The sequence below is a fragment of the Miscanthus floridulus genome, chromosome 1 (assembly GCF_019320115.1).
Source record: "Miscanthus floridulus cultivar M001 chromosome 1, ASM1932011v1, whole genome shotgun sequence".
In the NCBI taxonomy this organism is placed as follows: Eukaryota; Viridiplantae; Streptophyta; class Magnoliopsida; order Poales; family Poaceae; genus Miscanthus; species Miscanthus floridulus.
This window is the reverse complement of record NC_089580.1, coordinates 194003632-194067122: the sequence shown is the minus strand read 5'-3', so window position 1 is coordinate 194067122 and position 63491 is coordinate 194003632. Positions and strand designations below refer to the sequence as shown.

Genomic DNA, 63491 nt, shown 5'->3' with positions numbered 1-63491 from the left:
TGGCACTAAGAGCAATGCCATTATTTTGGAGTAGCATTTCTTCAGCGGCGATGGGAGCCTCTTCATCATCAATCTCAATCTTGGTCTCTACCACCTTCCAAACCTTCCTATTGATTGACTTGATATAAGTTGTCATCTTAGCCTTCCAATATAGATAGTTGGAACCATCAAATTGGGATGGCTTCTTGGTGTTATTGATTTAAGCTATTTTTACACCGAAGGTTGTTAAGCCTCAAATCATGGTGACCTTGGCTCTGATACCAATTTAAAGGTCCTAATGGCTAGAGGGGGGTGAATAGCCTATTAAAAATTTCTACAACAACACTTAATAAACTGGTTAGACAATTATGAGGCGAAGTAAGTGTTGCGCTAACCTACTAAAATTGTAAGCCACTTACCACAATTCTAGTTTATATAGTTTCTATCCACACAGTAGCTATGTCACTATACTAAGTTAGTGCGCTCTCAAATGCTAACTAAAGAGCAACACTAACCAAACTAACAAGCTCTCACAACTAGCTACACTAAAGAGCTTGACAACTAGTTTGCGGTAATGTAAAGAGAGTGACTAAGATGGTTGTACCACCGTGTCGAGGAAGGAACCAATCAATCACAAGAATGAATACCAATGAAGACTAATCACCTCAGAATCAAATGATGACACAATGATTTTTTACCGAGGTTCACTTGCTTGCCAACAAGCTAGTCCTCGTTGTGGCGATTCACTCACTTGGAGGTTCACGCGCTAATTGACATAACACGCCAAACCCTTAATAGGGTGCCGCACAACCAATACAAGATAAGGATCACACAAGCCATGAGCAATTTACTAGAGTACCTTTTGGCTCTCTGCCGGAGAAAGGTCAAGAACCTCTCACAATCACCACGATCGGAGCCGGAGACAATCACCAACCTCTGCTCGATGATCCTTGCTGCTTCAAGCCGTCTAGATAGCGGCAACCACCAAGAGTAACAAGTGAATCCCATAGCAAAACATGAACACCAAGTGCCTCTAGATGCAAACACTCAAGCAATACACTTGGATTCACTCCCAATCTCACAAAGATGATGAATCAATAATGAAGATGAGTGGGAGGGCTTTGGCTAAGCTCATAAGGTTGCTATGCCAATGCAAATGGCTAAGAGAGTGAGCTTGAGCCAGCCATGAGGCTTAAATAGAAGCCCCCATGAAATAGAGCCATTGTACCCCTTCACTGGGCACAACACGAGGTGACCGGAAGCTCTAATCTGATCGACCGGACACACCCTACCAGCATTTGGTCAATAGATGGCTGCCATGTCATCCCTCTCTTCAAATACTAAATGCCCAATCCCAAGGGTCAAGTGATGACCAGATGCAGCATAGTGCCATGACCGGATGTAGGACCCCAGTGTTCGGTTACTTCTAGTAAGGTTTTAGCTGCGAAAAATCATGATCGGACATGTTCGGTCATGCCCGACCGGACTCACCCAGCGTCCAGTCACTCAACGTCTCCTCTGTGCACTGCCACATCAGCAGGACCGGATGCACCCACTCAGCGTCTGGTCACCAAGTGACCCACTGTCCGGTCGAAGACTGACGCCAGTGTCTTCACTGCTTCCACTGACCGGACGTAGGACCCTAGCATTCGGTCACTGTGTGACCAGCGTGACTAACTCCTTTTCAACTCTATCTTCTTCATCCTTGCTCAAATGTGCCAACCACCAAGTGTATCACCCTGTGCACATATGTTAGCATATTTTCATAAACATTTTCAAGGGTGTTAGCACTCCACTAGATCCTAAATGCATATGCAATGAGTTAGAGCATCTAGTGGCACTTTGATAACCGTATTTTGATACGAGTTTCACCCCTCTTAATAGTACGACTATCGATCCTAAATATGATCACACTCACTAAGTGTCTCGATCACCAAAATAAAATAGCTCCTACCATTTATACCTTTGCCTTGAGCCTTTTGTGTTTCTCTTTCTTCTTTTCAAGTGCAAGCACTTGATCATCACCATGGCATCACCATCATCATGTCATGATCTTCATTTGCTTCACCACTTGGAATGTGCTACCTATCTCATGATCACTTGATAAACTAGGTTAGCACTTAGGGTTTCATCAATTAACCAAAACCAAACTAGAGCTTTCAATCGATCTAGACGGTGACGGTGGTGAAGGGGCAACGTGTAACACCCTCGGTGTTACACCCTAAATTATTTACTAAAACATGTCATGAGCATCATGTTTGTTTGTTAATCTATGTGATAAAGTGTGTAGATCAATTTCTTGTAACTTAAAATGATCAATAAAATTTTAAACGAAAGTTGATTCAATAGTTCAGGTATATCAAGTAGGGTTTAAAATCAATTTTTATTAAGAAAAAATGCTATAAAACATGTATTTGACACTTAAATGAAGTTTGAAATGTGAACTTTGTAGATGACAATGAAATACTTGGTATTGAAAAAAATATTGCTAAGTAATATTTTGAGTAGCTTAGAAATGCAATATAAAATTAAGATTAGCTCAAACACTTAGAAAATTTCTAAGCTAATTTCTAAGCTTGTGGACAGCTAGACGCTATTATGTTTAGCAATTTATTTGGAGAGATTGGGTTGACGAGTGGTGTAGTGCTATGATTCGATTTAGTAGTTCCATATGCCATCTGAGTGTAGTGAAGTCGGTTTAGGTTTAGGAGCAACAGTTTGTTCCTGATCAGTGCTTTACAATTTGTGCACATCAGAGCTTTGTGCTGTCTGGCGCTGTGCGCATGGTCACCACACGTGGCCGACCCACATCACCATGTGGTTGCACCATGCAAGCGCACGTGGTAGTGCTCCGGCTAGCCGTGGCTGCCGTGGCCTTGCCGCGGCTTGGCTACTCTGGCTGTCGGTCCGCTCTGTGCTCAACCACCCCTGCCACCATAGTTATCGCTAGTGCTACTGTTGCCTCCATGCCCATGCTACGACGACACCATTGCCACCACTATCGTATCACCACGCTACGCGCCTGCTGTTGCACTATGCCGCTGGCCCACATTGACGTTGTGTGGATGTGGCCATGTCACAATTGCCTTGCCATTGATGGCACTGTGGCGCGTGGGCCACACCAGTCATGAGGGTGCATGTCTGTCAGCTAGTGCCTAGCCGTGGGCTACACCTATCGTGCCAACCGTGTCCTGCCAAGGCACGCCCTTACCGAGTCGCTGGCTACCCTCCCACGCCGCTCCCTTGCTCTCCCTCTCTCTGTTCTCTCTCTCTGCTGCCATTGTCAAGCCGTGCCATTAAATTCATCAATGAGAGATCATCTCAAGTTTATTCATCATGTTGTTAGCTCCATCGCACAGTTGCCTAGCTACCCATCCCCACCCCACCCTTGAATGGTGCCTGGTCGAGCTCCAATTTTGGAGTTTCCCCGCCGTTGTGTCGATAAGGCCATGTCCGGCCACCGGTGTGGGCAGCTCTCCCATCATCCCTCCTGATCTAGTTCACCTACACCACTAGCATCGCCTTGACTCCGAGTCCACCTTACATGCCTTAGTCGAATCGCTACCGCCTCCCCTTCATTGCTGACACGACCGTGCCACCGTGGTGCACCGCCGCACAGCTTGGCCGCACGTGGCCATCCTTCCTCTGTCATCTTCTGCCCCAACTGTCACCTCGGCTTGGTCCATGGTAGCCTCCTAACGCTCACGCGCTAATCAATTAGGCCTATAGCTATCCAAGCCCACCGGAACAGTGGAGCTGCCGTCGTGGATGGCCGTGTGTCGCTGTAGCCTTCCCCAGCCAATCGTGTCACCCTACACCGCCTCTTAGCGTAGCCGCTTGAGTCAGAGATGGTGATCGACCCATTAGGTGGGCCCGTGTAGGTCCCAGGTGGTAGGCGTAGGCGCTCAGTGCCGTCGCTCATCGCGCCGCCGTGCACTGAGTTATCGGGGGTACGCGCATGTGAATTAGGGAAAGGCCAGAGGGTTAAATGAAAAGTTATGAGAGAGGAGGAAATAGTGCTAGTACTTGGTTGTAATTCGGGTGAAGTGTGAGGTCTATTTTGCAAAAACGTCAGCGCACATGTGGTTTCCCCGTCGTGGCCCGTCTCCACGTGGGCCGCACCGTGGGCCGCCACATGTTCGCACGAGCGCTGCGTCGCTTGGTCCACGCGTGTGGGCCGCGCGGGAGAATTTGTTTTTCTTTTTCATAAGGAATTAGAAATAGTTTTCTAATATAATTTTTTAGCTGATCTTTGGTAAATCATATAAAATCATGTATGTGTCCAAAAAATGTGAAACAAATTTTGTTAAGTTCCAAAAATTGTGCTCTATCTGTTAGTGTGCTTAGTTCATATATATACATGTTGATACCAGGAGCTATTAAATCTTTTGAAAATGTTTAATATTGTTAGGAGAATTACTGTAGGAATTTTTATGGTAAATTGGTGATAACTTTAGCCCTAAAAATTTATAGCAGCATCGTGGTATTATTATGTGCTCATTGTAATTTTTGTAGCTTTAGAATAGACTAAACATGAGGGTAGTTAAATGCTCTTTGTTTCAAATATATATTAAATCATTAGTAGAACCCAACACTTTGCTTGGTAAAGATGATAGTTAGCTTAGTGCCTTAGTCATTAGAGCTAGCTTAGTAGCTTAGTATGCGTATTCTTATTTTAAGAGTTGCTATTGCATAAATTCTAAGTGTTGCATCATCATCGTATTCATATAGAGAACGAGTTGGTGGAGTTCGTGACCATCGGAGAGTAGGAGTACAAGGAGGTGATCGAGGAGTATGAGGAGGTGATCGAGGAGTATGAGGAGGAGGTCCTCATATAGGAGGAAGCCAAAGAGCCACCGACGACTGACATAGCTAACAATCTGCCTGCCCAAAGCAAGTCTCGGTGCATAACCCCTATTTTGAATAATCACTGGATATATATATATGATGTGCATTTACATTACAAGGTTTATATTGAAACTACATGCATAGATAAACCTACCTATGAGTCATACTAGCATAGGTTGAGTAGCTACTATGCTTAGGCTATCGATAGCATGAGTAACCTACCGTTACTCACAATAGGTGATTATTATTATTACTCTCATGATAAAATGGTGAAAGGAAATGGAGACCAGGCAGGGATATGATACGGGTATTGATGGGTGTAATAGGTTGTGTACCATGGCCAATGGGGTATAGCTTGGTTACACTATTTTCTCTGTCCGTGTCGGTTAAGGACCGTTCGTTGCTGTGGATGGTAGTCAGGTCACAGACTTATTATTCTAAGCACATACTTGCTTATTAGAGCGGAAAGGCTCGTTGCTCTCTTGTTGTGGGTTCCGGCTCTTTTCAGACCGACTGATTGGAGGCAGGGATGGTGGAGGTCTAAGTACCACACTGAGTCTGGGACTCAGGAGTGGGGGCTTAGAGTCCAAGTTTAGACAGGGACCTAGACCCCTTGATAGGAGAGTTGTAACACCCTTGGTATTACACCGTAAATCATTTACTAAAACATGTCATGAGCATCATGTTTATGTGTTAATGCAAGTGATAAAGTGTGTAGATCAATTTCTATAACTCAAAACGATCAACTAAAATGCAGAGCGAAAGTTGATTTGATAGTCATGTTATATCACTTAGGGTTTAAAACCAATTTTTATTAAGCAAAAATGCTATAGAATATGTGTGTGATACTCAAATAAAGTTTGAAGTATAAACTTTATAGATGACATTGAAATACTTATGGTCAAAAAATGATATTACTAGCTAATATTTTCACAATCTTAGAAATCGCAAATGAAAATCAAATTCAACTCTAAAACTTAAAAATTTTCAAGTCTGCCGACTGCCAAACATTGCTATGTTTAGCAATTTATTGTGAGAAATTGGGTTAAGGAGTAGGGTAGTATTATGGCTTATTTTAGTAGCTTAATATACCCTCTAAGGTATAGCAAAAGTGGTTTGGGAATTGGATCAACGGTTTAGATGTCTCGAATGCTTTAAATCCATGCATAACATGAACTCAGACCATCTTCTTATGTTGGCGCGCGGTCACCAGGGCGTCCTGCCCCTGATGTCGTGGCATTGGTGCGCCAGGCTTGCGCGCATGCACGCACGTGGCCACATTGGCTGGTTGCTACTGCTGTAGCCTGGCCACGATGGGCACACCGCTAGCCGCCAACCGTGAGCCACCACGCCCACCGCTCACCTGTGCCTGGCCGTCCTGCCACCGTGCCACGCTGCCGTCACATCCGCACTGCTGGCACTACTCACGTCACGATGCTGTTGCTATAGTCGCGTCATCATCGCATCTACGCTGATCCGCTGCACCTCGACACTATTGCTAGCCCTATGCGTGTCGCCTCTACCATGCGCACGTGGGCGAGCCGCCGTCGCCACATCATTTATGGCACTATGACACGCGGGCCAAGCTGGTCGGACGCACGCACATGTTATCCATAGCACTGGCACATGGGCCTCCTATGCTCGCCGCTCACATCCCGCCAAGGCGTGGATGAGCCGAGCCCACCTGCCACGCCATCTCTCTCTTTCCCTCTTTCTCTCTCTGTTTTCCGCCACCGTCGCGTCATGTCATGGTGAAGCCAGAGAGCGAACACCTCTCATCAATTCCTCATGCTCGCATCTCCACCTTCATGCCCCCTCTCCAGCTGACCCCACCCTGCCTTGACTCACGTCATGCCGAGCTCCAATTTTGGAGCTTTGCCCACCGCCATGCCATTAAGGCCCGTCGTCGCCTGCGTCATGGCTAGTCTCCACCACTTTATCCCATGCCAATTCCTCTACACCACTAGCTAGCTTGGCTCTCTCTTTGTCATGCGCATGCTAGTCGCAACTCTAGTGCCGCCTCCTCACCGTTGATGCGGCCGTGCCTTTGTGGTCCATCGTTCACCTCATAGCGCGCACGTGGCTAGCCTCACTCAGGTCGTCTCTGGCCGAGCCGGCTTCTCGATAAGGTCACTGGTGAGTGGTCTTTGCTCACCCGCTACCCCTACCGCCTTGTTATTCTATGGCTCACCTGAACGCTGTCACCATTACCGCAGGGTGCCCGTCGTCATGGAGAGATCCCTCTATGGCGTCTCGGCTCGTGCAACCGCCGCCCATCGTCTCACGTCAAACCATAGGTGAGCATTGGCCTTGTAGATAGGTCAATGGGGGCCCCATGTGGCCGGCGTAAGTGCCAATGCCACCGCTCGTCGTGCTGAAGCACGCGGGGATGACCAAGGACCTTGCCATTGTAAAGAGGAGAAAGATACGAGGGTTCCGTTGCAAAGTCGTTGTTTATAGAAATAGTAACATGGACTGCGGGTTGTTTTTCTCATAGTCTAGGGGCATTTTTGCAAGAGTGCCAACGTGCCCGGGCTTCCTCACCGCAGGCCGCATCCACGTGTGGGGCGTGCCTCGCCTGTGGGCCACCGCGCGCTCGCGCGCGTTGCACTGCATGGGCCGCGTTGGGCCGAAATGAGTTTATCTTTTTCGTGGAGAATAGAAATAGCTTTTCATTTTAATTCTGAGCTAAACTTTGGTAAATCATATAAAATCATATAGGTATCCAAAAATTGTGAAACTAATTTTATTAGTTCCTAAAATTGTGCTATATCTGTTGGTGTATTTAGTTCATATATATATATATATGCTGATACCAGGAACTATTGAATCATTTGAGAGTGCTTAATATTATTAAGTTAAATATTGTAGGAATTTTTGTGACAATATGGTGATATTTGTAGCTTTGAAAATTTTACAGTAGCTTCATGGTATTATTATGTGCTCACTATAATTTTTGTAGCTTTAGAATAGACTTAACATAAGGGTAGTTAAATGCTATCTGTTTCAAAAATACATTAAATCATTAGTAGAAATAAAGATATATCCTTCATTTGTAAAGCTAGGTGTTTGTTAGTTGAACCCAAAACTTTACTTGATGAAGATGATAGTTAGCTTAGTATCTTAGTCTTTAGAGCTAGGTTAGTAGTTTACCATGTGTATTCTTAATTTAGGAGCTGCTGTCGTTAAAATATTAAGTGTTGCATCATCATCGCATGCATGTAGAGAACGAGTTGGCGGAGATCGTAACCATCAGAGACTATGAGTTCGAGGAGGTGATTGAGGAGTACAAGGAGAAGATCCTTATATAGGAGGAGGTCCTGGAGCTGCCACTGACTGACTAAGCTGATACCGTGCCTGCCCAAGGCAAGCCCCGGTGCATAACCCTTATTTTGAATAATCACTGGATATATATGTGATGTGCATTTACGTTACAGGATTTATATTGAAATTACATGCATAGATAACCTACCTATGAGTCCTACTAGCATAGGTCGAGTAGCTGCTATGCTTAGATTATCGGTAGCGTGAGTAACCTACCGTTGCTCATAATAGGTGATTATTATTATCACTCTCATGATAAAATGGTGAAAGGAAATGGAGATCGGGCAGGGATATGGTATAGATATTGGTGGGTGTAAGAGGTTGTGTCTTGCAGCCAACGGGGCATAGCTTGGTTACACTATTTTCCTTGTCTGTGTTAGTTAAGGACCATCCGTTGCATTGGATTCTAGTCAAGTCACAGACTTATTATCCTGAGCACATACTTGTTTATGGTAGCAGGGAAGGCTCGATGCTCTTTTGTCGTGCGTTCTGGCTCTTTCTAGACCGACTGATTTGAGGCATGGATGGTGGAGGTCTAAGCACCACACTGAGTCTGGGACTCAGGTGTGGGGGCTTGGAGTCCAAGTTTAGACGGAGACCTGGACCCCTTAACAAGAGAGTGGTGGGTTGGTTCTGCTTGTGCCTAGGGTATAAGCGAGGCGTGTGTTTTGAGGCACCTAGCTAGGCTACATTGGTTCATGAATCGTTGTGTAATACGGTAGGACTTATCTACGATCTAGCACCGTAGTAAGAATTAGAAGATGAAAGGTGGTGAAATGGATTTAATTGCTCAACTCTTTCTTGAAAGTAGAACATATGCTTATATAGAATGGTTAGCTAATGAACTAATCATGACTGCTAATAAAATACATACATAAGGATTCACTACTAGGGTTGCTTTTTGCAAAAAGGAAACCCAGAAAACCATAAAGCTTATCATATCCTTTGGAGTTAGAAAATTATTCTCACTAGTCGGGTAAGTCTTGCGAGTACATTATGTACTCAGGGTTTATTTACCCCTGTTGTAGGTACAGCTTGAGGAGTAACTGTTGTGTGGAGAATTCTTCTAGTGGGCACAGACGGATCCTTGTATCTTATCATTAGATATTTATTGTAATTTCGCTGTTTAAAATTCCGCACTCTAAACTTGGCATTGTAATAATGTATTTCCGAGAACTCTTGTTATATGAAATGGACTAAGAATTGTAAACTCATTCTCATTATTGGATCCTGGAGAAAAAAATGTGGATTGTTCAAGTTCTCTCTTAGGGTGTGCTCGATGGAATCGTCTGATATAGCCAACTTTCAGGGTGCTTAGTGTCTGGTAGAAGACGAGCGCCTCCGAAGGTGTGTTATTTCGGATGGTTCTGCCACATGACGACGACTAGGAACCTGCTGGGCTCCAACTCCAATAGCTCTGCTCCATCTGTTGCTAGTAACTCTAATGTTGGTAAGCGTAAATCACCTATGTGGGCTGATTTTGATGAGATATATGAGACTATGAATGGTAGGAAGATTTGCACTAAAGCTACTTGTAAAATATGTAAGCAAACCTTATCTGCTAGATCTAATGCTAGCACTGGCCACTTGTAGGCAGAAAATTGATCAACGTGCTAGGGTTTAGTCTTGGCTTGCTTACAATTCTGATGGTTCTGTGCATAACTGGGACTATAAACCTGATATTGCTAGATCTGAGTTGTATCGCTTGATTGCTAGGCTTGATATGCCGTTAGGTATTGGTGAGACAGAGGCCCAAAAAGAGTACATTGTTCGTGCTCATAACCCTAGGTTTATTAAGGTATCTAGACAGACCACCACTAGAGATCTTAGCAAGATGTTTACTAAACGTCGTAATATTCTTAAGAACTCTATGTTGTCTGCTGCTTCCTCTATTGCTCTAACATCAGATATTTGGTATGGTAATGCTAAGGAGGACTACATTAGTGTTGTGGCTCATCATGTGAGTGCTGATTGGGAGTTATAGAAAAAGGTAATTGGTCTTCGGTTGATTAAGGTAAAATATACTGATGAAAATATTGCTGAAAGAGTTACTTGTGTGGTTCAGGAGTTTGGTTTGATTGACAGGGTTTTTTCTATAACTCTAGACAATGCTTCATCTAATGCTAAGGTTATGGAAACTTTAACACCTAAGTTTACTGGTTATTTGGGTTCTGATCCTACACCTAATCCTTCAGATCCTAATAAGCGTAACTATAGTCTTGTGCATCAACATTGTGCTTGTTATATCATTAATCTGATTGTAAAATCTAGTTTAAAGAGGTTCAAACCTTACACAAAAGATTAACCTTACACAAAAGATTTTAGAACTGCTATTAACTTCTTAATTTTTTCTAATCAAAGAATTACTATGTTCAAGAACTACTGCACTGCTCAGGGTGTTAGACCTAGAAAGTTTGGCTTAGATATGGATGTTAAATGGAATGATACACACCTTATGCTTAAACACTTGCTTCCATATAAGGATGTTTTTTCTGTGTTCATTAATGCCAATTATGGGTCAACATTGTTAACTGTAAGGCATTGGTATATTGCTGAAAAGATATTGGAGTTCCTAGAAATTTTTTATGAATCCACTGTTGTTCTTTCTAGTGTTTACTATCCAACTAGTCCACTTATTCTGCACCATCTGTTAGACATTGCTTCTCATTTGTATGTAGTGAAAAAGATCAAAATCTAATAGCTTTTGTATGTCCTATAAAGCTTAAATTACTTAAATACTAGCATGATATACCTCTGTTATATTCATTTGCATTCGTTCTTGGTCTTAGAGCTAAGTTGAGAGGTTTATTTAATGTTCTTCAAATACTTAAAGAGAACATCGGTTCTGACTACAGTTCTTATTATGCTGATGTGAAAACTAAAATTTACAAGTTGTTTAACAAATATGAGAGAAAGTTTGGTGCAGTTAGGTCTCAAAGGGCGGCACAGCCTATAAGGTATACAGATAAGAAAAAATAGGCATGAGGAAGAATCTTTGGAGGCCCTGGATCATCTAGTGTTGTTGATCCTTCCCCTGCCTCTGCCCCCACTCCATCTCTATCTGCTTCTGCTGCTGCTTGTGAACTCTTAGCTTATCTAGACAGTGACAATGTCACTGCATATAAGGATAACTTTGATTTATTTCTCTGGTGGCATGACCACAAACTAATATTTCTAGTACTTTCTATAATGGCCAGAGATATTATATCTGATCTTGTTTCTATTGTCTCTTCAGAATCATGTTTCAGTTTGACAGGAAGGATAATTGAAGAGCGGCGACGACACTTGTTGCCTGAAACCGTGGAGATGTTGGCTTGCATAAAGGGTTGGGAGTTAGGAGAAAAAAGGTTGCAGCAAGCTGTTGACAACCAAGAATTGGAAGACTCCTTCAAGAATCTCTATCTTGATAAAGATGCATCTAGGGCTGCTTCTGCTGGCACATCTAGGGCTAACACATCTACATCTGTGGCTTCTACTGGTACAGACTGTGTGAGACTTGAGAGTTGTGAGAGTTTGAGACTTGAGAATGATCTGTTATCTATATCTGTATCTGAGACCTTTGAACAATGGTTTAAGACTTGATTAAAAGTTGTGCTGCACTCTTTTTTTCTTTCTAGGGTTTCTCATAAGGGTGAGGTTTACTTAGAAAAGTTTTTAATGAGACAGCATTGTACAAACAACTCATTTATCTTAATTGTCTTTTCTCCTTTGGTGCTTTTGGTTAAAAGTTATAACTTAGAATCTGTGATAAGTTTGGAATGTTATATTTATGATTGTGAATGAGTTTGGCTAATGGCTTGTGAATGAGTGTGAATGAATCTGTGCAATTGTGAAAATTGAGAAGAGCGTGATGGGAGCAACATTTTAAAGTGTGTTAAGGTCACTGGGCCGTGAGCTGGCACGGCATGAATTTTGGCCCGTAGTGACGTGCTTGGACCGAAGGCTAGGCATGAGGCCCGTGGAGCCACGACACGGGAGGCACGGTGTGCCGTGCCATGCTGGCCCGACCCACTGTGGGCCATGCCTGGCCCGTGTCCGGGCCGAGCCAATGGACAACTATAGAACGAAGAAGGTGGCGAAATCCAGTGGGTGCTCCTCGATAACTAGGCCTACATCGCTGAACGCCACAACAACACAACTGCCTTCTCCGAGACATGGCGCGGGGAGCAGATCTAGGTCACCCTCTGCCTCGCTCGCCCGCCGCGCATCTCCCACCTGTGCGTCTTATGCCCTAGAATGGCACACACCGTGTTCCCGTTGGAGCCGCACATCCTCGCCATGGAGGAGGACGTCATCCTCCTTCGCATCATCGTTAGTTCTAAACATTGGGACATCTTCAAGGATGTGGACTACTACATCTACTAGGCTACCGACGAGGCCGCAGGTGGGGGGCCATCACTCAAGCGGCTCCTGCAGCTGCCGAAGCTCCATAGCCCCTATGAGTTTGATTTAGATCAAGTTGGCATTCTGCGCTGCGACGCCCGCCACCAACAGCGCTACAATGCGCTACGCCCCCACCGTGACACCGCAGGTGATTTCTATATTGTCGCCGCACTCTGTAGGGTGCCCAATTCTATGGCCCCTGGAGAGTTTGTCATTTGTCTATACAACTCCAATTCTCCAACCATCTAGATTACCCACAAAATCTCAGTAGACGAAAACCAACATCGATGCCAATATGGCTGCCACTTTGATCATTACAACAACAAGGTCATCTCAATTGGAGGAGATTCTGGCACCATGGGCTTCATTGACCTCTGGCGGGGTATCCTCTTCTGTGATGTGCTCAAGCTTCAGCGAGGCAAAACCACCCCTCCTATTCGTTATGTAACTTTGCCACCGCCACTCCTTCAAGGGACTCTTCGTATGTCAACCCACACTCAGTTTGAGTGATGATGATGATCTTGTTTACTTCATGACCAAGGCGAAGAGCATGGATGGCAAGGCTTGGGTGATTGTTGTGGACATGAAGAACAACTATTATGTGGCTGCTAGGATTGAGAGGGAGAGAGCTAAGGGAGAGGCGGTGATGGACCGGCTACAATACCCATGGTGCTACAGTAGCGTGGTACTGTTCACACGAGGGAGAGAGGCAGGTACGGCTGGCTCCCAAGGGAAGCCAGCAACTTAATTATTGCTTCTTTTCTAACTGATACACGATGGTCCCTTTTATAAAGACAACTTACTTGACTCCTAAGTAATATCCTAACCGAATCAATCTAATTTATCTCTTTCCTAACAAACTAAACCAATCTAATCTAATCTGACCCGGTGCTGTTCACACGCACAGTGCTACGTGGGCCCCTGGCCGGCTCCACCTGCCATAACACTACTCCACCCCTCGAAGATAGCTCGTCCTTGAGCTGTGGCGATTGCTGGAGCGGAAGACCTTGTGGTCCAGAGAAGATCGCCATGGCAGACCTGCTGAAGGAGACCAATGCACGTGGAGTCGATGATGCCCTCCATGAGCAGCCACCCCCGCTATGAGTGCAGCAGAGCGGGGCTGTGCTAGAGGCATACTCCAAGCGACCGATGGAGCTTTGAAGGCCTGCTATTGAGCCGACAGAGAATAAGCGCATGCAAACAGCCACGGCCCTGCTCGAGGGATCGGTGTTGTGGCTCGTAGAGGCAGTGACAAAGGCACCATGTCTGCCAATGCCGGTGCATGGATGATCGCCTGCATTGGTGACACTAGTGTCGGTGGGGTTGTTGGTGAAGTTGGTGATGAGACTGCCGGAGTTGTGGCAGCCGGGGCCTTCATTGGAGATGTGACCATGGCGGGGGAAGAGAAGCGCAACGACGTAGCTGACACCATCGTTGTTGGTGATGGCGCCGATGCAGCAAGTGGCGTAGCAGTGTGGAACTGCACTGGCACCACTACGGCAGCCGATGGTGCTGCTGGCGACGTCGTTAAGGGTGGCGGTGCAGCAACCATAGTGGAATCGATCCGATCCGATTCGGCAAAGTGGACGGTCGCTGGTGCCGCGTTGAAGCCACGTAGCTGGTTGCAGTCGCTGATCTGCATGAGCTCCACCATGTGCAAGGCGTGCTCGAGGGTCTCATCGGTGGCGGTGGCATCGACAAGACCATGCTGATCTATGCCATCCATAGCCATGGCCCCCTACTGCAGCACAGGGTACGAGATGACCGGCACCGTGGTCACGGCCGAGGGCGGCGGCGGCGGGGGTAGCTGCTGTTGGTGTGGCGACGGCGGAGGTGGCAGCTGGGGCTGCGGCTGGGGCGCATAGGACCCGACGAGGAAGGCCCTGATGCTCGCCATGGCCTGCCCTAATTCCAGGATTACGGCCGTCATCTGCTCTGGGGTGAGGACGAGGGCGGACGGCGTCGGAGCAGAGGGCGCAATCACCCCTGAGGACGCCAGTGCGTCCAATGCCGGAGCGCCTGCTGTGTGAGGCAGTAGCGCCGACGAAGACGCTGGTGGCGGCGGGTGGGTGTGCGGCGACGGCTGGTGGGAAGAACTCGGTAGAGGGCTGCACATGATCGAACCAGAGATCTCTGATACCAGATTGTTATGTGGCTGCTAGGATTGAGAGGGAAAGAGCTGAGGGAGAGGCGACGACGGATGGGCTACAGTACCCGCGGTGCTACAGTAGCTTGGGTACTGTTCACGCGAGGGAGAGAGGCCAGGTACGGCTGGCTCCCAAGGGAAGCCAACAACTTAATTGTTGCTTCTTGCTTCATTTCTAACTGATACACGATGATCTTTTTTATAGAGACAACTTACTTGACCCCTAAGTAATATCCTAACCGAATTAATCTAATTTATCTCTTTCCTAACAAACCAAACCAATCTAATCTAATCTGATCTGGTACTGTTCACACGCACAGTGCCGCGTGGGCCCCTGGCCGGCTCCACCTGCCATAACAACAACACATTACAAGGAGTGGATGAGTTTGTTGCGGAAAGGACTATCGGCGTGGATTTTGGCTATATGCACAGTAGGATATCCAAATATCTGACGGCAGCCCCAGGTAATCATGTTCGAGCAATGCAACCCTCATCCCATGGTTACTTCTACAAATCTTTTTGTTCTGTTGTTGCATTGTCCCAGTATTATCACAAATCGCCTGCTAAACTAGTTCAGTCCATATACTCGCTGATGAGTGGGTCATGGGTGTCTAAATGCCATGTCCACTCCAGGCCACAAATCCAGACAAGGTCGATCGTTTGCAACAGATGTGATTGTGTTGTCCCAGTGAGGCAGAGACCAGTGTTGCATCAGTCCCATTTGTTTTAGGTAGATAACAGAAGCATGCCCCAAGGGTGGTTGATTCCATGCTTCCCGGAGATATCATCATTGTGTTCCTAATGGACCTTATCATAGTGAAGTTGAATATCTGTTCATATTATGTTTGCATGCTTGTGTTCTCATCTCTTATCTTAATACAGGAAGTTAAAAAAAAACTTTAATTTAAAGTGGCTGCATAGTCAATTTGGTCCAAGTGCTTTCTTGAAAGGTTTGTTTGGCCCCTTGCTTTTCGTAAGGGTCGAAGAAGTATTTACTTGACACTATATTTCTGGTCACCTCAATGTGTTGTCAAGGTGAATAATCATCTTTTTTACTCAACTAGTAGTAAAAAGAATGTTTACCCTCCTGTCTCTTTTGCTATGCTTGCTTCTAATTTTGTTCTTTGCTTATGCTATTTTGTTCTCCACCTCCATGCATAGTGACCTGATCTTCTCTAAAGACAGCATTTGATTAAACTGGCTTCATCCTCACCTCCCTCTGGCTTAGGAACCACGAAAACATATTGGACCAATTTGGCCCAGTCTATTAGAAAACCACTCTCTCTCTCTCTCTCTCTCTTTGGGGGGGGGGGGGGGGGGGGGGGGGGCATAAACGAAGCGAATCTACTCCCCCCGTTTCAAATTATAACGAAGCGAATCTACTCCCTCCGTTCCAAATTATAAGTCGTTTTGACTTTTTTTTTGTATATTCATTTTTGCTATGCATCTAGATATAATATCAAATGGATGTACCAAAAAAGTCATGCATAGCAAAATGGATATACCAGAAAAGTCAAAGCGCGGAGGGAGTACATTATTATACTTTAAACTGCAGGGTTCTGATTCAAACATACACTAGTGAGCCAACTCAATTGGATTTATAAAGGACCTTTCTTTGCTAAAAGAAAAAGGAAAGTTGTGCTGGTGAAATTTATGACGATTTGTTATCATTCCAATTTATTATTAGGATCAGTGAAGTGATTCTTGTTGTTTAGAATGCATTGTTTAGGATGAAATTTAAAATCATAGTACAAAAAAAGATGCCTGTAACATGTCATCTGTTTTGGGGCAAGGTAGATTTATTAATGCTCTTGAGCAATTCCAGTATTGGAGAGCTGTTTCGTTTTATTACATTGCTTTCTTGGGACGCTGCAGCCTAGCTGTTAGGTTGGTGAGATAAAAAAAAAGATTTTTTTTTCACAGCATTATTGGGCTGAACTTTTGGCACTCACTAAAACATGGGTTGTTTAATTTGCTGGGTGCAGGAAGGAAGGGAAACCTGAAACGACCAGGGACGGTGTTGCTGGGATCCTCTAACAAGAAGCCTCCTGGATTCTGGATGTCTATGCCACCCTGGGACGATGAGCAAAAGCAACATGATACTGAAATGGAAGTGGATGGAGATGATACGATTCTGACCTAGGATGTCCTGCAGATGGTTACAAGGGTGGCTTATTTATGTCTTGCTGTTGTGTAAGAAGGAAGACTGGGGCCTTGTTTAGATAGCTGTTAGGAATCAGTATTTGGCACTGTAGCACTTTTGTTTGTATTTTACAATTATTGTCCAATCATGGTCTAACTAGGCTTAAAAGATTCGTCTCGTAATTTACAATTAAACTGTGTAATTAGTTATTTTTTTATCTACATTTAATACTTCATATATATGTCAAAGATTTGATGTGATGGAGAGAGAGTGAAAAAACTTGGAATCTTGTTATGGGATTTGGGCTTTGCCCCTTCCCCCCATGGTCTGCTTCCCCCTGCTATTTATTATCTCTAAGTTTATGTCAGTCAGGATCGAAATGTCGATGGTTTAATTATTTTATTTAACCTGTTACATGGATGTGCCTGTCTCGGGCCATGTACTCCTATTGTTGTCCGTTGTCGCTCGTAGTCGTCACTGTTCAGCTTTTCGGTGTATTTTTGTTGTAGTTGTCTAGTCGGACGTGGACTCACCGGTGGTAGCCTGCGAAGCTGTTTTGGCCATGGCTTTATGAATTGATGCGATGGCCCGTTGCGCCGCGGCACAATGTACGGTGTCTGGTGCCGCCCCCGGGGCATATGGTTGGAGGTAAGGAGAGTGTTCGGCTGAACTTTAAAAACACTGTTTATACTGGTTTTTACTGAAAGCAAAATACTACTCCGACTAAAAAAAAAAGATAGCCAGCTAGCCAAATCTGGCCAGCCGAACACGGTGCCGTCATGTCCAGCGCATATATATATATTTTTTTATCTTGTGTTGTACGGGATAATAGATTGCAAATTTTTTGAAATGATAGATTGGATTTGCAAAAGTAATTCTAGCATTTTAGAGGTGGATTGCTGCATGGATAAATTATACTATGGTGTTTCAAAATTCACTGGTTGATCAAGCCTAATAAATGCACATCTCATTTCCGATTGGTCAATTTTTTTAACGTTTGACCAAATATACACAAAATATATTAATATTTATGATATATAATAAATATCATTAGATTGAGTATGAAATATATTTTTATAATAAACTTCTTTGGAAATACAAATGTTGATAATATTTTCTCTATTTCTAGTCAAATTTAAAAAAGTTTGACTCCTCGAAGTGAGACGTGCATTTATTTTGGGAGGGAGTAATTAATTTTTTTGTCTTCCAATGTTAGTGTTTTTCATATTTTGGTGATTTTTTTCGCAATTAATTGAGGAACACAACAGCTGTGTTCCCACGATATGTAAGCTAACAAACGGCAGTATTTGAGTACGGCCACCCCCACACGGTCGCCGTCGTGCGCGCCTCAACTCAAAAACACAAACGGAAACGAAACCACAACCCCAGCACCACGCCTGACGCCGCCTCAATCCCTCCCGTTTCTCCGATTCTCTCCGCCTCCCCAGCTCGCCCCGCCGCCGAGAGAGATCCACCCGCACTCGTGCCTCCCGCGGCGGCGATGGCAACGGGCGCCGGGTGGGCGCCTGCGCGGCCCATCGAGAGGCATGGCGCGCCCCGCGGCGCCAGCCCGCGGTCCAAGTCGGTCGCGCCGGGTCCGCGCCGCCCCTCCCCGTCCCCCGCGAGGTCGCGGCCAGCCGCCGACCACAGCGGCAGCGCTGGTACCTACTATCTATCTCCCCGTGAATGATCGGAGAATGCATTTTCCCCCCTTGTTCCCGTCAGCAAGTCGCGGAGGCGCGTGTTGGGGTTTCGCGGTTTCGCTTTGTCGGTTTCTCTAGGCTCGTAATCGATTCGACTTGAGAGCTGAAATGAAGCGGGGGTGTTGCAATGGTAACGGAGATGCAGTTGGGGGGAGATAAGCGGTGCTGCATTGGCAGCTCGCTGTTGCTTCTGAGGCAGGGATCGTTATGGCACCAATATATCCCTCAGGCAGTAGCCCCTTCCCTAATGGTCAGCTTGTTCACGTCAAGCCTGCTCACTTGCACCAAATTTACTCACTGATGGTTCATTGTTGCACGATAGCACTGATGTCACTGTCATATACCGTAACAGGCGCTTTTCGGATGCACTGTGTTGTTCTGATTTTGGTAGACCTGCGGTTCATTATCATGGAAACTTAGTTTGTTGCTCTATTAATTCGGAACTGATATAAAGATGCCTTTCACAATCACAGATTCATGCAGAGTGAGAGTTGCTGTAAGGCCCCGGCCGAAGAATTCAGAGGATTTAGCTCATGGTGCTGACTTTAATAGTTGTGTTGAGTTGCAGCCTGAGGTTAGCTTGTCCATCCCATTTTACCCTTCAGTTTCTTTATCAGCAATCACGTGAACTGTATATATTTTTCTGCAGCTGATTGTGTTGATGATCTTGTTTTCTGTAGTCCAAGAGGCTGAAACTGAAGAAAAATAATTGGAGCTGTGAATCCTACAAATTCGATGAGGTCTTCAGTGAAAATGCTTCACAAAAACGTGTGTATGAGGCAGTGGCAAAGCCCGTGGTTGAGGCAAGTCATGCATTCCAGATGCCACTAATTAATTTAGATGTGCAACATAGAACAAATCAAAAGAAATGTAGATTTGCTAGTGTTGTAACCTGGAGTAACAACTGTTACAATATTTAAGCCACTATAAACTCATGGTTGAATTGTGATAATAATTGATTATTAATATTTTCAGAACAAAACCTCTCAACTTTGCTTATTAATTTCCTTTTGTGGGCACTGCATTTCTAGTATAGTGACTAGAAAATTCTTTCATTGTGAAGTAATATTTTACAACAGTCAGTCATCAGTTCTGCATTGCGTTAAAAAAGGTCATCAGTTCTGCATTTCCATGATTTCCTTTTCTAATTCTGTTGCTTGACAAACTACTTTGACTAATGCTTCTTTTTTGCATCCCCTTTTATCTGTCTACTGAGATTTTGGGGTTGTGTTGTAAGGGTCCATTCTTTCTTTCTCTTTAATATAAAGGTACACATCTCTCCTGCGCGTTTGAGGGAAAAAGGCACAAGTAGTCATAGAGTTACATTTTTTTAATAAGAATAAAATAACTGTCGATTTACCTTTGCAGAGTGTATTAGAAGGCTATAATGGGACAGTAATGGCCTATGGTCAAACAGGTACTGGCAAAACATACACAGTTGGTCGACTTGGGAAAGATGACCCTTCTGAACGTGGTATAATGGTCAGAGCATTGGAGCATATCCTTTCTAGCCTGTCTTTTGAAACAGATTGGGTCGCCATATCATATCTACAGGTTTTATTCCCAACAACTGATATAATTTGTTATTTAACTTTTTTTCACTTTTTAAATTAGCGCTCATGAATATTTTTGTAGAATTTCTTTGACTTTCTTATTGGCGTTATTGTTTATTGATGCTTTGTTATTGCAAAACAGCCATATTTATATGTTGATGATCATGTAATTTAGCTTCGAAGAATTGCTTACTTATTGTTAGCGCAAGAATAACATTTATTTATATGTTAATGGTCATGTGACTTGTTTCAATCATACAACTACATATTCTGTCAATCTAATTGAACTGGTTATGGAAGAAGACAAGAAGATAACACACAGTGTACGACTTGCTTGAATGTTTTTTTGATGGTAAATTGTTATGTTAAATAGGTTATGAATTGCGAGAGGCTCTGACTATTGTCATCTCATTCGGCACTTAACTGCCAATCCATAAAGGCATAGAGCAAGACACTTATGCAGATGTAAATTTCTATAAATGTGGTTTACCCATCTTATATTATATAATTCTTCATGCTAAATTAACCGGCCATACGAATCTTATGGTCTTATGGATGGGAGAAAGTCTCAAAGTTTACTATATAGACCTCTTACTGTGTACTATTAAAATGGACAAAAGATGGCATAATATATTTAAGATGTTCATTGGCAAGTTTTCCATCCATCCTTTGTAAGTTTCATCTTTATAACTAAACAAATGGTGGCTTATCATTTGAGTTTGGTTTATCATGCTAACTTGTACCTACTTGCTGTATAGCTGTACTTGGAATCCGTCCATGATTTACTGGCCCCAGAGAAGACTAATATTCCAATAGTAGAAGATGCAAAAACTGGTGAAGTTTCCTTGCCAGGTGCTGCAATAGTTGAAGTTAAAGATCTTGAACATGTTTTTCAACTTCTGCAAATTGGTGAGGCAAATCGTCATGCTGCTAATACTAAGATGAACACGGAATCATCTCGTAGTCATGCAATTCTAATTGTATGTTCCTGCACTGCAACAATTAGTTCTTTTATCACTCCTATTTTAGGTTCCGTAAGTAATGATATGGATATGCACTATTGATGCCTTTTTTCAGATCCATTTGCAAAGAAGCACAAGAAGAAAAGAAGAAAGTAGTAGCTCTTTGTATAATGATAGACATGACACTTTTCCTGATGATCTGCCACTTGTTCTCAAAAGTAAACTCTTGATTGTTGACCTTGCTGGATCAGAACGAATTGATAAATCAGGTAAGACTTATCTCCATATTTTATCTTTCTATTGCGAATCAAGTTGGTTACTAAATATTGTCACAGAAGTGTTCATTGCTCTATAATACCTTTTTTTCTCAGGAAGTGAAGGTCACATGATTGAAGAAGCCAAGTTCATCAATCTTTCATTAACTTCCTTAGGAAAATGCATTAATGCGCTAGCAGAAAATAGTCCCCATATACCCACAAGAGATTCAAAGCTTACAAGGATACTCCGTGATTCATTTGGAGGTGCTTATGATTTGCTTATGTTGTTTGTTGATTACTAGCTTCTGTTTGCTGAAGTTCTCCCTTTAGAGAGTACTAGGCTATCGGGATGGCATCTTCTAAAAATATCTCTTACATGACTCCGGTTCTTAGCAGAAGGCAGCGGCATGTACTGTGCAACTCCTAGCTGAACAAAAGAAAAAGATGAGATATGTGTCACACTTTCCAAGTCTAACTTCGATTGGTGCCATGTTTCTTAGTTGCTGGTTATCATCTTTGATGTCCTGATGTTTGTGTCTGAAGTTCCCATTTAATTATTAAAGAACGAATAGTGTTGGAAAGAACTATTTACAGTAATGATTGGCAGGAATCACTGCATAATGCAGGCTGAGTTACAGTTTTGCTAGGGAAAGTATTTTGTATAAGTTAGTCATGTTAGGTGTAAAGTCTTCATACAAAATCTTAAACCTTTGGAACATGCACGTTTGGACTTTTGAAGCCACAGGAAGCTAAGAAATGGGGGATTTTTTTTTTTTTGGGGGGGGGGGGGGGGGGGGGGGATAGCACTGCTGAAACCATATTGTATTCTTCATGTGTTGATTAATTCAGTTTGGATATCGATTAATAGTGGATTAATTCATTTTGAATGACATAATAGTAACTATTTTGCTATAACATCTGGTGGACATTTGCTCAAGTCTTCAATTGGCAGGGACTGCTAGGACTTCTCTTGTTGTGACAATAGGTCCATCTGCTAGGCATTACTCAGAAACTTCAAGCACAGTTATGTTTGGGCAGAGGGTAAGTTCAATTCACCATTCCATTGGTCCAATGTTGCATTGCCTTCCTTTTCAATATTCTTGTGTTTTTTGTAATACTGGAATTTTGGTTCTCTCTTTTCATATCTGTGGAAACACCTTGCTCTTAAACCCAGACACATCAGATTATTGAACCTAGTAGTTGAGACAAATTTTTCACTGTCGTATGATGGTTAAGCATTACCAAATTGCAGTCAATTCCAGACATGTATTTCTCAATGCAACAACAACAACAACAAAGCCTTTAAGTCCCAAACAAGTTGGGGTAGGCTAGAGTTGAAACCCAGCAGTGAATAGTTGTTTTCCAAGCACTCCTATCTAAGGCTAAGTCTTTGGGTATATTCCATCCTTTCAAGTCTCCTTTTATTGCCTCTACCCAAGTCAACTTCGGTCTTACTCTGCCTCTCTTCACGTTACTATCCTGGCTTAGGATTCCACTATGCACCGGTGCCTCTGGAGGTCTCCGTTGGACATGTCCAAACCATCTCAACCGGTGTTGGACAAGCTTTTCTTCAATTGGTGCTACCCCTAATCTATCACGTATATCATCGTTCCGAACTCGATCCCTTCTTGTATGACCGCAAATCCAACGCAACATACGCATTTCCGCGACACTTATCTATCGAACATGTCGTCTTCTCGTAGGCCAACATTCTGCACTATACAACATAGCAGGTCTAATCGCCGTCCTATAAAACTTGTCTTTTAGCTTCTGTGGTACCCTTTTGTCACATATGACACCAGATGCTTGGCGCCACTTATTTAACTTAATGCACCTGCCTTTGTTTAACTTAATGCACTTTCACCTACTACCGAGCTGGTAATGTCATCTCAATTGCTTCAGTGGTAGAAAACTAGAATTATGATCGTGAAAGCAAAGTAGCAAACCCAACTTTGCAGTTTTCCACATTGGTGACTGGGTTCTGGCATCCCCTGTAGACGAGCATAGCAACACATGACAACAAAACTGCTTCTGATGGGCAAACGCTATTAGTCAGTTACCTACCTGCCTTTTGAAGCAGTTACTGCTTGAGGCTGCAACACCCTGAATCAATGAGTGCCTACGGGCTGAACTGAACCTCACTTCCCTGTGAGCCAACTCAAAGAAATACGTGAAGAACCCCTCCCCCCCCCCCCACACACACACACACCCCTGGCAGTCATCCGTGCTAGTAAACGCCATCATCCATGGAACACTAGTGGTGGCCTCTGGTATAGGGGATGCCAGTAACCATGGACACAAAATTTGTGTCCTTTGCACATATTGTGTAGTCATAGACTTCTGAGATTATGATAATAATCCATTTCTTGTTTTTGGTACTGTAATGCAATCAAATACACTGGATTATTGAAGATTGTAACCACATTTTTCTCTGAGATTGGGATGCTTTCTTTGAGTCTGTTAAAACTTATTTCTTGGGTTTTTACTTTGTGATTTGCAGGCAATGAAAGTAGTGAACACAATGAAGCTGAAGGAAGAGGTTGATTACGAAATTCTTTACAAGAAGATGGAGCGTGAGGTCGACCAACTCACATCAGAGATGGAGAGACAACAAAAGGTTATAAGAAGTGAAAAAACGCAGATGGAAAAAAGGTTGAAAGAATCTGAGAGGTCATTCCATGATTTAAGAATGACCTCTAACATGCAAATTGAGGTATCTTTTATGGTCCACTGCTTTGTTTATGAGATGCAAATTTGAAGCTGTGCTCTGCCTGCTGTATTTCCCTCAAATATAAAATTATTTGTACATTCACTTTGCTTTTCACAAAAGTGTTCACAGCGTTCAGTGCGACCCTCTTCAGTATCATGATATAAAACCTTGCTTCAGGGGGCAAGAATATAACAAGTGATTTATTAACCCAGAATCTGGAGAAGGAAAAGCGTCAATTGGAATCTGCAGTCAAAAAATTGATGCAGGACTTAGACAAAGAGAGAGACCAAAATAATTTGTTATCCAAACAGGTCACTGAGCTTGAGAAATTGCTCAACGAAAACAAGGTAGCTTGACATTACCACCTTATATATTTCTTTATGCATTGCTCTTTTTTTTTTTTGGTTCTAGTTTAACATTGTACTGCTGCTGCATTGAAAAAGTTCATCTCATGACAATGTTGCTATTCTGACATAAGATCTGTTATTAGCAGCAGCAACAGCTTGAGAACCTCTCAAAAACGAAATTTCTTACCGATACAACTAAAGAGCATGAGAAGGAAATGGGAGAATTACTAAGGAAACTTGAGGAAGAAAGGTGCTGTTCATCAAGCATGAAAGATCGCATGAGTGTACTACAACAGCAACTGTGTGATGCTCAGAGTTCTGCCCAGGTAAACTTAAAGATGCAGCCATTATTGAAATCAGATAGTGCTACACCTAGTAAATAGGCAAGTTGTGACATACTTTTGAATTCTGGTTTCTAGACTTGTCATGCTTGGATATTATGTATTTTTGCCCCTCTTTTCTTCTGTAACCAGTACAGATTAAGTTGTATTTTGAGTGGTAAAACACAGTTTTGTATGACTATAAGAGTTGCGTTATATATAATTATTTTCTCTTTCTCTCTATTTTTCCCTTTTTGTTGGTGTCCATGTTGGGTTTTTAACTCTAGCCTACCCTAACTTGCTTGGGACGAAAGGGCTTTGCTGTTGTTGTTTTAAGAGTTTCATACTCCCAGTCTCAATTATATTTAATATCTGCACATTGATAAGAAATTCCCATCTCCAAAATCCAGACTAATAAAACCACTTATTAGTCAGGTATCAATTGCCATAATATTTGATTTTTTGACTAACAAGATTGAATCTACAATGGAAAAGGCTTGTTTAACTTCCTGTATAAAATGTCTTGTGCCTGCAAATGGAAATGTGCAAGCAGTTCTACCACTTTCAACCTAATTCAATGCTAATTTAATATTGCTACATGAATTTAACAGCTTATATTTTCACCTTTCTGTTATATAGGCTTAGAAGATGGTGTACTCAACCGGCCTAATTAGCATTGGGAATTTGTTTTATGTGCACTGGAATAAATACTGTGCAGTTCATAGGTGTGTTTCAGTGAGTCAAAGCATTTCATCTTATAAGTGGTTGCCAGGGTTGTATATGTTGCATGGTCGAGTTATATCGAAACGATTGAATGCTGCACAGATGTCCTCAAATGAATATGAAGTGTTGCTTTTATCATTAGAGAAGGTGACCAAAGTATATTCCAGTTGCAGGAAAGTATGGCCCGTGAAATGGAAAAGAAATTAACCAAAGTGACCGAAGAATTTACAATTCAAGTACAATCACTAAAAGAAAAGGTCAGCGGACTTATTTCAGAGAAGGTAAAGCAAACCAGTCTTAGCTAATCGACCCTGTCCGTGATTCTTATAAAGAAATGGTTGTTTTTGTTTACTTTCAATTTGCTGTAATTCTCGGTTACCTGTTTATTTGGTAATTATTGCAGGAATTAATATATGATGAACTGAAGTCTACTCAAGAAAAGGTGCAGCAGGAAATGAGCCAGAGACAAGACCTTGAAGATCAAATTGTAAGGTTGAAACAGTCTGTGTCTGATAATTGTGCTGAAGAGGTACGGTTCTGTTATTGTACCCTTTGATATTTTGATGTTTATTTTCTTATATGTAATTTTTCTCTTTGACAGTCTAAAACATCATGTAGTATGGTTAGATCAGGATCTGGATTAGGCAACACAGCTTTTGTGTCCAAATCAGGAAAATTAAGAGAGGCCCTATCTGGTCAGAGGGGTACTATATCAAAGATATTTGAAGAAGGTAACTTTACATCATGGAAGACTACCAGATCAGACATTTGTCTTTCTTGAACTGCCATCCTGACAATTGTTTTGGCCCAATTGACACCCAGTTGGTCTTCCAAATGTGCTTGCTCTGTTGAAGTCTGAGGATCTAGATGTGCAGATCCATGCTGTCAAGGTGGTTGCTAATCTTGCTGCTGAAGGTCTGGGAGTTTTCCCCTTGCAACTGTGCATATATTTAACATTGCCTTGATCTCCGTGAGCCTATTTGTATGGAAAACTTATCTGAACATAGGAAACCTACAAAAAGAAGTATTGGGATTTTGGTAGCATTTAATAAATGAAAATAATACCTCCATTTGCATACTCTGTTTGTTGAGTTTTTTTCTCTAAAAAAAAGAGATCTGTGTATGGTACTATGATTGCAGTAAGATAGGAAGAAAGGTTAAATGTACCAGTGCACACATACAGAGATCTGTGCCACACGCAGTTGGATGAACCCTTTGAGTTCATTTCAATTTGGCTTTTGGTTAGGCGCATCGTATGGTTCGTTGGACAAAACTTTTTGTAATTTCGTTGCTTTCAAGTAATGAAATTCGGCTTTGCCGTTGTGGAAAAAAAAAGAGATCTGTGCCACATACACAAGCGAATCAACTCACAGTGAGTTGAGACAGCCTTCTTGCCTAACAGTTTTATGTTATTATTGATATGAATTCAATCTGGAGTTCTGGACTGGCCAGGACCCAAAATGAATTGCTACCACACTGTAGCTTCTAACATTTTTCTGTGTGCTTGTATGGTTGGGAGTATGATACTGCAAAAAATAACTTCAGTACAACATTTCCCTTGACTATAATTTTTCACTACAACATTTCTCTTGAACAAGTAGCTGTAACTCTATGTTATGCTTTCTGTTCTCTAGAAGGTAGATAGTAATTACTTTCTTTTCAAACATGATGCTTTGCACAAGACCAAATCTCCAGTAACTTTAATTATGACTGTTTCCGTACTGGTATCTATGATCTATCACTTGAATATTATTTTTTAACAAACCTAATAATACTATTTTAATGTGACGAATTTAAATAGGTTAGAACATATTAGCGGCTGAAGTAGAGTTTCACAACTCAGATTGAAAACGTCGTATACTTCTAATGAAGTATTAGGATTATGACCAGTTTTTGCTCACTTGTCCATTTTTGGGATTGCAGATGTTAATCAGGAAAGAATCGTTGAGGAAGGAGGGCTCGATGCTCTTCTATCCCTTCTAGAAACATCAGAAAACACCACTATTCATCGAGTCACTGCTGGTGCTGTTGCTAACTTGGCAATGAATGGTAATTGATTCATAGTTTCCAACAAAGCACCATTCAGATTTCTCTTCAGTTTGGTCGAAATGGTCCAAAAATCATTTACAACCTCACTGCCAGGATTTCTTAATTATCATCATTTATACCGCAAAATGGTTGTCAACATGTGTATCTTAACCATTAAAGAATTCCTTTGACATGTGAATACCAAATTATTGCATTGCTAAAGAAATATTACAGATGGACACTTTCATCTATCATCATTACAGACGGAAATGTTCTATATGCATGTGAATTTGTTAAGCATTGCATCTCCATATAAGTTCACACTTTCTTGAACTGTTTTGATGTTTTAGTCTTATATCCACTAAAGCTGAATAATCTAGTTTCAAATAGTAATTGAATTAGTAGTAAAGTTCAAAAGAATTGAATCACATTGGAGACAATGTTTGTGCAAATTTTTGCCATCTCATGGATGGAGATTTGTTAATATGATATGCTAATATTGTCTCATTCGAACTATGGAGGGCTCTTACATGTTCTCGCTTGGTTTGGTCACTGACCACCACTAGTGTGTGATGCACACAGCTTTATAGCTTCAACTATTTAATAAGTTGTGGTAAAATTAAATCAATATTAGCCTAGTTTTTACATCCTAAGCATTATGTATTTATGTTGACACTTGATATTGCAGGATCAAACCAGGGAGTGATTATGAATAAAGGTGGAGCTCGATTATTAGCAAATGTTGCTTCTAAAACTGATGATCCTCAAACTTTGCGGATGGTGGCTGGCGCAATTGCCAATTTATGTGGGAATGGTACAGCTTGTTGTCTTTTTTTTCTAGTTTTTTTTTATTGAAATTATGGTTAGATTCATATTCTGTTGGATCTAAAAGGTTAGTTGCTAGAAGTGGAACATCTATTTTTGGGGGAATAAAGATATGACCTATCAAATGTGTACTTTTGTAGAAAAGCTGCACTTAATGTTGAAACAAGATGGTGGAATAAAAGCACTACTGGGAATGTTTCGCAGTGGACACACCGATGTCATAGCCCAGATAGCACGAGGAATAGCAAACTTTGCAAAATGTGAATCCCGGATGATATGCCAAGGTTTGTGCTGCACTTCTGAAGATTGTGCCATTGAAGCGGAATACATCGAGTTTTCCTGATTGTTCAGTTCAATAATAGGTCACAGGAAAGGGAGGTCCCTTCTGATTGAAGATGGTGTTCTTACTTGGATGGTGGCCCATTCAACTATGTTTTCTGCTTCAACACGAAGACATATTGAGCTTGCTTTTTGCCATCTAGCTCAGAACGGTAAGTACATAGAGGTTTGCGCTCGACCATTTTGCCCTGTGTAGCTCATGAATTTGGTGCACAATCGACATGTACAGTATCTTTACCAAATATCACCCACAACTTTGCAGAAGACAACACTTGTGACATCATTGCTTCTGGCGGAATCAAGGAGCTGCTTCGCATAACGAGGGAGTCCCCGAGAGAAGATACACGTAACTTAGCTAAGAAGGCTTTAGATTCAAATCCTGCTTTTTTAAGAGAGATCCAATGAGTCTATGGTCAAGACAAACCTTCCGTTGTAGACTCATTCATGATACTATGCATACGCAAATGATGTATTCCATTTTCCGAAGGTCCCACGCTGTCACGCTCATGCTCATCCAAACAGCAAAAGAAAACAGCTATGTTTGGATGAGAGTAGTCCTGTGCACATTCATTTCTTTTTTTTTTCGTACCGACTCTCTATTTCTTGTCCAGTGTCGGTCTTCCTTAGCACCGTCCGTCCGCGGCGGCCTATCTATTGTTCGTATTCCTTTATCCGAAAATAAATGCACATCTTATTTATTCAGAAGCTAAAACTTTTAAATTTTGATTAAATATATACACAAAAGTATAAATATTTATGATGTATAATAAAATCATAAAATATACTTTTATAATAAACTTATTTAAAGATATAAATATTAATATTACTTTTATATGACTACTAAACATTTTTACTTCTGGAGAAGTGTAACGCGTGTGTGTGTGTGTTTTTTTTGAGACAGCGTCTACAGCAGTTTCGATGCAGTTTCTATTTGTCGTCCGTCCGCTGTCAGTGCGGCAGCCGCAGAGAAGGAAGCAACATGAAACAGTGACAAATACGTTGGTACGGATGAGTATATATATCATCGAATCTACCATGAAATCTTTGAAACTGCATTAGTTTGGTACGTACTAGCACCTCCAGGGTTTTGACATGCCGCAATAGTCGAGCATAACCTTATACCTACCGAAATCCGACGTCATTTGCCTGGTCACGTCAACGGCACGAGAAACCCCATTAGACAGTAAAATTCCAATTCGAGCACAAAGCAACAGCGCAAGGCAACTCTTTCTTCCGTCTGCCATCTCCCGAGACCTTTGCTCTCACGTTTTGGCCCTGAACACACTTAACGAGCCGAACGTGACTCAGCTGGTTGTGTATGGAACCTACCTAACACTTCACGGATGCTCGTATTTTACTGAAATTTATCTAGAACTTAACAGCATTGTTCATTGTTCTTTTAACGGTAGGCGACATGTTTGAGAGGTGAGTGAGCGTGCATGAAAATGTCTGAGTCTATACTATGATTCGCAAAAGGAAAAAAAACACACTTGTCAAAATGGTAGAGGTGATACATAAACCATGTTACAAACCGATTAATGACAAAATGTTACGAGAAAGCCACTACATTTTCCTCCACTAATAATTGACACAAGCTCAAATCAAAACGCTAAAATGTAGAAATGCCAGTACTGAGCCCAAGCAACTATGTCCATGTTAACCAAGCATCTGTCCACTAGCTCGGAAACTTCATTTCATACTGTTGAGGGGTCTGCCAAATTAAGCACCACGATTTAGGCAAGCTCATCATAGAGATTCAAAATGCAAAATTGCAAACAAGAGAGCAGGGATGTAGCATTTAATATACCATAAAAGTTGCTGTTATCATCTTCCCTGCGAACCATCTTCCATGAAGTGCTTTCTGTGCGCTCATAGCTGCTGTTATACTATCAAACCGCAGGTACACAAAACCGGCAGTATTTCTGCACCGCAATGGCAACAGCAGTAAGGGGTTAGAGAGTGAGAATAGATTCAAATTTTAAAATGGTTGAAGGCAATTTAAGGAAGATCTGTTGAAAACTTTGCAAAAGTACACACTGGTATTGTGCTAACTGCCTTGGTAGAACAGGAGGAAGCTAGAAGTAGTAGAAAAGGTGTGAAAGTGGATCCAAACCTGCAGACTAATTACAAATAAAATCCTAATAACCTCAAAAGTGTGATGTTAAAGAATAAGTGGAATACATTAGGGGTCCTAACTTTTCCCAGATTCTCACCTAGGTCCATAAAAAAAGTGAGGGTCTGGGTCCTTAAAAAAACTAGTTCAATCCAGTTCCAATTATGGACCCAGATCCGCATTTGTAGTGAACCACCCAAAAAGCTCATTTAAAGAGCATTCCAATGGTACCAACGAGAAGCTATGGGAGCGACAAATGAGTTACATCGGTGCTAATGGATGTAAGCACAGGTGAATTCTAAGGACACAGGATCACACTTTTGAGAATTTATTTATGGGCCTAGCTGAGAACCTAAGAGTAAGTTTAAGGAGCCCCAGTGCATTCCACAATTCAGATTTATGATATATTTCTACATGAAAATTTGTAATGCCACATGCTGGAGAGTACAGAAAAAAAAATTAAGCACAAAGCATGACGGATTTATTAAAAAATGAATATGTGGACTTACTTGTCTACAAAAATATGTTTTAATTGACCAAACTTGGAACATTCCTCCTGAACATCATCTCTAATGTCCAAATCAAAATCAGGATCCGTCTACAAAAATAGCATGGTAATGGTCAACAGATGACAAAGAAAAAGGGTTCCCCCAAACTCCATGAGCAACAATTAAATGACTTGGCATAATAATGCAGAGAAATCCTGACCTCCAAAGCTGGATCAAACATGTTCTTGAGCAATAGGCATTCACTAGGTGGAGCCAAATCAATAGACGGGGTAGTAATTGGAAGAGTTGCCCCAGAAATTGAACCAAGACCAGGCACTGTAGGGTGCAGAAGAGGAGCTGCAGCTGGAGCAGCACCAAGGACAGATACAGTTGGTATTACCACTGGAGTACTCATCAAACCAGCAGTGCCCATCCCACCAGTCAAACTGCAGAAACACAAAAGGTTGACGCGTCCATTGAGTAAGATTCAAAGACACACAAAAGGGTAAATCTACTATAACAAAATTTAACTCAAGTTTCTTATGAAGCCAATCGTTGAAATTTGCATCAAACTGGTAAGGATATTGTAACAAGTTTCCCCTCATATGTCAAGTTCAAACATCATTAATTCGCCATCCTGAAATTTGCAGTCAGTGCAACTGGCACTAAATACTAGAACTGCAGTAAACAGAATATTTCAGCCAAACCACTTTACACCAAAGAACTGGAGGAGGTCCATGGAGAATGACCTTGATAAGCTAGATATATATATGGAAACAGCGTTGCTGTAGTGGTGGTTGAATCCTGACGATAATATAGTAGAGGTCAATAATGAGAGATTTGGGTACAAATGATGGCACTGGTACAAGCAAGCAAGATAATGGAATTCTAAATGAAATGAAGTCTCTGCGGTGCCACAAAAAAAAATCAAATTATGGAGGAATAGTCCATTCAGCACCTCAGTAACCAAATGTGCAGCTCCGCCACCAGTTAATTAACAAATAAATAAATATGCTCCAAATAATGGAACTATACTAAATATTTTTTTAAGAGTTATACTTATCAAAATGTCAGGAAGATTATTATGCAATCAACTAAAAAAAAGGTACCTGGTTGTAATGCCACTGCGGTCCAATTTCTGCATTAGAAGAGCTCTGGAACTGGCATTCAGTGCCTGCAGGGACCACACATCAAACATAATGTTATAGATAATATGTACGAACACCTATTTTTGTATAAGACTAAGTAGGCTCGTTTTAAAGAGTCATGAAAAGACCAAAAGGACTTGGGCACACTTTTTATGTATGTAAAACCAAAAGAGAGTCTGCTTGGAATGTTAGCTTTACAAAGGAATGCAACTCCCAATTCTTAATAGAAGCAATGCTTAGCTACTCTGATAGTGTAACATTGAATGACAAAATAGCATGCAAACAAAACCATACTGATAATATTATTAATAGATCCTTTTAGCATCTTTGTTATGTACAGCATACGGAGAGCTTCAAAATTGGGAACCAAACGTTAGACTAAATGCATTAGCTCATTTGGAGGAAGCATATGTAGATAAACAGTGACCATAGGTACTCAACCAACTATATAATTTCAGGAAAAGGAAACTAAAAAATACTATAGTATGAAATTCGTTTGCCAAAAAAAATTATTCTTGGGCCTCGTTTGGATGCCCATGTATCCAACTCAATCCATGTGTGTTGGAGTGGGTTAGAGTAGGCATAATTCATACTCCAAACAACAGTAATAGAACTAAAAGAACATTCAATAAAAATTGAGACTAGTTGAAACCCACCAAGCCTCCACCTTCATCATCATCCAAATCTCCTGTAGCTCCACTAACTTGCACGCCTGCTTGGTCTGTCACAGCTGAAACCTGGCCGACAAGTGTTTACCATAATGTCAGACAACTGAGCTCAAATAGGAACACAAGATGAATGCTGGTAACTCCCAACAATATTTTTACCTTGATTACTCTTCCAGCAATCTCAAGTTGCCCATTCAAACTCTGAGCCGCTTTTGCATCTTCAAGACGTACAAACTAAATGATGAAATAGAAATGGTGAGAATTAAGCACCAACGGAAACAGGAATTTCTTCATGGAGAAATACTAACCTGCACAAAACCAAAACCTTTGCATAGCCCAGTGAGAGGATCCAATGGCAATTGGACAAGCTCCACTTGTCCAAATGGTTCAAAGACCTGGCAAGATCATTTTCAATAATATGAACAATCAAGAGAATTTGCTCCAAACACAGAAAAATTCTACATAATAATGTGTAGAGTATGGACCTGTCGCAACTGGTCCTCATTAATGTTCGAGTGAAGATTTCCAACATACAACTTCCTTGCTCCACCTGAAGCAGCTCCACTTGAAGAAGCATTTGACTGAACTAAATTCTTTTCAGCCTCTGAAGGCTTAACCATCACTTGTTGACCAAGAAGCAACTGACCAGAAAGAGCTATCGCCATTGGAACAGACATAGCATCATAGAATTCAATATACCTGCATAATGTGAATAGCATGGCGAATGTTAGACTATCCAACCAATAACAAAATAAACAAACTTTCTTCTTTTTTTTATATGGAAACAAACTTTCTTCTAAAGTTATTTATGTTCAGAACTTTGGATCATTTTTTTCAATTTTGCACTGAAATGGACTCCAATAATGTGGAACTGTGACACTCCATACAGCTTACTGTCACCAACATGATCTTGTTTTCCATCTTACTCAATAAGTTGCTGATTATCCCAGCAGATACACCAAATTACAAATATTCCTGCCCAGTATGAAAAACTGATGAATATATTCCCGCATGAAAATTTAGATGCATCTACAACTAGAATGCAGACGTAATAATCATTAAAGCGCAACTAGAGCAAACACAGTACCAAGTATGGTTAATAGCATCTTAAATACCATAATAGATATACCAGCTATTTTATACTAGAACAAAAGCCACAAATATGGACATGCAAAAAAAAAAAACAATACCACCACACAATCCTACTAACTGCGTAACCAAACTTTTCTACAGGAAGCCAATCAAATTTAACATGAATTTCAACATTTGTCTGATGATTTAAGCCAGGATCCAGTATGTTATCAAAACTCAGTAATCCCAGGACTAAAACAATCTTAAGTGTGACCTAAACAAACCACATTCTATGCAGGACAAAAAATTTCAACTTGTGCCCTCACAGACACCTACAGAGTACATCGGACCCATTAAGCGTACATGTAAAAGTACTTGCCCTCACAGCTACGAGCAGACTCTCGTGGCTCATCGGTTGCCCACAAGGCCACAACTCAACAGTGGACCCTAAATTACATCCAGCTCTATTGCTGCCACTAGAACATTCAGTTTCACAAAACCCATTTCACCACCTGTATACATAAACCATGTCTATTATCAAGACCAATTATTTGAGAAAGCTGGGACATCTTTATAAAAAAAAGGTTGGAAAACGTTACCACGGTACCCAGATTATGCGCGCGCAAAAAAAAAAAATTACGAGTTATGTTATTCAACTTGGTGGCAAAGAAGACTGCAAAACGAGCGGTGAGTGAGGCAAAGGGGCGGGCCTATGAGGACCTTTACCGACGTTTGAGTACGAAGGAAGGAGAGAAGGACATTTATAGGATGGTTAGGGCTTGCGATAGGAAGACAAGGGACTTCAACCAAGTCAAGTGCATAAAGGATGAGATGGAGCAACTCTTGGTGAAGGAGGATGAGATCAGACATAGATGGCAAGAGTATTTTGATAAATTGTTCAATGGTGAGAACGAGAACACCACCGTTCAGCTGGACGACTCGTTTGATGACACTAACAGGCGCTTTGTGCGGAGGATTCAAGAATCGGAGGTTAGAGAAGCCTTGAAAAGGATGAAAGGGGGCAAAGCGATGGGCCCTGATGGTATCCCAATCAAGGTGTGGAGATGTCTCGGGGATATAGCTATAGTATGGTTAACCAAGATGTTCAACAATATCTTTCGATCGAACAAGATGGCTGAGGAGTGGAGAAGAAGCATATTTGTACCAATCTACAAGAACAAGGGAAATATCCAAAGTTGTACTAATTATCGGGGAATTAAGTTGATGAGCCACACTATGAAGTTATAGGAGAGAGTCATCGAGCAGCGCCTGTGAGGAACGACGTAGATATCAACAAACCAATTTGGTTTCATGCCCAAAAGGTCAACCACAGAAGCAATCTTCTTAATAAGACAGGTTATGGAGCGGTTTAGAGAGCAGAAGAAGGACCTCCACTTGGTTTTAATTGACTTAGAGAAGGCTTATGACAAGATACCAAGAAATGTTATGTGGTGGTCTTTGGACAAACATAAAGTCCCATCAAAGTACGTGACCCTCATTAAGGACATGTACAACAATGTTGTGGCTAGTGTTCGACCAAACGATGGTAACACATATTACTTCCCGATTAAAATTGGACTTATCAAGGGTCAGCCTTAAGCCCGTATCTCTTTGCCTTGGTAATGGATGAGGTTACCAGAAACATACAAGGGGATATCCCTTGGTGTATGTTGTTCGTTGATGATGTAGTGTTAGTGGACGAAAGCCAGGCGGGAGTAAATAGGAAACTAGAGTTATGGCGGCAGACACTAGAGTCTAAAGGTTTTAGATTGAGCAGAACTAAAACCGAATACATGAGATGCGACTTTGGCGGAGTTGTACAGGAGGAGGGAGATGTAAGTTTGGAAGGTCAAGTGGTGCCTAAGAAGGATACCTTTCGGTATTTGGGATCGATGCTATAGAGGGATGGAGATATTGATGTGGACGTTAGCCATAGAATCAAAGCAAGGTGGATCAAGTGGCGACAAGCTTCTGGCATTCTCTATGACAAGAGGATACCACAAAAGCTAAAAGGCAAGTTCTATAGAACGGCGATTAGACCGGCTATGTTGTATGGAGCAGAATGTTGGCCTACAAAGATTCGACATGTTCAACAACTGAGTGTTGTAGAAATGCGTATGTTGCAATGGATTTGCGGTCACACAAGAATGGACCGAGTTCGGAACGATGATATACGTGATCACCTAGAGGTAGCACCAATTGAAGAAAAGCTTGTCCAACATCGGTTGAGGTGGTTTGGCCATATCCAAAGGAGACCTCCAGAGGCACCAGCGCATTGTGGAGTCCTAAGCCAAGCTAATAATATGAGGAGAGGTAGAGGAAGACCGAAATTGACATGGGGGAGGCAATAAAAAGAGATTTGAAAGCTTGGGATATACCTAGAGATCTATGTTTAAATAGGAGTACTTGGAAAGCAGCTATTAAAGTACCTGAACCGTGACTCGGGGCTCTTGGTGGGTTTCAACTCTAGCCTACCCCAACTTGCTTGGGACTGAATGGCTATGTTGTTGTTGTTGTATGTTATTCAACTTCCAAGAGCATATAAGCTCAAACTTGACAGCAAGCCCTATGAGTAACCGACACAAAAAATGGATATATATTTTCATAACATGGCACTGTACCAGTTAACTGCAAAGTTTCTATGTTCTAGTACAGAATTTCAGGTCAGTGTATCAAGAAATTGAAGCAACAAAAGTAAACAGTGTATGCTGCCTCAGTGCTTCCCGTGTTAAAAATGGAAATGCAAGCCTATGCACTGCAAAGTGCTAATACATAACATGGGGTGTGTAAGCTGCTATATAGTATACAAGTACTCACCCGACACCTTTAGAACGTCGCGAATTTCGATCCATAATGAGACGAACATCCCGGACCTAGAGAAAGAAAGCATAACAGTTCAAGCACAAGAATTGATTCAATCAACAAAAAAAGAAAAGAAATGACTAACAGCGGATATCTCTTCTCTACAAAATGTGGGTAAACAACTAATCCATAAACATGAATCTATCAACTTAGGCATTTGAGCAAATTTACATCCTCCCCAGAATATTATATGTTTGATTTATGGGAAAAGACTAGAAAACTATGTTGTGTATCATGCATCCATGTGTATGAGCATACAAGAGCACCAGTCAGACTAGTGTAGTTAAAAATTAAAATGGCAGTGAGAGCGATTAACACCTTTCCAGCCCTAGAAAAGAACTCATATACGTCCCTTTCATCTGCCTTCAAAGATAACTGCAATTGTAATTTTAAAAAAGTTAGTCTCAGATGAAAGGTTAGAAAAGCAACATTGTGAAAGACTTGTTCAAAAAAGCAACCTGGAAAGCAAACACAGTCCTCTGATCTCTTTCTGGATCAACTTCAGGTTCAGGCTCCTCTTTCCTACGTCTGTGCAAAGAGAATTCTTCATAAGAACAGATAGTACAATAAGAAAGACAAGCTCAAATAATAATAGAATAGCAAGTACACAACATATATTTGGTCTCAAAGTACAGGTTCAACCATCTTCTGCGAATAGGCTAAGCAGCTATAAGGATAACAAAAATACAAAATGTAGCATGTCTTAAGTATAGAATTCTCTCTTGCAACTTAATATCACAGACAGAGGTAGGAAAAATGCAATATGAACATCCTTCATTGCCTTTGTGGCCATATTATTCTAAAAGAATTGCTCAAAGGAAAATGCACGTCTTGTTTGTGCAGTGGACCGAACACTGAATGTTGTTAACAGTAAAAGGCAGTGCTTCAGCAAAAGAAGCACAACAACACCAACATTTCTGTAACAAAACATATACAGTTCAGCTCCACATTTTGGATGCAAGAAATAAGTAGCCACATATGGCATCATCAGTTCATCACTGATCATCTGACCACATTTTGGATGCAGGAAATAAGTAGCCACATGAGGCCATATATTCTGGTGGAATGCCAATCTCTAATAATCTCGACGTGGCCACCGTGGTTGGCGGCCAAAGTCTCCTGCTTTGATAATAAGAGATTCATAAAAAAAATATTTGAAATCCGACACCTGAATTCCCAGGTCAGATTGATGTGAAAAAACGTCTTAAGAATAAGATCACTCTAGCAGACTAGCATACTGATGTTCGATTCTATTGAATGTCACATAACTTACATCAATAACATATGACACAAGAAATATTAGGTACAAGTAGGAAGCCCTAGTGGTAATCTGATTTTATCAATATAGTTTAAAACTAACAATGGTCTTATAAGTATGGAACAAGTGTGAAACAAAAACAGATTTGTGAGTAGTTGCTTGCAATGCCTTATTCTAGCATAATTTTAAAGGTCAGTCCTAAAAAAATTATCCAGGTAATATAGCTCGTTTCGCAGTTTGTTTCAATAAACTCGAGTTGAGTTGGTTCATGCACCTGACATCGCGTTCACGGTAGCGATCACGCTCTTCGTCATCACGGCGTCGCTCCGACCGGCTCCGGCTCCTCCGCTGCCTATCCTTCTCCCTCTCCCTCTCCTTCTCCTTCTCCCGTTCGCGGTCGCGGCTCCTCCTGTCCTTGTCCTTCTCCCTGTCCCGCTCTTTCTCCTTGCCGTCACGGTCACGGTCCCGCCGCTCCCGACTGCTGCGGTGCCGGTCACGGTCGCGGTCCCTGTGCCGCTCCCTATCGCGGTCGCGGCCTTCCTCGGAGCGAGAACGCTTCGATCTGCGCTCTACGTCGTCACGCTCTTCGTCACCGCCCGATGAGCGGCGGCGTGAGCTGCGCTCCTTGTCCTTATCCCCCGACCCGGGGCCCGACGACCCGTTGGCCGGCGCTCCGGACGCTTCCACCGTCTTCTCCAGATACTCGTACTCATCGAAGTCCATGGCGTCGCGCGGCGGAGGTTGGTCGGCGGCGACGCGGAGCAGATCCCGAAACCCTAATAAGCGAGAAGAGAGAAACAGAGGCACCGCGGCTAAACCCAGCGATTTTGTTTGGCTTTTCAACAGGGGAGGGAAGATTTAGAGCACAAAACTGTCATGTGGGACCCGCAGCTACGTCGGCCAGGCCGCCACGAGCCAGGGCGACCGTGTTGGACCCAGGTTTAAACAGACCCAAGAGTTTTCAAAATCCACTGTGAGGCCGTGTTGGGATTCGGTGACTAAAATTTAGGAGATATTATGTAAGATGTCGTATGTGGTGTTTGGATATTAATAAAAAAATAAATTATAGAATCCGTCAGTACTCCACGAGACGAATTTATTAAGTCTAATTAATCCGTCATTAGTATGTATTAATGTAGCACTGCATTGTCAAATCATGGGCTAATTATGCTTAAAAGATTAGTCTCGCAAATTAGTCGCAAGCTGTGTAATTAGTTTCGTAATTAGTATATTTTTAATACTCTATGCATGTGTCCAAATATCCGATGGGACAACGACTAAAGTTTAGGAGGAAAAATCAAACACCCCCTTAATTTTTTTTGGCAAGACTAAAAAAACGCACTCTAACATCTCTCTATCACAACTCTCGATCTTTCCGCACTCAGAAAGATCAACCCACCGCACACGAAAATACCATGTTGGACCCCAAGTTTTAACTGACTCAAAGAGTTTCCAAAACCCACCCCTAATTTTGAACTTTTTGCAAGACCAAAAAAAAGCTCTCCAACAACCCCCAATCTTCCGCACTTGGAAAATCGACCCAAACATGGGAAAATATACGCGCGCATATCTGTCGGCCAATATGAAGGGTGGCAGGACGTGGAGAGAAAGAACATCTAAGTGTGGTTGGTGTGATTTGAAAATAGTTCAGGCCTGAAGTAAAATTGTCTTCTACTCCCTCCGTTCCAAATTACAAGTTATTTGAATCTTTGAGAGTTAAAGCATCTCAAGTTTGTCCAAAATTATAGAAAGAATTATAAAGATTTATGACATCAAATAGATATACTATGAAAATATAATTGATGAAGCATCTAATGATACTTAGTTGGTACCATAAATGTTATTATCTTATTATATATAAATTTGGGCAAACTTAAAATGCTTTAACTCTCCAAGATTTTTGGAATGGCTTATAATTTGAAATATATTTTAGGATCGAGATTTTGGAAATTGTTCGCTCCCAACTTTTTTAGCCACTTGAAAACTCATTGATTTAACAATTGATTTTTTAAGAACCGTTGGAGATGCTCTTAGATATCCAATTCACTCTCTTCTTAGATGCTCATGATACAGTCGCCGTATATATCAAATACACATACATACATTAGTGATAAATATGTATTTCTATAATTCATTCATCATGAAAAATGGTCTATTAAGAGATCATAAAAAATGATCTATTAATAAATCCCATACCAAAAACACTAACAATTTATTTTAATTAAAGATATATAGTAATATCTTTGTAAGTTATTGTTTTAGGGAGGTTTATCATTTGTATGAAACACTATAACATACCAGTACTATTAATGTAATTCAAAACACTTTTTTCCTTATTATTAAACATTTTTTATAAAAGAAATTAACATCTTGAGCGTTGAAGACTCATAGTGGAGGCTAAAACGATGGTTTCTGTTATTGTAGTAGCTAAAGATGGAGTCTAGGATCTAGAATTCATTTTAATAAAATATTAAAGGAATTTTAAATAAAAGCTATAATAAACATTGGGGTTTTAACCTAATAATACGTGGAAATGCAAAGTTAAAACATCAAAATATAAAAGATGTCAAAAAAAAAAGAAGTAAAAAAGATGGTTTTTTAATATTTATAATATACATAGATATAATATTCTCTTCGTTTTAAATTTAGGCCGTTTTATTTTTTCTAGATTCATTATTTTTATTATTTATCTAGACACAATATAGTTAAGTGTATAATAAAATATTTATCTAAATAAGCAAAACCTACTTACCATTTAGAACATAGAGAGCAGATGGCTAAACTTAAGCTCTCAATGTCCTAGAAGCGAAAGAATTCATGCCTGACTGTAAAATTAGAATGGTTAAAAGGAAGTGTAACAAAATAGCTCATGAGCTTGCTCATTTAGCTAGGCGAACTGTTCATACTACGGTATGGCTGAGGCATGCGCTTGCGTGCGTGCTTGACCTTTTAATCCATGACTGTAACTCTGGTCCTAGTTAAATAAAAATCCCTCTTTACCGAAAAATATAAATGTCAATACTCAATTCTAGAAAGCGTATCCTATTTTACATGTGCACCGACGTCACGCCGCCATCAGGCCCCATCACCTCATCCGCTAGCTCGTCACCAGTGACGCCAAGTTAAGGGCAGAACACTTGCACGCCTCTGTGCAGGTACCCGGCCATCATATCAGAAGCTCTCATCTTCGGGTTCAGATCGACTTCATAGCTAGTGTGTCCTCGCCTCCTGGTCCACTCAGAGCACGTTGCTGCCACAACCAGGCGCTTAAGCTGCCGCGGCAGAAATTGACGCCACGGCTGTGGCGGAGTTTTGTGTTGAAAAGTATTGTGGCTGTCCCAGCTTTTGTATGCACCAAACATCATACTTACATTGCATGGCGTGCTGCATGTTATATGTGGCAGGTTGTAGCAGGGAACCAAACATCCCTCAGTCTTGGTATCGAAATCATGAATTCATCTAGTTGAAATCGTGCATTCGTCCAAAGCAAATGCATCAATGGGAGGCCATCAAGGACATGGTCGTCGTGGCCGCCAGCCTCGCGACGGCTCTCGGGCTGCACCGGTAACTAACATGCTTCCATCCACCAACCATCTGTTCCTTTAGGCTGGTTTGACTTTTAATCTATGTCTAAAAATACTGTTTATTGGTTTGGTGTGAAAAAAAATACTATGCGTTGGCTGATAAGCCATGGCTTATAAGCCAAATACGACCAATCGAACATGATGCAAACCGGTAGTGCTCATCGATTAGAGTAAGCCTGGGCGTTCGGGTTACCCGATTTTTTCGGGTCGGGTAATTCGGGTAATTCAAAATTCGGGTAATAAAAATTGCTACCCGATATTACCCCCGAAAAAACACTACCCGCAAATTCGGGTACCCGATAATTCGGGTTCGGGTTCGGGTATTACCCGATATACCCAAATTTACAGAAAACAACAAACTACACTAAATTTTAGTAGCGATCTATACATAATTTCAGCAGCAATTTGTATAGAATTTCAATAGCAATTTGTAGAGAATAATATATTACAGTCACTCATTCAAATAGAGAGAATTATATTCTAATAAAGTGATAAGTTAAATGGTTCAGCTAACAACACATGATGAATACAAAGACAAAACAAATCTTTGGGTAGTTCGGGTAGTTTGGGTACCAGGGGATATTACCCGAATTACCCAAACTAATTTCGGGTAATCAAAATCGCTATCCGAATTTGGGATCAGGTACCTCGGGTTCGGGTAATTCGGGTACGGGTAATGGGTATCGGGTATTTTGCCTAGGCTTAGATTAGAGCATCTCCAATAGTTCCTAATAATATATATGGTAGATTGATGAGTTTTCCAAGTGGCTAAAAAAAGTTGGGAGCGTATTTAAGTTTACAAAATCTCGAGCCTAACAAAATATAGAAGATATTTTACGTTAGGAATCATATACTATTTCTAAATTATCTTAATCACTTTTATATATTCTTTCTCTCATGTACATTTACTTTGGGAACCATTTCCTATTTTTTATTCTTTTCCATGCCCTTTCGTCATTAGATTGGCCGATGAATACGTGGGTGATAGGTGTATGGATATATTGGCGCGATCAGTCGATTTTCCGAAGCGCGGAAAGATTGGGAGTTGAGATAGGGAGTTGTTGGAGAACTTTTTTTTATCTTGCCTAAAGATCAAAATTGGGAGTGGTTTTTGAAAACTATTGGAGATGCTCTTACATGCCGACGCTTTAACAATGTGACCAGTTTGGAAATCAAATCCGTGTGCGTGGTGTTTAGCCGCGATCCCAAGATAAATTTGAATTCACATGGTCATACAAATTAGAGCAATGCATCGTCCACACATAGACCAAGTTTGGATCTTATGATCTAAAGTTCAATCGGCTAAAGTTAAAGACTAAAATTGTACTTCATTTATTGTCCCAAAATATTTGACATTTTAGGTTTAGGCCATGGGAATTAAGAAAATAGTAAAAACGTACCATGCATAGAAATCAAGGAGAGAGATTGAGAGAAATGGAGATAGAGATGTATTAGAAAAAAAAAGAGTACAGGGAGAAAAGAAATGTGTATTGGGAAGTGAGAATGACAACTTTTTGGGACAATATTTGACTGCTATAAGATCAAGTATTTAAGACGGAGGGAGTGGACCATTTTAGCTCACTTGTGTGGTCTAAAGTTTTTGTAAATTTAGCTAAACTTTGTATAACACTCTAGACCTCATGTTGCGAGTCTTGAGAGCTAAAGTGGTCTAAAATTTAGTGCAATTTTTAGACAAGGAATCCAAACAAGGTCATAGTATAAAATACAATTTCAAAATAAATTAGTATAAGATCGTATTTCAAATGAATTTGAATACATGATATGATTATTAAATAAATTAATTTTAAAATAAATTGGAGCACACGGCATGATTATATGATTCTCAAAGCCAAGCCCGTAACCGTAAGCCTACGTTCACTACGACAACATTTGATTCGTTACTTAAGCGTAGGCGTCAAAATAGTGCTGACGACACCCGTGTTCCGATCTTTGTCATCCTCCATCAGCCTGTTCGGTTGGTTGGTTCGTATCGTTGCTGGTTCGTGAAGAAGTACTGCTGGCTGGTTTGTGTGAGAGAAAAATACTGTTCCGACTGGAAATTTATGATCGTTTACGACAAGCCATGGCCAAACGAACAGGCTGACGTAGAATTTGACTATTTGAGCCAGTGTATAGATTGTACACAACAGACAAAAAAAAAGCTCCAATCAGACGAAAAATAATGTTCTAGCCAGTATTGTAGAAAACAGTGATTAATACTTCGACTACATGGCCATCGACTCGTTTAACTTCACAATCCGACGTCCGTCCAGTGGTCCAGCCTCTTCGTTGTGGCCCACCTGCCAGCGGCCGGGCAGGTCGTTTTCTCATCGACCCCAAAACGAAAACGGAAAAGGACACCAGACCGAAATGGTTGTCCGCTATGGAGTCTGCCTCGACATCTTTCTCACTTGGAAATTGGGATGCTGCCCAGAGAAGAAAGCGCATCCAGTTTCACTTGTGCATCAGGAACACGAAGATTATTAGCAGCCCTGCGCTGGCGTACACCACGCAGCCAGCCCGTCGACACAGCATCAGCAGTGACGCCGGTGGCGATCTCTCTCGCACACACGTAGCCTTGCTCTGCCGCAAACTTAAAATTGACCTCGATCTGGGATTATTTTTCCCACATCGTCGTGTAGGAAAGGGGTGAGCAGCCTGGTGCTGGAGTCGTCGCCGTCGCTGCGGGCGTCGGAAAAAAATTGCATGGGCGATGGGTGCAGCGCGCGGCGCGTGCGCCCCCCAGCCGGATCGACGACACGTGCACGGTCTTTTCATGGAACGGCAGCCGTGAAAGACGGCCTGACGGGCTCCAAATCGGCAGACGACGGCTCGGCTCCACATCGGCTCAGCTAGTTCGTTCCCATCCCAATCCTCCTCGGATGCCGCCGTGCCCCGTACCGTCCTGCGTTGCCCTACGACCTCGCCATCCGCGTCTGCACGGAGCGCCCTCGCCATGTTGCTCTTCCCAGAGCGCCCTCGCCCTCCTCCTACGACTTGGCCATTGAGGCTGCTGGTTCATCCATGGAAGCGGCAGTGACCCGTTCCCCGCGAGCCCAGTCACGATAGCGGCCGCCATGGCCGGCCTGCCACTGAGCTTGGCGACCCGGCTCCAATCGCCCTCTCTCCCTTCATAAAACGCGCCCTTGGATCCGTAGAAGCACGCCGCCGCCGCCAGTCCCCTCTCGGTGCCTCCTCCCTCGCTGCAGCGCCCCAAATCGCCGCCGCCGCCGCCATGGCCGATTTCGGCCCAAGGTCTCAATCTCCCCTGTCCGCCCACCCTTTGCCCACCGCCTACTCCGTTGTCCTCGCAAGGGCGCACCGCACCCGCAGCCTGACTCTTCGGCTTGAATCCGTGGCCGCAGACACCTCCCCACCGCACGCCGGCGAGCCTCTGCCCTCCCCCGCAGCTGTTCACCAAGACCAGCCACCTCTGTGATGTGTCTTGTATTCCAGCTGAACCGATGTGTATCGGAGCCGAGCCGTGTGCCTATTTAGCTTCAGTTTTTTCGCCGTTTCCAGCTACCGTTCGATGACAGGGCCGTGTACGTGTCGTCGATCCGGCTAGGGAGCGCACGCGCTGCGCGCTGCACCCATCGCCCATGCTATTTTTTTCCGCGGGCGTCGGGGTTCGCCTTCGCCACGTGGAAGAACGCCTTCCGGGCGCTGGACGCCCTCGGCGTGGGCGACAAGATCCGGAGGCAGCACCTGCAGGCACAGACGTACGTCTCCAATTTCAATGTCCACCGGGCTCGCGTTGCAGTTTGCAGTCAGTTTCCCTGCTGAACCTGTCCATATGTTTTCAGGCTACGTGTCATGGTTTCTTCTACCGGAGAAATCGCACAGGAGGTGGACCTCACGCAGCAGGGGAAACGGTGAGATGAAAAAATTAACCTCTGGCCCCTGAATCTATCGATCACGCACGCACGTATCTGCCTCGATTGCGCTGAAATGAATGAACGTCGTCTCTGTCTGTCTGTCTGACGCAGAGGGCCCAACGAAATCCGTTGCGTTAGGCGGGACTTGCTGCTGCAGGCCTTGGAGGAGGAGCTACCGAGATCCGCTACTCCTCCAGGATCGTGTCCATCGAGGAGGACGGCGGCGTCAAGGTGCTGCAGCTAGCTGACAGTTCAGTCATCAGAGCAAAGGTACAGTTTCTTTAATTTCCCCTAAGCACCTGCGAGCTGCTTGCAGCGCCTCAAGGCGTTCCTCTGCATCTATCTGCAGGTGCTCGTCGGGTGCGACGGGATCAACTCGGTGGTGGCCAAATGGCTCGGCCTCGCCACGCCGTCCTACTCGGGGCGCTCGGCGGCGAGAGGCTTTGCGCATTACCCGGACGGCCACGGCTTCGAGCCCAAGTTCCTGCAGTTCAACGGCAACGGCTTCCGCTCCGGCATGCTGCCCTGCAACGAGAACGAAATCTACTGGTTCTTCACCTGGACTCCTTCCGAGAACGGTGAGCTAGCTTGTCATCCTCATCCATGGCGACGCCGCGACGACGATGCCCGTTGCCCACATCAAAATTGTATATGCATGGCTAGGAGTAGCAGCTAATAATTTGTATCTCATGTTGTTCGTTCAGACAAGGGCGTCGACGAAAGCGCGGCGAAGATGAAGCAGCTCGTGCTGTCCAAGCTCCGGGGCTCCAAGGTGCCCGCGGAGGCGCTGGCGGTGATCGACAGGAGCGAGATGAGCGACGTCCTCGCCGCGCCGCTGCGGTTCCGGTCGCCGCTCTCGCTGGCCACCGCGAGCATCGCCAGGGGCAACGTGTGCGTGGCCGGCGACGCGCTGCACCCGATGACGCCGGACCTCGGCCAGGGCGGCTGCTCGGCGCTGGAGGACGGCGTCGTTCTTGCCCGATGCCTCGGGGACGCCCTGCTGCTGCCTGCTGCCAAGGGCAAGGATGAGGAGCGGGTCGAGGCGGCCTTGCGTGAGTACGCCTGGATCAGGCGGTGGAGGAGCGTCGAGCTCGTCGCGACCGCCTACACCGTGGGCTTCATCCTGGAGAGTGACAGCGCCGTCGTCAGCTTCCTGCGGGACAGGTTCCTGTCGGGAGTGCTCGCACGAAGGCTACTGAAAATGGCGGACTACGACTGCGGCACGCTCGCAAATTAGCCCCACTACTGTTTCGTGTGTGTAGATGTTGTGCTTGTTGCAGGAGTATGCCTACCGTTATGCGCTAGTAGAAAATTGTACTGCAATATATCATTGCCTCTGTTGCAACTACAGTCACACTCTTCGGGGCGTGATATGGCTTCGGCATGGCAGATTGTTGTAACACTACCATTGTTCTAAAACTCTTATGGGAACACGATATTCCGTCAGATCGAGGTAACTTCTGATTCGGTGAAAGCTTGACCCACGGTTCGTAGTTTTCGACCACAATGATCCGAACTCTGTAATCATATCTTCTTTGGTTATAAACCATGCACTACATGGTTGATCTCATCACAAAGACTAATCTCTGATTATAAATTGAACAACATAAGCAAGAATAAAAAAGAGCACAACCTGAGATACTGCTAATATAGATTGATTACAAGTTCAGGTACGACAAACCACTGAACATGAACCGGCTGGATGACAGATTATAATCTACTAAAAATCCAAACCCTAACTTAAGCACTGGCGATAAATATATAATATTAGGGATGGCCAAGTACCCCGGACGTGTCCCTAACTCCGACGTTCGACATGATGCATGGTCTAAAAGACAGCGACGTAGCACCCTAACAAATCTTGTATGTTCATTTGATTCAACGATTCCCGTGGGCTCATAAGGAATTTGGATGTGGGACTGGTATCAATATTGAAAAACTTATCTCCTAGCCTTTCTATGTATACGTAGAAAGCCGAAAACAGATTTCGTATGCAGCCTGGACGATGATTTTATTGTGGGCTACTCTTAAAGTCCAAGATGGATTCAAACTTGATATGATTAGGTCTCCAACTTGGCTTGGATGCCCATAGTAGCATTATAAGAGGTGGCGAATGGGAGCGGGGCCTTTTCTTGGAGTGTTCTCACTTGGTTGGAGCGTGTTCCAACTTGGGTTAAAGTTCTAAAAGTTATTACAAAGTTCAAGACATGATATAAGGTGATGCGGTGTCGAGTAGAAACAACATGTAATTATGATTTAGAGCTCTTTCTATCGTGATATTGAGGTGGAACCATATCCATTTGAAAGTTTATCAAATACTCCTTCCATCAAATACGCATTGGTCTCAATCACACTGAGTGTAATAGCTATGTCCTTTCCAATATAGTACTGTCTAGCTGCTGTCGTACCGAATGGTGGACTTTGATGACTTTTTACTCCCAGATAGATCTTGCACATGATGTAGCCACGTCCTATTAGTTACCGAGGCCATATAGAGTAGTGTATTTTCATTTTTTTTAGATAAAGGATAGTTTATATCCGGCTTCATCTACCGAGGTAGAATCAGACCTATTATTATAAAGTTCACAGCACACCACTTTCAAGGTTGAGAAGCTCACATCTAGACTTTAGGAAACAAAACATGAAGAAAAGTCCTGACTAAGAAAGACCACAAAATCTAGTAGATAACCATCCACTGGAACTAAAGAAATGCGGGGCTAAAGTTTTCAAATGCTGCCCAACAAGGGTCAGCTGGTCCCGTAGATCATCATGCCGCTGCAGTCTTGCCCACTGCCGTAGCCAATGGGTTCCCCTGAAGAGCACCTGCAAAAAAGTTTTTGGTCTGCATTTGTCAAAAACCACTTCATTTCTTGTTAACCAAATTGTCCAACATAAAGCCGCTGCTGCCGTTAATAACAATGAGTTATAAATAACACCACACATCTTAGACCAAGTAACAAATAAATCGTCTATGTTGAGAGGAGGTGCTATTCCAAATAATAAGTGTACAACGCGCCACAGAAATTTGGCATAAGCACATTCGAAAAAAAGGTGATGAATAGTCTCTGTAGAGTGACAAAAGCAACCATTCCAGTTACGTCTTGCAAGGTTATCTTTGGTTAGGATTACACCTCTTTTTAGGTACCACAAGAATATCTTTATTCTTGTAGGAATCTTGATCTGCCATAAATCTTGTGACACTCTGACACCATTGTTAATTAACTTGGCATACATAGATTTAACCGAGAAGGTACCTGATGAATGTAAAGCCCAAACAAATGTGTCTCTTCCCCCCCCCCCCCCAGTAAGTTCACATCTTGTATAGAAGCAACAATTCTAAGCCAGTCCCTTAGATTCCTACTCACTAAATTGCGGCGAAAGGAAATGTTAAGTGGGACTGAAGCAAGTACTCTTGCCACCGAATCTTGTTTTCTTCTCACAATATTGAACAACGCAGGAAATCTATCTTTTAGTGGCTGGTCACCCAACCAAGCATCAATCCAAAAACGAGTTTGTGATCCGTCTTTCACTCTGAATAAACCCAAACCCATGAAAGTATCTTTAACATTCATCAAGCCTTTCCAGAAATGATAGTCATTTGGCTTTTTAGTACAACTCCCTAGAGTCTTATCTTTTATGTATTTATTCCTCAATAATTCTTGCCACATGCCATCCTCATTTAGCAATTTGAAAAGCCATTTACTTAACAGACATCTGTTTTGTAAGTCCAAATTTTGAATACCTAAGCCACCTTGAATTTTTGGTTGGCACAAAATTTCCCATTTAGCCAACCTATATTTGCGCTTGTGTTGGTCATTTTGTCAGTAGAATCTTGATCTTAAATAGTCAATCTTTTCCAAAACTCCTTTTGGGAGTTCAAAAAATGACATCATAAACATCGGTAAACTAGAGAGCACGGAGTTTATTAAAACCAAACGACCTCCTACCGAAAGCAACTTGCCTTTCCAACCACTAAGCTTCTTCTCAATTCTGTTTTCGATTGTCTGCCAATCTTTATTACTCAACTTCCTAGTGTGTATAGGTAAACCAAGGTAACAGAAAGGAAACTTACGCACCCCACATCCAAACAGCTACGAGTAAAACACCTTATGATCCTTTGCCTTACCAAAGCAAAAGATCTCACTCTTGTGAAAGTTAATTTTAAGCCCTGAGAGTTGCTCAAAAGTACTTAAAATTAACTTCATGTTTCTCGCTCTTTCAACATCATGGCTCATAAATATTACTATGTCGTCCGTATATTGGAGGATGGACAAGCCATCTTGGACAAGGTGAGGTAAGACCCCTTCTACCTGACCTGCTTCCTTTGCTCTAGCAATCAGTATAGCCAACATATCTACCACTATATTAAATAGTATTGGAGACATTGGGTCACCTTGCCTTAAACCTTTTTCGTTTGGAAGTATGAACCAAGTTAATCGTTTACCTTAATATTTACATTTCCTCCTTTGTGAACTGCTTCATCCAAGAGCACCATTTTTGTGAGAAACCTTTAATCCTTAAATTTTGTTGTAGAAAACCCCATTTTACTTTATCATATGTCTTTTCAAAGTCTATCTTGAAAATTATCCCATATTGTTTTTTCGAGTGAAGTTCATGTATTGTCTCGTGAATTATTACAGCATAGTGTATTTTCATAGTGCATAGTATCATAACCATTTTTGTCTCTAAGCATATTAAAAATACCTACCTGAGATAGCGACAAATTATTGCTGATATCGTTATACAGATACGGTAATGCTTATCTGCGGGCGTCCATCCTATCTGGACGCCGCACCTCGCTCCGCTCGTTGTTGCAGCCTTCTCCCACCGCGCCTCCACCCTATGCCGCTCACTCGCTCGCTCCTCGCTCTCACCCATCGCACACCCCACCTGCGCCGCTCGCTCCTCATTCTTCTCTCTCGCCCGTCGCGCGCCCCACCCGCACCTCGCTTCTCGCTTCAGCCGTGCGTCGCGCCGCCCGCTCCCTCCCGTAGCCAAGGTCGGTGGTGGTGGTGGTGCTGCTGCTGGTGGTGGTGCTCGCTCGCCGCCGCTCGCCATCAGATCCCACCCCGATGACCGGAATCGACCGGCCCCGACCTTTCCCTCTCCTATGTTGCAAATATATGTTCGAAGTGTTTCAGATGTTTCAGAGGTATGTTGCAATTCTTATATATGGATGTTGTAAAAGTAGATTAGGATGTTGCACATGTTGCATATTTTGCAAGTGTTTTCAAAGGTATGTTGCAAGCATTTGTTCAAAATGTTTTATCTGTTTTCAGACATATGTTGCAACAAGTGTTTTATCTGGATATTGCGTATGTTTCACACACATGTTGCAAGTGTTTTATCTTGATGTTGCATATGTTTCACACGCATGTTGCAAGTGTTTTATCTAGATATTGCACATGTTTCACACATATTGCAACAATATGTTTCAAATATTTTATCTGCAAGATGTGAAAAAAAACGTCTTAAGAATAAGATCACTCTAGCAGACTAGCATACTGATGTTCGATTCTATTGAATGTCACATAACTTACATCAATAACATATGACACAAGAAATATTAGGTACAAGTAGGAAGCCCTGGTGGTAATCTGATTTTATCAATATAGTTTAAAACTAACAATGGTCTTATAAGTATGGAACAAGTGTGAAACAAAAACAGATTTGTGAGTAGTTGCTTGCAATGCCTTATTCTAGCATAATTTTAAAGGTCAGTCCTAAAAAAATATCCAGGTAATATAGCTCGTATAGCAGTTTGTTTCAATAAACTCGAGTTGAGTTGGTTCATGCACCTGACATCGCGTTCACGGTAGCGATCACGCTCTTCGTCGTCACGGCGTCGCTCCGACCGGCTCCGGCTCCTCCGCTGCCTATCCTTCTCCCTCTCCCTCTCCTTCTCCTTCTCCCGTTCGCGGTCGCAGCTCCTCCTGTCCTTATCCTTCTCCCTGTCCCGCTCTTTCTCCTTGCCGTCACGGTCATGGTCCCGCCGCTCCCGACTGCTGCGGTGCCGGTCGCGGTCGCGGTCGCGGCCTTCCTCGGAGCGAGAACGCTTCGATCTGCGCTCTACGTCGTCACGCTCTTCGTCACCGCTCGATGAGCGGCGGCGTGAGCTGCGCTCCTTGTCCTTATCCCCCGACCCGGGGCTCGACGAACCGTTGGCCGGCGCTCCGGACGCTTCCACCGTCTTCTCCAGATACTCGTACTCGTCGAAGTCCATGGCGTCGCGCGGCGGAGGTTGGTCGGCGGCGACGCGTAGTAGATCCAGAAACCCTAATAAGCGAGAAGAGAGAAACAGAGGCACCGCGGCTAAACCCAGCGATTTTGTTTGGCTTTTCAACAGGGGAGGGAAGATTTAGAGCACAAAACTGTCATGTGGGACCCGCAGCTACGTCGGCCAGGCCGCCACAAGCCAGGGAGACCGTGTTGGACCCAGGTTTAAATAGACCCAAGAGTTTTCAAAATCCACTCTTAATTTTTTTTTGCGAGACTAAAAAAACGCACTCTAACATCTCCCTATCACAACTCTCAATCTTTCCGCACTCAGAAAGATCAACCCACCGCACGGAAATACCATGTTGGACCCAAGTTTTAACTGACTCAAAGAGTTTCCAAAACCTACCCCTAATTTTGAACTTTTGGCAAGATCGAAAAAAGCTCTCCAACAACCCTCAATCTTCCGCACTTGGAAAATCGACCAAACATAGAAAATATACGCGCGCATATCTGTCAGTCAATATGAAGGTGGCAGGACGTGGAGAGAAAGAACATCTAAGTGTAGTTGGTGTGATTTGAAAATAGTTCAGGCGTGATGCAAAAATGTCTTCTACTCCCTCTATTCTAAATTATAAATTATTTGAATCTTGGAGAGTCAAAGCATCTTAAATTTGTCCAAAATTATAGAAAGAATTATAAAGATTTATGACATCAAATAGATATACTATGAAAATATAATTGATAAAGCATCTAATGATACTTAGTTGATACCATAAATGTTATTATCTTAATCGGCCTATTCGCTTATTGGTTTCAGCCAGGACTTATTAGCTAGCCAACAGTGTTTTCCTCTCACAACAAACCAGCACCGGTCGGGCTTATCAGCCCAGAAACCAACCAGCGAACATGCTCATTATATATAAATTTGGGCAAACCTGAGATGTTTTGACTCTCCAAGATTCTTGGAATGGCTTATAATTTGGAACGGATGGAGTATATTTTAGGATCGAGATTTTAGAAATTGTTCGCTCCCAACTTTTTTAGCCACTTTAAAACTCATTGATTTAACAATTGATTTTTTAAAAACCGTTGGAGATGCACTTAGATATCCAATTCACTCTCTTCTTATATGCTCACGATACAGTCGCCGTATATATCAAATACACATACATACATTAGTGATAAATATGTATTTCTATAATTCATTCATCATGAAAAATGGTCTATTAAGAGATCATAAAAAATGATCTATTAATAAATCCCATACCAAAAACACTAACAATTTATTTTAATTAAAGATATATAGTAATATCTTTGTACGTTATTGTTTTAGGGGGGGTTTATCATTTGTATGAAACACTATAACATACCTGTACTATTAATGTAATTCAAAACACTTTTTCCTTATTATTAAACAATTTTTTGATAAAAGAAATTAACATCTTGAGCGTTGAAGACTCGTAGTGGAGGCTAAAACGATGGTTTCTGTTATTGTAGTAGCTAAAAATGGAGTCTAGGATCTAGAATTCATTTTAATAAAATATTAAAGGAATTTTAAATAAAAGCTATAATAAACATTGGGGTTTTAACCTAATAATACGTGGAAAAATGCAAAGTTAAAACGTCAAAATATAAAAGATGTCAAAAAAAGAAGTAAAAAAGATGGTGTTTTAATATTTATAATATACATAGATATAATATTGTCGGGTACCATAAAAAGGGGTCCCCTAAGCGAAAACCGAAAAAATCGCTTAGACCCTGTTAAAATTAAAGCCAAGAAACAACTATTGGCTAACCCCCGGCCTTGTCCGAGGCTACCGACTCTCCGCCTCGCTCGAGGCCTCGCACGAAAGGCCTCGGACAGGCTACCGATTCTCTGCCTCGCTCGAGGCCTCGCACGTAAGGCCTCGAACGAGTAACCGATTCTCCGCCTCGCTCGAGGCCGGCTCAACGAACAACCCCACCACCTCCGCCTCGACTGACTTCCCTAACAGAACGTCACGTTCAACTAACGCGACCAACCACTCCCGCGGTGTCAGCCGGGCGACGGCTCAACACGGCGGAGTGACCAACAAGATGGGAGTCGCATCAACACCATGCCGTCCAGGACAGGACAGGGCAGGGGTTACCGGTCGCTGTGCTCGGCACTGTGCCCACGATTGACGCCCGTACTGCGCTGTGCTATCTAACCCCTGCTCCAGGAACAACGCGGCATGGGGAGTCAAGTCCGGGTCACTGTAGCCTCGGAATCAGTGTGTAGAACCAACTGCTCCCTTCGAGCCTCGGCAGTCCACTTCAGGGTCTCGATAGCCTCGGGATTCGCGCCCGCCGAGCCCCCCACGATGGCTTGGCCTCGGCACCAACTGAGCCTCGGCTTTTTACACTATCAGCACACAACGACCGGCACGTCGTCCGCCATGCCATACATCAAGCTATCACTGGAGCTCCCACGTCGCATAGGATCGAGCGTGACCGGCGCGTCGCTCCAGTACATCAAGTACAAGACCGCTCCGTCGACCATGCCGCCACAGTCACAAGCTACAGGGCTCGGACATGCCGCCTCTGCTTACAGGACGTTGTGTAGCAAACACATGTATCACCCCTGTCCCCCTTCAACTATAAAAGGGAGAGACCGAGGCCGTTTCTAGGGACGACGAACTCACGAGCACGGCCGAACAGAGAACATAGACAGATAGACGCTCAGACACCACGTGCAAGCAACGCGCAACACTCTGTAATCCGCACGCTCCCCCGCTACTTGAGATCAACATCTCAAGCAATCCACGCCATTCCACGCAGAGACCTGGGGCTAGCTCCCTCTCTCGCCCAGCTTGTAACCCCTTACTACGAGCACCTCAGTGCAAGAAATACAAGATCAATCCCTCAGACTGGACGTAGGGCACCTAATGCCTGAACCAGTATAAACCTTGTGTCTCTTTGCATCACCATCTAGGATTAGGAACACGCAGTACAAATTCACTAGTTGGTTGAGGGCTCGCCGGTCCAAAACACTAACAGTTGGAGTGCCAGGTAGGGGTTCTACTGCGTGTTAGCTTCGTCTTCCCAACAAGTTCCGGATGGCAGACCCCGTACGACCACTATGTCTCGGCACGGTGATCTGGTTCGAGAGCCTAGAGTTCATGTCTCTAGGATCTGAGTACGACATGGTACTCCTCACACCCCGAGCCCCACCGACCGATGATGACATCACGCACCAGTAGCCCAGGCATAGACGACGCTTGGGCGGCCGCTCTCGTTGCGCTCGCCAAGCACGACGCGAGCGGGGCCACCCCAACACCACGCGAGCTCAGGGCGACGCACTGTGTTCCGCCGGTATCCCATGCCCGGCTGATGGTACGGAGTCCCTAGTTGGGGACCTGTCTAGCTTAAGCCTGGGCAAGGGAAAGGCACCGGTGGCATGCAACGACGCCCTGTCATCAAGCTCTATCCCACCACCTCCTGAGATGTCACCTCTGGCGGAGCAAGACCCGGTGATGGCACCATCCCCGTACCCTTTCAGGTTGCGTAATGCAGCCGCCGCTTATGCTTCCACTCATGCGGAGCCCTCAGGACACCGCCAATGCTTTGCCCTCGATCTCGACGCCACTACCTCGATCCACACCCACGCTGACTCCTCAGAGGAGGACGAGGCGTGGGCCGAAGCGAACTTCTTTGGGCTACACGACCCTGAAGCCATGCGCCGCTTCCTGGCCATAAGCGACTACTACTTTGGCTACTCCGACTCCGATGACGAAGGCACTTACGACCCCACTCGTGAGTGCTTCCACGTCGAGCCCGGGATGCCAAGCACGGGCGATGAGGACGAAGGGGTAGGTTCTCGCTCCCCACCCCCTAAGGGGGCAGGCGCCGCCGCACCTCCACGCATCGAGCCCTGGGCAGCATGGAACAAGAACCTTGCCCCTGAGGAACATCGGCGCCTTGACTTGGAGCAGCTCAATGAGCTTCAGGCCAAGGTCGAGCAAGACCGACTCCTACTACAGCAGCTTCGTGACACCCTCGAGCAAGAGCCACGGGGTCGCGGTGATGGCGAAGCAGACTGACGGAGGGCTCGTGACGTACACCACCGCATCAACAACAACGAAGGGGGTGGGCAACCCCCTATCTTCAATCATGCTAGCCAGAACATCGTGGCAGTGGTGATGCTTCTTCGAACGATGCCTGAGCCCTCTACCACGACCAAGTGACAGGTCCACGGCGAGCTCTGGGACCTCCTCGAGACTACCGTAGTGCAGCAGGCCAAGAGCTCCGCCTCTCGACGGCGCGGGGGTGCCTCGGAACTACCCATGGCATCGCTTTAGCATGATAGAGAGGCCTCGATTCGTACCGAGCCTGCTCGCGCACTAACAGCCAACAGGGCCCCCTCGGTGCATGACCGCCTCGACGGCCGACGCGAGGCACAAGGCGACCACGATGTGGTTAGCAAGCGACGGCGCCACGACAACGAGGGGCCTACCTGAGGCTACCACCCACATCGAGGCGGTCGCTACGATAGTGGGGAGGACCACAGTCCTTCTCCTAGGCCACCTGGTCCTCAAGTCTTTAGCAAGGCCATCCGCGGTGCTCATGTCCTGGCCTGGTTTTGCCAACTGGCCAACCTCATGAAATACAACGACAAGACCAACCCTGAGCTGTGGCTGGCCGATTACCGCCTAGCCTATCAGCTAGGCAACACGGACGATGACCTGCTCATCATCCGCAACCTCCCATTGTTCCTATCAGACTCAGCATGTGCCTAGCTCAAGCACCTCCCTCCATTACAAATCCATGACTGGCGCGACTTGGTAAGGGTCTTCATTGGGAGTTTCTAGGGCACATACGTGCGCCCTGGGAACTCCTGGGACCTTAAGAGTTGTTGCTAGGGGCTAGACGAGTCTCTCCGAGACTTCATCCAACGTTTCTCCAAGCAATGCACCGAGTTGCCCAGCGTCGGTGACTCGAAAATTATCTAGGCTTTCCTCTCTGGCACCACCTACCGAGACTTGGTCCGAGAGTTAGGCCGGAACATGCCAACCTCGGCTGCCACGCTCCTCGACATTGCCACCAACTTCGCCTTGGGCGAGGAGGCTGTTGGGGCCATCTTCCTAGGTAATGACACCAAGGGGAAGCGGAGGGACGAGGCCCCTAAGGCCTTGGCTCCCCACCTCCCCAAGAAAAAGAAAAAGGGTCGCTAGGCGAAATAGGAGGTCCTTGAGGCTGGTCTAGTCGCGGCCATAGAGCGCAAGAATCCTTGAGGCCCTAGAGGCCCTAGGCTCTTCGACGATATGCTTAGGAAGCCCTGCCCTTACCACCAAGGCCCGGTGAAGCACACCCTCGAAGAGTGCACCATGCTCCAACGCTACTACGCCAAGCTTGGGCTCCCCTATGATGATGCCAAGAAGAAGGGTGCTAGCAACAGGGACGACAATAAGGACGACGGGTTCCCCGAGGTGCACAACGCCTTCATGATCTTTGGCGGGCCTTCAGCATGCCTCATAGCGCGCCAGCGAAAGAGGGAATGTCAGGAGGTCTTCTCGGTGAAGGTGGTCGCTCCTCGATACTGTGACGTCGAATGCATCGAGTACACCGAGGCTCTTGTTGAGGCTGAGACCCTCATCGTCAACCTCGACCGACTTGGTAGCAAGCTGCCCGAGCCCAAGCGTCATGCCGGGACTTTCGAGCCCACAGAGGCCATCAAGCTTGTCCCGGTCGACCCCACTGGCCCCGATGACTGGGCGCTGTGGATCAACGCCACCCTCGACATCAAATAGGAAGTCGTGCTCATCGACTTTCTTTGTGCAAATGCCGATGTATTCACGTGGAGTCCCTTGGACATGCCGGGCATACCGAGGGAAGTCACCGAGCAAGCCTTGGACATCCGGGCTAGCTCTAGACTAGTAAAGCAGTGCCTGCGCCAGTTCAACAAGGAAAAGCACAGGACTATTGACGAGGAGGTGCAGAAGCTTTTGGCGACCGGATTCATCAAGGAAGTGTCCCATCTAGAGTGGTTAGCTAATCCTGTATTAGTTAAGAAGAAAAATGGGAAGTGGAGGATGTGTGTGGACTACACCGGTTTGAATAAAGCCTGTCCAAAAGTCCCTTTCCTATTACCTTGAATCGACCAAATCATCGACTCCACTATGGGATGCGAAACCCTATCTTTCCTTGATACGTATTCCGGTTACCATCAAATCAAGATGAAAGAGTCCGACCAACTCGCGACTTATTTTATCACACCATTCGGCATGTACTGCTATGTGACTATGCCTTTCGGCCTCAGAAACACAAGGGCCACATACCAGCAGTGCATGACCCAAGTCTTTGGCGAGCACATTAGGTGAACCATCGAGGCCTATATGGATGACATCGTGGTCAAGTCTAGAAAGGCTGGGAATCTCGTCGACAACCTGGAGATAGCCTTCAAATGCCTCAGAGAGAAGGGCATCAAGCTCAACCCCGAGAAGTGTGTCTTCGGGGTCCCCCGAGGCATGCTCTTGGGATTCATAGTCTCGAAACGTGGCATTGAGGCCAACCCAGAGAAGGTCTCGGCCGTAACCAACATGGGACCAATCCGAGATCTCAAAGGAGTGCAGAGGGTTATGGGATGCCTTGCGGCCCTGAGCCGCTTCATCTCGCACCTGGGCGAAAAAGGCTTGCCTCTGTACCGCCTCTTGAGGAAATCTGAACGCTTTTCTTGGACCCCCGAGGCTGAAGAATCCCTCACCAAGCTCAAGGCACTGCTCACTAATCCTCCCATCCTGGTACCACTGGCCAAGGGCAAGGCCCTCTTACTCTACGTCGCCGCAACAACCCAAGTGGTCAGCGCGGCCGTAGTAGTTGAGAGGCAGGAAGAAGGGCACGCTCTACCCATCCAACAACCTGTTTACTTCATTAGCGAAGTGCTCTCCAAGACCAAAACATGCTACCCCACATCCAAAAGCTGATCTACGTCGTAGTCTTGGCTCGACGCAAGCTACGTCACTACTTCGAGTCCCACCCGGTGACCATGGTGTCGTCTTTCCCCCTAGGAGAGATAATCCATAACCGGGAGGCCTCGGGTAGGATAGCCAAGTGGGCCATTGAACTCATGGGGGAAGCCCTGGCCTTTGCGCCTCGGAAAGCAATCAAGTCTCAGGTCTTGGCCGATTTTATGGCTGAGTGGACCGACACCCAATTGCCACCTGCTCAAGTCCAGGCGGAGTGCTGGACCATGTACTTCGACAGGTCCTTGATGAAGACCGGGGTAGGCGCAGGTCTGCTTTTTATCTCGCCCCTTAGAGTACACATGCGCTACATAATCCGACTCCACTTCGCCGCCTCCAACAACGTAGCCGAGTACGAGGCCCTTGTCAACGGCTTGCAGATCGCCATCGAACTTGGAGTACGGTGCCTCGACGTCCATGGCGACTCATAGCTCATCGTCAATCAAGTAATGAAGGAGTCGAACTGTCACGACCCCAAAATGGAGGTGTACTGCAAGCTGGTACGTCGCCTAGAAGACAAGTTCGATGGTCTCGAAATCAACCACATCGCGCGGAAATTCAATGAGGCCGTGGATGAACTGGCAAAAATGGCGTCGGCACGGGCCCCGGTCCCCCCGAACATCTTCGCCAGAGACCTCCACAAGCCTTCCATCGACTACGCGTCGGCGATGGAAGAGGGCCCACCGGTCGAGCCCACCGTAGGGCCTGAGGCCCCCTCTGTCACCAAGACCCCTTAGGCCGGGCCTGAGGTCATGGAAGTCAACACAGAGCCTCCCAAGGCCAACCAGGACACAGGCTGGCGAGTCCCGTTCCTTGATTGCCTCGCTCGAGGAGAGCTTCCTACAGACAGGACCAAAGCCCGACATCTTGCGCGATAAGCCAAAACTTACATCCTCAGCAATGGCAAGTTGTATAGGCGAAGTCCATCTGGCGTTCTCCAGCGATGCATCACCATCGAGGCAGGCCAAGCCCTACTTTGGGACTTGCACACGGGAGCCTATGGGCACCATGCAGCGCCTCGGACGCTCGTCGGAAACGCCTTCCGCCAAGGGTTCTATTGGCCAACGGCAGTTGCTAACGCCACCAAGCTCGTACGCTCATGCGAGGGATGCCAGTACTACGCGTGACAGACTTATCTCACAGCCCAAGCCCTCCAAACCATCCCCATTACATGGCCATTCACCGCGTGGGGGCTCGACATGGTTAGGCCTCTGCAGAAGGCCCCTGGGGGCTATACCCATTTGCTGGTAGCAATCGATAAGTTCTCCAAGTGGATCGAGGCTTGTCTGATCAATCAAATTAGATCTGAGCAAGCAGTGCTGTTCTTCACTGATATCATCCACAGGTTCGGGGTTCCAAACACCATCATCACTGACAATAGGACACAATTCACCGGCCACAAGTTCCTAACGTTCTACGACGACCACCACATCCGTGTGGCCTGGTCAGCCATAGGACACCCTAGGACAAACGGCCAAGTAGAACATGCCAACGACATGATCCTACAGGGCCTCACACCGAGAATACACAACCAGTTGAAGAAATTTGTCAAGAAATGGCTTGCTGAACTCCCGTCGGTCATCTGGAGCCTAAGGAACACCCTAAGCCGAGCCATGGGGTTCACACCGTTCTCCTGGTCTATGGAGCTGAGGCCATCCTCCCCACTGACTTGGAATATGGTTCCTCGAGGCTACAGGACTACAACGAGCAAAGCAACCGCACCACCCGCGAAGACGCCCTCGACCAACTAGAGGAAGCCCGAGACGTTGTGCTGCTACATTCGGCCAAGTATCAGCAAGCCCTACAACGTTATCAAGCCTAGCGCATTTGAGGCCGAGACCTAAAGGTGGGCGACCTAGTGCTGAGACTGAGGCAGAGCAACAAGGCCGCCACAAACTGACCCCGCCATGGGAAGGACCGTACATCATCGCCCAAGTACTAAAGCCCAGGACCTACAAGCTGGCCAATGAGAAGGGCGAAATCCTCACCAACGCTTGGAACAAAGAATAGCTACATCGTTTCTACCCTTAAATTTCCAAGCATTGTATACTTTGTTTCTCGAAATACAATACAGAAGCGTTCTTTAGTTGTTCTAATTTTTCGAGAAACCCCCCAGGCCCATCATGGGACTTAGCGTTATGATAACACCATAAGGGAGACTCAGCTCTGCCTCTGCAGAGGCGCCCAGTGTGGGGCTCGAAAAAGACACAACTCTGCCTCTGTAGAACCGAGCCTCCCTCGGGGGCTAGAAGGGGGGACTCCCCCCTAAGTCCCACGCACTATTTTTTAGTTGTTTTTCAAAAAAATTTCTATGCCAAACTCTCTAGCGTGCTTTGACAAATTGATTATAAAAAACCTAAGGATCGAAAGACTGTCTCAAGGCCAAAAGGCCAGCCGAGTCATGAGATGGCCTATGCCTTGTGGCTATGGCACTCCCTCACCACCTTTTGCCTGAGGGGCAGCTTAGGCTCTGAGGAAGTTTTTTTGCAAGAGATATGTTTAGAGACGAGACAGAGGGCAGAGGCTTGGAAATACAGTAAAAATGATTAAAAAGCATATACACATGAGTACTTTAAAAAGCCTCGACGGCCACAAGTGTCACGATATGATAATAATCGTAATCTATTTTACATGGCCCTTTTGGCCTAGGTTAGGGCTCAGGGTCTCTAGCATCGGCGGACGGCGTGGGAGGGACCACCTCCTCTTTGAACAGCTTGGCCAGCGCCATGTTGGGGCCCTCAGTTACCTCCATCAGCTTCGTGACCTCCTCATCGGCCTCCTCATCATCCTCGGCCAGGACGTAGCCATCGCTGACGGCCTCGAGGTCAATGCCGGCGTAGTGCGAAGCGACAACGGCCAGGGCATGCTTGACTCCCATGTGCAGTGCCCCTTGGAGTCGCTCGCGCACTTGGCCACTCAACATGATCAAGCGGCTCCCAAGGGAGCTGCCCGACTAAACTCCCTCAACCTCCAAGGCCTCACAGGCGGTACAGGTGGCGCTCTATAGCATGTTGTGCTCCCCGATCTCAGCCTCGAGCACTGCCTGCACCGCGACGGAAGCCTCAGCTACCCGGGAAGCCTCCTTCTCTAGCCCTGCACCAAGACAAGCAGGATGGGGTTAAGCGCGAAAGAAAACAAGACAAATAGAGGCGGAGGCCTATGGGACTCACCCTTGGCTTTCTCTTCCCAGCGCTGGGCCTCGACCCGAGAGGCCTCGGCTTTCTCCTTCAGGCGCTGGACCTCGACTCGAGAGGCCTCGGCCACCTTGGAAGCCTCCCTCTCTAGCTTTGCACCACATCGGGGAGTTAGGGGTCGAACGCAAGAAAAGCAAATAAAATAAGGTGAACAGGACTCACTCTCAATCTTTCCCTTTCAGACCATAGCCTCGGTCCGAGAGGCCTCGGCCACCTTAAGGGCCTCCGCCAGGGCACCTTTCGTTAGTAGGTGCGCACCCTGCTCTGTCCCCAGCTACCCAGCAATGGCCTTGGTAGAGGCCTTTGCTTCTTCAGCCTGGGACCTGAAGGTGTCCCGCTCGCTGGCCAATCGGGCCAGTTCCTCCTCCAGCTCCTTGATCCACGCTGCTAAAGGGGTGGCTTGCTCCCGAACCATGGCCGCCTCGGCCTTCGCATCGGCACAGCGAAGGCGGAGGTCCTCCACCTCCGTGCTCCGTGCCAACAGAAGCTCGTTGGCATCGGCAAGCAGGTCCTTTTGTTGCCAGAGCTGGTCCTAGACATCCCTCTCCCGCCGAAGGAACAACGATTTCTCGAGGGACCGGGCCTTGAGCTCCTGGATAGGCAAAACGGACATCAAGCACTGCGAGAAAAATTCAGGAAAAAGACCATGCCGCACGAGAAAAGAAGGTGCATACCTGGGCAACGCCGAGCAGATCGTCAGCCATGATGGACAGCACTGTCCGCAGCGACCGCTCTGCCAGCTGGTGGTATTGCTCAAAAGTGCTCCAGCGCCCCCCCTCGGCCACGTCCTCAAGGGCGAACAGAGGCTCCCTCTCAGGGTTGTCCTGGCTCTGCCACAAGACACGCGGGTGATCCCACCCATGGGGCTCGGGTTGTACCCGCATGAGGGCTGAGCTTCCCTCGCTAGAGATCGGGGCTGGTTGATCCATGGTGCTGGCCACCTCAACATCCGCCACCTCCTGCCCCTGGGAAGTATCGTCAGAGGAGATCGAATAGACCTCCACTTCCCAGGCGCTCTCCTACGATGGCGGCGGGCCTAGGACCGGGGGCAGTGTTGAAGCTTGCCCCGCCTCCATCTTTGCTTCCTGGGCCACTGGCTTGGCCATGCTCATGTTGGTCTCCACCACCCCGGCCTTGGTGGTCTCGGGGGCTCTGGCCTCCGCCACCTCAGCCTCGATGGTCCTAGGGGCTCTGGCCTCCGCCACCTTGGCCTCGATGGTCCCAAGGGCTTTGGCCTCCGCCACCTCGGCCTTGGTGGTCCTAGGAGCCCCAGCCTCCGTCGCCTCGGCCTCAGGAATCTAGGGGGCCTTAGCCTCACCCTCGGTGACCTCGGCGACTGAGGACGCCTCGGCCCCATCTAACTCGTGGGCCTCGGCCTCATGGGGCATAGGCTCCTCCCCCTCCGCTTGTTCTGTGGCCACCTAGGTAGCCTCTCCCT

The 63491-nt window shown here is 44.7% G+C and overlaps 2 protein-coding genes and 2 pseudogenes across 7 annotated transcripts; 3 read left to right on the top strand and 1 right to left on the bottom strand.

Moving 5' to 3' along the window:
- Positions 1-9525: 9525 nt before the first annotated feature.
- On the top strand, positions 9526-16823 carry LOC136469237 (uncharacterized; annotated as a pseudogene).
- A 1368-nt stretch (positions 16824-18191) lies between these two features.
- Positions 18192-29136, top strand: LOC136507593 (kinesin-like protein KIN-UA). Of its 6 annotated transcripts, none has more exons than XM_066502288.1 (20): positions 18192-18484; positions 19000-19100; positions 19207-19329; positions 19895-20080; positions 20838-21059; positions 21157-21310; positions 21413-21562; positions 22251-22339; positions 23799-23915; positions 24221-24355; positions 24499-24681; positions 25566-25679; positions 25802-25927; positions 26000-26129; positions 26221-26313; positions 27322-27447; positions 28115-28240; positions 28392-28535; positions 28614-28742; positions 28853-29136. In XM_066502288.1, the coding sequence occupies exons 1-20, from the start codon at positions 18325-18327 to the stop codon at positions 28993-28995; spliced, it is 2751 nt and encodes a 916-aa protein (XP_066358385.1). In that variant the 5' UTR covers positions 18192-18324; the 3' UTR covers positions 28996-29136. The 6 variants fall into 6 exon arrangements, with proteins under 6 accessions (XP_066358385.1, XP_066358373.1, XP_066358384.1 ...); XM_066502276.1 differs by having other exon boundaries at positions 23799-24011; positions 24505-24681; XM_066502287.1 differs by having other exon boundaries at positions 23799-24011; positions 24502-24681; positions 25572-25679.
- Positions 29137-30026: 890 nt separating this feature from the next.
- LOC136552770 (uncharacterized) lies at positions 30027-39039 on the bottom strand. Its single transcript, XM_066544339.1, has 13 exons — positions 38473-39039; positions 37399-37468; positions 37259-37315; positions 36896-36951; positions 33493-33706; positions 33316-33402; positions 33167-33241; positions 32996-33076; positions 32301-32365; positions 31412-31637; positions 31213-31301; positions 30398-30512; positions 30027-30301 (listed from the first exon to the last, which is right to left on the bottom strand). Exons 1-13 carry the CDS (start codon positions 38919-38921, stop codon positions 30266-30268), a joined length of 1620 nt encoding a protein of 539 aa, XP_066400436.1. The 5' UTR covers positions 38922-39039; the 3' UTR covers positions 30027-30265.
- A 2649-nt stretch (positions 39040-41688) lies between these two features.
- Positions 41689-47611, top strand: LOC136507582 (monooxygenase 2-like; annotated as a pseudogene).
- Positions 47612-63491: the final 15880 nt, after the last annotated feature.

Coding starts and splice junctions, on each gene's coding strand:
- LOC136507593 (XM_066502264.1), top strand. CDS start 18,325: ATGGCAACGGGCGCCGGGTGGGCGCCTGCGCGGCCCATCGAGAGGCAT. Junction 21,060..21,156: donor GTAGTCATGCAATTCTAATT/GTATGTTCCTGC, acceptor GCCTTTTTTCAG/ATCCATTTGCAAAGAAGCAC. Junction 26,130..26,220: donor ATCAAAGATATTTGAAGAAG/GTAACTTTACAT, acceptor ATTGACACCCAG/TTGGTCTTCCAAATGTGCTT.
- LOC136552770 (XM_066544339.1), bottom strand. CDS start 38,921: ATGGACTTCGATGAGTACGAGTATCTGGAGAAGACGGTGGAAGCGTCC. Junction 37,316..37,398: donor GGACTGTGTTTGCTTTCCAG/GTTGCTTTTTTG, acceptor TTACAATTGCAG/TTATCTTTGAAGGCAGATGA. Junction 30,513..31,212: donor AAACATATTTTTGTAGACAA/GTAAGTCCACAT, acceptor ATTGCGGTGCAG/AAATACTGCCGGTTTTGTGT.